The sequence below is a fragment of the Pinus tabuliformis genome, chromosome 4_1 (genome assembly GCF_031772625.1).
Source record: "Pinus tabuliformis cultivar Carrire ecotype Pingquan chromosome 4_1, CPIR1, whole genome shotgun sequence".
Taxonomy (NCBI): domain Eukaryota; kingdom Viridiplantae; phylum Streptophyta; class Pinopsida; order Pinales; family Pinaceae; genus Pinus; species Pinus tabuliformis.
In genome coordinates, this window is record NC_142303.1 from 148,642,060 (window position 1) to 148,714,148 (window position 72,089).

At 38.5% G+C, this 72,089-nt stretch overlaps 1 pseudogene; it reads left to right on the top strand.

Moving 5' to 3' along the window:
• The first annotated feature begins 15,794 nt into the window (after positions 1-15,794).
• LOC149174632 (putative glutamate carboxypeptidase LAMP1 pseudogene) lies at positions 15,795-16,685 on the top strand (annotated as a pseudogene).
• The last annotated feature ends 55,404 nt before the right edge of the window (positions 16,686-72,089 follow it).

Genomic DNA, 72,089 nt, shown 5'->3' on the forward strand with positions numbered 1-72,089 from the left:
AATCATCAATTTACTAGTTGGTCACTATAGGTAGCGCCACACTACACTAGAGGCAGCACCACACTACACCGCAGGCATCACCACACTACACCGCAGGCATCACCATACTACTAGACCTCCCATTAGTTCCTCCAACAGTTGGAACTAATTTAACTGACTTTAACTCAGTAAAAATGAATTAATTTATTACAACTGAAAACAAACTCAATCAGGGCTCCTATAATGTAGGAGACACTCTACATGACTCAAGTTAGACCCTCAACTCGAATTAATTAAGCCAACTAAGACAAATTAACTTAGTTAACTAATACACGTTGTCATGAGATGTAGAATTACAACTTTATTCCTAATTTAATTCAAGGACAAAATTAAATTAGGATTTTCTTGTTGCATTTTCAACATATATACCAAGGAGGTCTTGTCATTTGATCTAGATATGTATCACTCAAGAGAAAAACATGAATTTAGATTAGTATTTTACAATAACATGTTATTCAAACATATATTAGAAGACTCTCAACATTTAAAAAAAGATTCAAAATATATTTATGAAAAATAAGTGATGCACTTGTACAATCAATATAATCATGTATTTTAATGAAACTACATGGAAAAAAATAGATTTGTTCAACTAGATTATTTGAACTATTTTCAAAAAAATAGACAAAAAAAAACTAGCCCATTTCTCATCGAATGCACCAATATTTTCTTTTGGAACTACACTTTGAAAAAACGAGTATAAAACCTTTAATCAATACTAAATGTGCTGATTTGAATACTATGGCTGGTTTTCTTATCAAACTAGCCCATTTAGGGTTGATCAACATGAGTATATAACCTTTCTAACCACACCTTAAAACAATTATAAAAACCAAAATACAAACTTTATTATCAAACTTGTGCATTTTAATGTTGGTTAAAATACAATGTCGTGTTTTGATGCCTTTATGGTTATTATATTACATATTTTGCATTATATTGAGGCGAAGATACATAGTTTTAACTATTCCAACCATTTTTTAAGCATTGAGCATTACTCTTTGTTTTTTCCAGCTTTGAAAAAAAAGAACATATTGTGTACCTACAAAATATATTTATTAAGAACTACAAACTACATTTTATGCGCTTATTAGGTGATTATTATGAATAAAGTTCACAAATTTATAATAATGTCATGCTTTTAGGTATTTGTAATATCATATTTCAATATTTGTAAACAAATGCAAGACAACAACAATATCCCCTAAATCACGATTAAGAACAAATGCAAGTGAGTGCAAAATAACATTGATAATTTGGTACACAAAATAAAAGTGAACAAGTTGAAGGTGTATAGGCTCTGAACATGCCATCACCTAATACTCTTTATTTTTTACCAAAATGTGGGATTTTACCCCCTCTCTTTTTATAGATATAAGTTTCTCACCTTTTTCTCAAACCAACATAATTGTTTTACGTTAATGAAATTAGATTTTTTATAAGTGTAAAACAAATGGATTCCAACTAGACTTTTCAAAATATGTACCAGAGAAACCTTCGTATGGTTTTCCAGCCTATCCCTTCACCTTCGCAATCCCAATTAATTACTAAATCTCAAAGATTGGAGAACTTAAACCAAGAAACATTCATCTTCCAAAAACATACATAACTTAAAAAAAAAAAATCTCAAAGGGATTGACAGAAAGGAGTGTGACTATACCATGAGAGGTGACCATCCATAGATTCTTAAATGTACCTTGATCATGCATCGAGAAGAAGACTAGTCTCAAAGGAACATCCACATATGCATTCCTTTTCTTAAACCATTAACAAAGTAGACTTAAGGAGCGTGCAAACCTTATCTCATTATCTATGGGGATTAAAATATAATTATCCATTTTATATTTAATCTATTCATCCAATTCATTACAAATTAGGAGACACCACAAATTTGTATGTTGTGAACACCTTTCTGAATTACTAGGGTGATTAACAATTCTAATGTTATGATTTAAACTAGATTATTTGAACTTCTCCTTACCCCTAATTTCAATTTTAGCACAGGGTGACAACAAAGAAAAAGCACATCACTAGCACCATCTAGGGGTTTTTCCTTGATTGGTATCATAAAATTAAATAATAATAAAATGCAATACTTCCATCACTATGCTCCTTCATAATCTCTTTACGAATTTTATTTCTTTTTCACCAACAAAAACAATTAAGAATAATCAAAACTTTGAACAACACAATGAATAGGAAGTATTCTATCATAAAAAATGAATGCATTACAAGTCAACCACATTCTCAAGTAGCTAATAAAAAGAATGACTTAACATGTTTTTTGAGGAGAGTTTTTGGCGAAAATCACATCAAAATTCTTTTTTATACGCGTTTCGAACCAGGAAGTGTGGTTCATCGTCAAGACAAGATGAAGAACCAAATCATGGCTATAAGTTAAATAGAGAGTAGATCAATCAGCGGCTAGAAAAAACAACTACTTTTGACCAAGGACATGGACTGGGCAATAGCTATAATTGAATTGACTAAGAGAAAGGGATAAGAGAAATTTGTAGGAATTTACAGGGTAAGTTCCTCAGATAGAACACCAGAGGACACTGCTCACAAACAGATCACAGATCAATACACCAGTATTCTTGATGTGGTTAAAACCCTCAAAGAGGGAAACAGTCCATGACTTAAGCCAATGCGGCCACTACAGGCAATTTATTAATAAGAAAGAAAATTTACATAAGCTTCTCTCATGAACGATCACCCTACAAATCACCCTCCATGCTCTTTAAATAGAGATCATGGACCAATCGGGTGTTAAACCATGGATCAAGTGTCAGTATAATGAGGAGAGAATGAACCATAAGATCACTTCATGTCTAGAACATATCGTGATCCTCGAATTGTAAGTTACAAATGTACATAGTAAAGAAACACACTTTACCTAACTGTACACTAGACCAAGTTATACTTAACTGTTTCCTGTGTGTCAGAATATCCTAACATCCCTCCTTAAGAACAACTTGGGATAGGATTGAAGGATGTATAAATATGACACAATAAGAGAAGGAAGTAGGCATTAGAGCCTATCACCCCTTAGTGACAACTTCCTAAACTCCAACCATAAATCGAAGTTTAGTAAACTTCACCTCTGTGAGAGCCTTTGTAAAGATGTTTGCAACTTGATCATCGGTTGAACAATATTTCACTTCAAGAACATGGTCATGAATGAGCTTTCTGATGAACTGCATGTGTAGTTCAATGTTTTTGTTGCACTGACGTTGGATTGGATATTTGCATAGTTGAATGACACTTTGATTATCACACCAAAGTGTAGTCGGATGCTGCTGCTGAAAGCCAAACTCTAACAGGATCTGATGAAGCCATGGGGCTTCCTTACTAGCTTCTACGACTCCACGATACTCTGCTTCTACTGAAGAAAGAGAAATGGCACTTTGTTTCTTGCAAACCCATGTAATAGGTCCATAACCAAGAGTGAAGACATAACCTGCAGTAGACTTCCGATCATCAGGGTCACCAACCCAATCAGAATTAATGGAACCAACCAATAGAGGAGATGCTTCTGCACTGTAATGAATCCCAAACTGAATTGTACCTCGAACATAATGAAGTATTCTTTTAGCTGCTTTCCAATGACTTTCATGTGGGTTTTACATAAACCGAGCAATAAGGCCAACATCAAAGGAAAGGTCAGGACGAGTATGGGTCAGATACAAAAGTTTTCATACAAGCTGATAGTATAAGGTAGCATCAACTTCAGGGGAAGTATAAGTGACTAAAATTTTGGCTCCAGACTGAAAGGGAGAAGGTGTTGGCTTACAGTCTTCCATGTGAAAGTGGTGTAGAAGATCACATGCATACTTGGATTAGGAAAGGGAAATGCCTTCCTTGGATTGCAAGACTTGAAGACCAAGAAAATAATGCAAGTGTCCTAAGTTTGTCATTTCAACTGATTTTTAAGGCTGGAACTCACATGGTTTATAAGGTTGGGATCACTACCAGTAAGGATAAAATCATCAACATAAAGAACAAGAATGATAAGAGACTTACCCACTTTCTTGGTGTAGACAATATTGTCAGAATGACACCTAGAAAAGCAAGTATCTAAAAGAAAGCTATCCATTTTGGCATACCAAGCCCGAGGGGCTTGCTTGAGACCATAAAGGGATTTCTTAAGCCTACATACAAGGTTGGAGTCTGGTTGTATAAAGCCAAGAGGTTGTTCCATATAGATTTCTTCATGCAAGTCCCCATGCAAAAAGGCAAATTTAACATCCATCTGATGGAATTCCTATTTGAAAGAGGTAGCAAGGGAAAGAACAAGGTGGATAGAGTTCATTTTGGCAACAGAGGAGAAGGTTTCAGTATAGTCAATGCCTTCAACTTGTGAAAAACCCTTAGCAAGCAGATGAGCTTTATGTTTATCAACTTTTCCATCTGGTCCATACTTGGTTCTGTAAACCCATTTACATCTAACAAGTTTTCGTCCCTTTGGAAGAGGAACAAGATCCCATGTATCATTTGCCAATAATGAACGATATTATTAATTTATAGCTGCATCCCAATCTGGATGGCCTTAAGCTTCTAAAAAGGTGTTAGGATCATAATTTGTTGGAGCTTGAGCCAGTAAAGAAGAGGCTTTATCAAACTGAGAACGAGTGTGATGTTGATCTGTAGGATCACCTGCAAGAGCACCTGTTGCATCCTGAGTAGCACAAACCCATTTTGGAAGCTAAGTAGCTGAAGGAGGATCCTGAGAAGGTGGGGGAGGATTTCCATCCTCGTTGTCATCATCTAAAGAAGAAATATTTTCAGAAGTAGAAGGGATAGAGAGAGGTGGCACATCCGCCGAACTAGGCTCGTAGGCCGATATATTTTCAGCAAACTTTACATTTCTTCTAATGATAACATTTTTGGACTTAAGTGGAATAAGTCTATATCCTTTGACATCTTCAAAATATCCAACAAAAATACATTTTTCACTCTTAGGTTCTAAGGCTTTATGTTTCTCATCTGGAATATGGGCCCATGCTTCACTTCCAAAAACATGAAAGTGACTGACATCTGGTTTAATTGAGCTCCATGCTTCTTTTGGAGTGATATTCTTTAAAACCTTAGTAGGAGTGTGATTTACTATGTAATTTGCATAGTTAATTGCTTCTGCCCAACAATTAAGACTAAGTCCTTTAGATGAGGCATACAATTAGCCATTTCCTTTAAGGTGCGATTCTTCCTTTCAGCTACACCATTTTGTTGTGGAGTATATGGAACAGTATGTTGCATTTGAATTCCATGCTCAGTGCAAAAGTTGATGAATTTGTTGTTAACATATTCTCCGCCATTACCAGATCTTAGCTTAAGAATTTGGTGTCTAGATTGTTTTTCAACAAAGGCCTTAAATGCCAAGAACATGTTAAATACTTTACTCTTGAGTTTTACGAAGTATACCCAAGTGCGTTTGGAGAAATCATCAATGAAAGTTAAGAAATACTTGTAGCCAGAGAATGAAACAACTGGAAGTGTACCACATAAATCACTATCCACAAGCTGTAAAGGGGCTGAGGCATGCCAAGAGGCACATTTTTCAAAACTACCCCAATGATGTTTTCCGAGTACACATCCGGAACAAACACCATCTCTACAAGATACCATAGGAAGACCTGTCACCATATTTTCTTTACATAGATTTTGAATGAAGCGATAGTTTAAGTGACCAAATCGCTGATGTCAAAGTTTGCTCACTTCATCATTATGAGAAACAAATACCGAGGGAAGAGTTGATGACCCAAAGCTGTTAAAATTATACAACCTTGTAGAATCATCAGCATTGCCAATAGCTAAAATCTGTCTAGGATCTCTTAGGTCCTTAATTACAACATCATGAGGTGAGAATTCAACGATTTTACCTTCACCTGAATGAGTTATTTGATATATAGATAGAAGGTTGCAGGATAAGGTTTGAACACATAATACATCATTAAATTGACCATTGTCTAGATGAATAGTTCCAGTCCCTACAACACTAAGAGATCTATCATCACCAACATATATATTTTTGGTGTTACAATCATTTAAAGAAGAAAACATGCCTTTGTTTTTGGCCATGTGATAAGAAGCTCCAGAATCAATGAGTCACTCATGAGAATGAGAAGAAGAAGATACATTTAGTGCATAAAAAAACCGAGATGCTTGACAACCATAGCAAAAATTGTTATTCCTGAAGATGAAGTTGAAGTTGAAGAATGCTCCAAATGGATTTTATGCTTCTTCATTACTGCTTCTAAGGCTTCCATCTTCTTAAAGCATTTGGATTCTAAGTGGTCATCTCGATTACAAAAGTTGCCATGTCTATCAGTCTTCTTCCCTTTTTTTTTAGTTGCCTTATCATTTTTTTGAATTGATTTTTCATTTTGAGACTGAAATTGCTTAAGACCCTTGTTTGGTTTAGGAACATTATTTTTAGGATACTGCTTTTGAGGATTCTTTGAATTTGGTTGTTGCTGGATGGCTAAGGATTTCTTAGAAGAGTTTCCAAGATTAAGAAGGCCAAGATGTAAGATTTTTTCTTGTTTTCTTATTAAAGAATCACAAAAGGCATCAAAAGATGGAGACTTGTAGTATTGTCCTTGAGAAATAAATGCTTCTCTAGTATAATGGAATGTGGAAACAAACATAGAGTAGGCTGGTCCCAACATAGTAAGAATGAAATAGATAAGGCTACCATATTCTTTATTAACCTTAAGACCTTCCAAGAGAAGTCTAAGGGTCTTGAACTTGGACAAAAAATCTTCAATGGAAGAAAAATTATTAGGGCCCAACGTAAGTAACTCATTTTTGAGTTGATGGGCTCTAATTTCATTTTTAATTCCAAAAAATTTAGTGAGTTGTTCCATTGCTTCATTAGGGGTATCAAGTTCTGTAATATGGAATCTAAGGTCTGGAGAAATAGACATCCCTATCAACCCACATGCTTGATCTTGCCTATTTTCCCATTTAGCTTCCTTATCTTCATCTTTAGGTTTAGTTTCTTGGCCTGAGGCTATTCTGTAAAGACCTTTACTTTTAAGTAAATCCAAAATGTAGGACCCCCATTGGAAGTAGTTGGTGTTGTCAAGAATAACTTGGCATGGACTTTCCATTTTAACAAAATCTAAAGCTGTAGATGCTGAAACTAAGTGTTCCAATGGAAATATCTCGAAAAATTGGACCAATTAAAAAAAAAGGGCTTTTGGATGAAGAAGTTATGGCTTTTTGAAGAAAAGTTGTTGAAGATGTTGACGGAATGTGTGAATGTGTGGAAGTGAATGATAATGTCATATTTAAACCCGTCCACCCCCACTTTCCAAACTTAATCTAATTAGTTCACTTTAAAAAAGATTTTATATGACCCACTTTTATATATAAGTGAAAGTCACTTTTACAATGGTACTTTATGAGCTACTCACTAAATTGTAACTTAAATAAAAGATAAAGAGACTTTAGAATTATAAGTGAGTCACTTTTTATAATGGGTGAGAACACTTTTACATAAAGTAACTTTAAAACATAAGTTACATGTGCTTTCTGAAAAAGTAACTCAACAAAAAAAAAACTTGAACCCAAGACCTCTATTCTCATAAAGTAATTTTGGACCAAGTGATCTAGTTCAAAAAGTTAGTAATTTTTGGAAAAGAGGAAGGGGTTTTTTTTTTCCTTAATGTTTTTGATTTTCCGAGATCACACTAAGGCGCGGCGGAAAAGAGCATACGCATGAGAAAAATCTTTCCTTTATGTTTCTGATTTTCTTAGATCGCACAGAGTCGCAGGGCAAAGAGAATACGCAAAAATGAAATTTATAGATTCGGTAATAAAAAAACAGAGAGCTAAATAAACCGAAATAAATAGAGAGATGAATTGTTAAAACTGCAAATAAAGACTATATACCTCCAGATCTTAAAAATGACGTAGCTAAGGCTACTGGAAACCTTTTCACATGAAACAAAAGGGGTTTCTCATTGGAACAGATGCTCCTAACACAACAAAGCAGTCCTCTCGACTCAAAAGCAGTCAGAAACAGTAGATCTAGGAAATGACAGTTGCATGCACTTGTACCAGCTTCGGATTTGGATCACTAACGGATGCGACCCTCAAATAGCTCTGATACCATGTAGGAATTTACAGGGTAAGTTCCTCAGATAGAACACTAGAGGACACCACTCACAAATAGATCACAGAGTAATACGCCAATATTCTTGACGTGGTTAAAACCCTCAAAGAGGGAAACAGTCCATGGCCTGAGCCAACACGACCACTTCAGGTAATTTATTAATAAAAGAAAGAAAATTTACTTAAGCTTCTCTCATGAACAGTCACCCTACAAATGACCCTCCATGTTCTTTAAATAGAGATCATGTACCAATCGGGTGTTAAGCCATAGATCAAGTGTCGGTCATACTGAGGAGAGAATGAACCGTTGGATCACTTCATATCTAAAACATATTGTGACCGTCAGATTAGAAGTTACAAATGTACATAGTAAAGAAACACACTTTACCTAACTCTACACTAGACCAAATTATACTTAACTATTTCCTACGTGTAAAAAAATCCTAACAGATTTAATTGTCTAATTAAATAATTAATTAGTTAGTTAGTTGTTAGAACTATTAATTTCTATAAACCTAATCACTTAATATACTTTATATTATTTAAACCTATATAAAATAAATGCTTAATAAATAGATAACTAAGTTAGTTATATAGATGACTAATAAAATCAATTTATCTATATAACTATATAAGTAACTAAAAGTGGAGAATGAAAATGAAATGAAATGAAATTATGTAGCTGTTTTTATTTTATAAGTAACTAAAAGTGGAGAATAAAAATGAAATGAAATGAAATTATGTAGCTGTTTTTATTTTATTAGAAAATTCAATTACGAGATATATATATATATATATATATATATTCTAATAATGGGACAAATGGGGATTAAAAACTAACTAATGTTTTAATAATCATTCAAACAGTAAGGGGAAAAAAATCATTCAAACAGGTTTATAATTATTTTAGTCAACTTTAGTTATAATATTATTTATTTATATAACAAGTTCAATAAAGTCAAGTAAGGGGATTAAAACTAATGTTTAATAATCAATCAAATAATTATTTTATATGTTTATAATTATTTTAGTTATGTTAGGTTATAAATATTATTTATTTAAATAACAACTCCAATAGAGCAAAATAATAATAATAATAATAATAATAATAATAATAATAATAAAATAAATTATATATACATATTTTTTTAAGAATTAAAAAAATAAAATTATATATATATATATATATATATATAAAGGGAAAACAACCACCATTAAGAGGAGGAAAAAACCAAAGAAGAAAACACAAAAACAAGAGAGAAACAAGGGGGGGAGCTAGGAGGAAAGGGCAGGGATCCAACAGCTATTGATCTTCCATATATCATCCATGTTGAGGTTACTTGGCCTCCTTTCAATTTCTATGGCCTCCCTAAACTTTCGGTGATGAAAATGCGCAATTTTGGCAACTACCCGGGCTTCCTCAATGCAAATATGGTGCTTAGTCTTCTCCTCATGTTCTGCCAGGGCTGAAGACCAGGTCCTTCCATTTTTGATGTTGACTGATTGCTCATGAATCCTCTGCTTATAGAGCCCCTAGTTTCCCCAACATAGGGGGTCCCAAATGAACATGGAATAACATAGACACCTTTCATTTCCTTGGGGTCAAAAGGGTATTTTACCGATCTAAGGGAGCTACGAATGGCGTTAAGGGGTCTAAAGGTTGAGGAAACATTATGCTTCCTAAGGATCCTAGCAATCTTGTCAGTGGTCCCTTGGATGAAAGGTAGATGAACACCTGCGATTCGATCCTTAGGGTCTTTTTTAATCTTGGGAACTCTGCTATCCTTAAGGAAAGCTTTCAAACCTTGGTGTCTACTATAACCATTCTTAATAAAAACATTAAGGAGATGGGCATTATCTTTATCAAGGTTATTTATATCAGAGATTCTCAGCACACGAGTATTTAGTGTGTTGAGAACACCCAACTTTTGAGCAGGGAAGTGATGACAGTTGGCATGAAGACACTGCTCAGTATGAGTTTTTTTTCTGGAACACTTGGTGGGAGAAAGAGCCGTCATCACTCTTTGAAATGAGGACATAAAGGAAAGGAATGAACCCATCAATTTATTGATCCATAGTAAACTTTATGGAGGAGGATTGATTGTTGAGACGCTGGAAAAATAGATCTAGCTCTTCTTGGCCATGAGACTAGAGGACACCAGTGTCGTCCAAAAATCTCTTCCAAAGCTTGGGCCGGAGATGGGCTGAGGCCAGGGCCTTGGACTCAAAGTCTTCCATAAAAATATTAGCGACAACCGGGGACATGGGCAAGCCCATGGAAACTCTGCAAGTTTTGTTATAGAATTCCCCTTCAAAACAGAAAAAAGTGGAAGTCAGACAAATCTCAACCAATTGAGTGGTATCAAGGTCAATGAGGCAGTTAATGACCTCAATAGCCTCCTTAATAGGGATGCAAGTGTAAAGGGAGACCACATCAAAACTCACAAGAATGTCCCGAGGGTCAACCTTTATGTCCTTTAACTCATTGACAAATGAAGAAGAGTCTTTAACAAATGACTCTGTAAGGCCAACCAGGGGTTTAAGCTTCGAGGCAAGGTATTTGGCTAGGAGGTAGGTTGTCAACAACATAGGAGGGCCAACCTACCTACCTATATATATATATATATATATATATATATATATATATGATGATGATGATGATGATGATGATGGTTAACGTCTGCTGAAACTGAACTTTGGTCTATCGGACCTAAAGAAACAAATTATTTAGTTTGATTTAAGATTTTGTTCCTATGCTCAAAAAGCTTGGAGAGAAGCCTCCCGAACTCACTATAATTTTGACATTGTAAAAGGCTAGGAAGGTCAGTATTGCGACAAAGATTATGACACTGAGATCTAATGTGGTTGTATGTGGGGTACTCTAAGAGGAAGTGGTTTTCATCCTCGATGTTACTATTCTCACATAGATGGCAGATCCTTTCCATCCATGGTGTTTTAAGAACTGCCCAACGACCTGTTTCACTATGGAGCTCATGAGAATTCATTCTAATCTTTGCTATATTAATTTTCTTCTTTGAGCTAGTTAAAATAGAGAGATACTTTTGAACTTCTAGGGTGGGGTTGATGACCTTCTTATAATAACTTAATTCTCTTTTAGCCGCTAAATCTTTCTCACACCACATTTTTTCTTTGAATTTAGAAGTAACAATATCTTTAATGTTATTAATTTTTTGCAATGCATCATTCTTGTTGATCTCCCAATAGTTTAACTAGGCACTCGTGTCTTTATACCACCCTCGTTTGAGCCTTAGGTGGTTTTCGCTGGAATTTAAAACTAGCTTAGGAAGTCTATGACCTCCTATGTTATTGAGTTTGTGTTTGTCCTCTATATATATATATATATGATTATTATGCTCTACTTGAATTGTTATTTAAATAAATAATATTTTATAACCTAACATAACTAAAATAATTATTTGATTGATTATTAAACATTAGTTTTAATCCCTCTTACTTGACTTTATTGGACTTGTTATATAAATAAATACTATTATAACTAAACTTGACTAAAATAATTATAAACATATCAAATAATTGTTTGAATGATTATTAAAACATTAGTTAGTTGTAATCCCATTCATCCCATTATTAGAATAATATATATATATATATATATATATATATATATTTCGTAATTGAATTTTCTAATAAAATAAAAATAGTTACATAATTTCATTTCATTTTTATTCTCCATATTTAGTTACTTATATATTATATAGATAAATTGATTTTATTAGTCATCTATATAACTAACTTAGTTATCTATTTATTAATCATTTAGTTTATATAGGTTTAAATAATATAGAGTATATTAAGTGATTAGGTTTATAGAAATTAATAGTTCTAACAACTAATTAATTAATTAATTAGACAATTAATTTCTCCTATCCCTTTCTCTTGGTCAAGTCAATTATAGTTGTTGCCCAGTCCATGTCCTTGGTCAATAGTAGTTGTTTTTCTAGCCATTGATTGATCTGCTCTCTCTATTTAACTTATAGCCATGATCTGGTTCTTCATCTTGTCTTGATGATGAACCACACTTGTTGGTTCAAAACGCGTCGACAAATGAATTTTGATGTGATTTTCGCCGAAAACTCTCCTCAAAAAACTTGAGATGGATCATAGAAGCCTAAATTCAATAATGACTTAACATTTTTAACAAATATATCCTTACACCAATTATTTGGAATCTCCTCAATGAAGACACCATTTCAAATTACTTTAAAAATTGTGATCTTATCCAACTCTTACCATACTTGCATAACATAGGGGCAATCCATAAGCAAATGATTAGTGGTTGTAAAACACTCTTTACCAAGCATTTACAAACCTAAATGGTTTGTACTTGCTTTTTGTAATACATACCAAGTGGGTATCTTTTTTCTTAAAGTCGACCACTTAAAAATGTGTTTTTTTAAGGGATTTTGAATTTACAAATGAGATTTCACCACCAAACCACATACTCCTCCCCCATAGAGCCACTTAGTGCTTGATGTCCTACCTTTGGAGTATAATATACATTGACTAGAATTTTTCCCCAGAGCAACTCATTCTTCTCATACTTAATTCTCACATGTGAAGCAAAGAAAAATATATATTTCTTGCTTAATTGATTCCCTATCAACAAGACCTGGCCTATTTGACTCTTTCCACTTCTACTTCCAAATGGTAATCAATTGTGGATCATAAATTCTTCCCTTTTATTTGTATTTATTATTGTTTTATCAATACAATCAACAATTTATTTCGTGAAGTTTTTTCGTCATTATCTAAATTTGTAGGTGTGACCAATCATTTAATATGTATGTACCTTGTCTTTGACATAGATTTAATGTTAATTCATTAAAACCATATATATATATTTTCTAAATAAATTTTAGAATTCAATATAAATGAAATATGTAAAATCTATTTTTAAAATTTAAAATTTAAAATTTGGAAAGAAAAAGGTTTATATTTATCTTAGATTTGATATTCATCATAAGTTCAATTAGAAGTATAATGTTAAAAATAGGATAAATAGAGGGAAGAAAGCTTTTTATGGGCTTGAAAGCAAGTGTAAATTAGCAATCTTTTAGTTGTGGGATAAAAGAAAACTCGTATCTGATACTATCTTCACTCTCGTTATCTTATACAAATGTGAAGTTTGGGGATACAATATCTCTAAAGAATCTTGGAGAAGGATAGAGAAGTCCAATTTTGTTTTTACTTATAATCTTAATATTAAAAGTAATACGTCCTATCCTGTCCTCCTCATAGAAGTAAAACTCTTCCTAATTTAGTGCACAACCATGATTAGGTACTTAATGTACAAGAACGAGATAAACAAGATGGATGACAATAGGCTCCCCAAAAGTGCTTCCAACTCCATTCATAACCACTAGTGTCTCAAATGAGGATGGTGTCAAGACGTCATGTCTTGGCTAAATCATTAAGGAGTACATGAAAAAGTCATCATGCAGGATATTGATAATATTAAATTTATTATTACATCTAAATTTAAAGAGAATTTGTGGTGCAATAAAGAGCTATAAAATAAAGGGAAGCTAAGATACAAGGAGGTTGTCAACCTTAATCTAGAAGATCAAAAGTATTTATTAGTTCTAACTAGCACAAAGAAGAACTATTTCTTATTGCTAAAATATGAACGAATTGCCATGAGCTACATACCTAAACTAGGTTTTGGGAAATTCCCAAAACATTGTGGGGTGCAAGAATTTCTCATCTTTGTGATACTAAGAGGCTTGAAGCTAAAAGACAATTTCACATAGAATGCCTTGTGTACACCCAAATTAAAACTCAATTTCAAAATATATGTTATTACCTCCTAAGTCATAAAAACTATAATAATTTTGGAATGCTTCTCTTATTACTTTTTGAACACAAAAGTAATATTCTAAAAGAATCTAAATAATCTCTTACCTTTTTAAGGCTCAATAAACCAATTATGATTTCAATGGACATTAATCATCCTCACCATAAAAATTATATTTAAATATTAAAATTGAAAAATACAAAGTTTATATATATACACTTACTAAATTAATATATATATTTTTATTTAAGATGTTTTTTTATTTATTTAAATTTTCAATTGAAAATGATTTATATTACAAAAATTAAATTGTCATTATGTTGATTTACCTTTGTAAACACAATACTTGATTTTATGGTCTAATTTGCCTATAACCTGACAAAGATTTATTGGAATCACAAGTTGGAGTTGTAAACTCTCCACATTCCAAATATCTCAAAAATATTTCAAAGTGTTGAATCCATAATTACAATAAAAAACTTATTTGAAACAACAAAAAATAAAATTTAACCGACAAAAATTTAGCAAATTACAACAATAAACTCTAAAATATAACATTTTAAAGTACACTCATTTATATTATATTATATATATATATATAAAATAACACCCTAAACATAATCATGTTGCAGGTAGTTTACCCTTTACAGCAAAATTTCAAATAATTGAAGTGACCATTATTCCACACATGACATGGAATTGTCGTTAACATTGAAATTAGTAACTATTTTATGTTGCCACGCCAAATTTGCTTTTGAGATTATGACACCCCACTATTAAAAAGTACCGGGCATATCATATATAACTAAACATATCATATGCTTTAGTGATTCACGGCTAATACAAAAAATGTCGGGACCAATCAGTCGAGCCTCTATTATAAATTAAATTTATTAAAAACATTTAGCAAATACTTTGATGCTCTGTGCCCGGTTTTAAATTCCACGAGGAATACTGAAACAGAAATTATATAATAAGAATAAAGAGGTTCCATCAACATTATGCTATAACCCATGTGATAAGATCATGGCTGAAGATTAAAACATAATTAACACAATCTTACTCACTTAAAAGCCTGCTCTTATCATTGATTCTGTGAGATAAAAGTCAATTTGAACTTTAAGAACAACTATTTCTTATTGCAAAACAAGATTTATATTAAGATATAAACATATACAAAAGAGAATGTAAAGGTCAAAGGGTATATACCATGCTAATTATATTCTCTTCCTCAACATTATTAAAGCATAAATAAAATGGTTAGCATAAAAAAAATACAATAAATAAAGTTGGAAAAGAATATTGATAAAAAATAAAATAAGAAATATAATGAATAAAATTTGAAAAAAATATTGATAAAAAATAAAATAAGAAATATAATGAATAAAAATCTTTGTTTAATTAGTATGTGGGGGTGAGTGCATGCAAGTCAGGTGTTTTGAGTTTAGTTTAGTTGTTTGCTTCCATTACAAACTACTATTTTTTGGTTGGTTTTACTATGGCGATGCTTCTAAATATCTTCTTTCAGTATGTCGAACAAGCTTAGTAGGACTCACAGTTGATATGGGTTTTCGCATCCTTTACAAATTTTATTTCATTTTTTGGTTGTATGGTTGGTTTCACCATGGTGATGTTTACAAATATCTTCTCTCAGTATGTCGAACAAGCTTGGAAGGACTTAATATGTCGCCTTCTCCATGTCGTAGCCATACACGTCCCCTTTAGTACATGAATAGTCAAAATATCTATCAAAACCAAGCCCACCATGAGCACCAAGGACTATCATAGATTGTTCTTGAAGATGGGATGCAACGACACCATAGCCCAACATCTGAAGGTCATCACCCAAGAACCCCATGTGGCCGACACCCCTGAAAACTTTGCCACAACAGACTATGTTCTCTCCACTTTTCAGAATTCTGGTCTGGATGCTCATTACACAGATTATGAAGTTCTGCTGACTTATCCTCTGTCAAGGTCTTTATCCCTCACATTACCGCAGGGGGAGGTCATCCAGCTAAAACTGAAGGAGCAGGAAATAGAAAGTGATCCTTCCACCAAAAACGCCAAAGTCATCCCCACCTTTCATGCTTACTCTCCATCCGCAGACATTTCTGCAGAAGTGGTGTTTGTCAACTATGGCAGAGAGGAGGACTACTCCACTCTCAGAGACATGGGATTGGATGCTAAAGGTGCCATTGTTATCGCAAAATATGGAAAAAGTTTCAGAGGAGATATCGTAGAGATTGCTGCAGGAGCTGGAGCAGTTGGAGTGATTATATATTCTGATCCTCGAGACTATGGAGGGAACAGAACACAAGGATACTATCCAGACTCTAGATGGTTACCTCCATCTGGAGTTCAACGAGGTTCTATTTATCAAGAAATTGGGGATCCTCTAACGCCCGGTTGGCCCAGTCTCCCTGATTCAGAACGCTTATCAGTAGATGATCCCAGGACTAAACTGCCTACAATTCCATCGATTCCAATATCAGCGGAGGATGCCACAACCATAATGAAGTCGCTTGATGGCCCTGTTGCTCCTGTTGATTGGCATGGTGCTCTGGACTTGCCTGCATATCGCCTTGGTCGGGGACCAAGCATTCTCAATCTTCACTACAAGGTAAGCATGCCCATCTTTATTCAATCTAACCCTGCATCCCTTCTGTATCCCCAAAATCATACATCTTAGTCTTCTACAATAAGGATTTTACCGAACTTCTTGCTTCAAACCCCCTAAAAAGACACGATGAATCCCCCCAATTTCAAGATCTTGCTTCTGTTTCAAACCTAGGGGCAGGGGACAAGCACTGCCACCCCCTGAGTTGAGCCAAGTTTCGGTGTTGCATGCGTCCCATTTTCAAAATCTCTACCACGAAGCCCTTCATTCCTTCTGTGAACTTCTTCGTTATAAATTTTACTGCAATTTCTTGGTTGTTGCTAGGGAGAATACCCCTGTAAACCTTACCTAAACCCTCGTTGCCCAATATGTTTTTGCTGTGGAACCTGTTTGTGGCAGTGTTGAGATCCTTGTAAATGAATCTATGGGGCCAGAACTCTCGCTCTCATTCTTCAATCATTTTTGTGTGCTTGCCTTTTCTGATAAACATAGTTCTAATCACCAACAAGCAGAAAACCAGAGCGATCACTGTAGCACCGATAATGAATACCTTACTCGAGCCATATGGAAATAAAGGAAAAACTTGTTAGCAAAGAAATGACAAACAAGCCAAGTGGTAGGAAGTGACAACAAACCAAATGGGTGATATGTATATTTAAGCATGTATAAGATTATACTAGCATTTAATGTCAAAAGACTAATGCTAGCATTAGTCTAGCTATGAAAAATGTGAATGAATAAATAAGCTTTTAACCTCAAAAGTGTAGTATAAACTTTGGATATCCATGTAATGTTGCCTCCATGTTGCCTCGATACACGTGAGGTTTCCAATAAGACCTCCAATTCAAAACTTTGATTAAAATTTCATGAAGCCAAATTGCCAAGGTGAAAGATTGGTTAAGTTTTAGTAAAGAGGCTAGTCAATGCAAATTAATATAATTTCAATCTGAATCGATCGCTATAGTCCCTGCATTGTCGTTGGCAGGGACTAATAATAATATTGAGTGCATTTATATGAGATGTAAAAGAATGAGATAATAGGTTGATAACATTTAAAAAAAATGTGAATAATATATTTAATTTTTAGTATAAATTTAGAGAAATTATAATTTAATTATTTCTCGAGTTGGAATGCAGGCTTCTTTGATTCATGATTTCTCTAATATATTTTCCAGAAAAATCACATATCAGTTTTAACGTCAACGTGTTTTGTATGTACTTACTATGGTTCGACATCAAGACATAGATGGATAGCTTAAACCAAAAAACTGATAAATACAGTGTTGAAATATGGCAACAAGAATATTCCAATTTAATTTGTCCTTGAATTAAAATTGTGCATTAAAATCAACTTTAGTCTTAACATCTACTTGGAAATAATTAATTAATTTATTTTAAATTAATTAGTTGGATAAATTCAAGTTAGAAGTCTTTCTGAAGTCATGCAAGAGTTATCCCTTAAATTAAGGAGATAAGATTGAGTTATATTTGAGTTGTAATTAGTTAACTCAGTTTACTGAGTTAAGTCCAGTTAAATTAGTTCCAAACTGTTTGAGGAACTAATAGTGAGTTAACAGTCAGTTGATGCATTAATGCACTCAACTAGTGCTACTCCAGTTAACTGAATATTCCCTCATAAGAAACTCATGCATGTCTATTCTGAGAAAGACCCAATTGAGATTAATGTTCAAGGACAATGTACTATCAGTTGCGTGTTTTCTCATGGAAAAACTCATGCATGCAGTCAAGGATTCATCCTTGAGGATTGCGCTTTTTGAAGGCTTGGTTTTCCACTTGGTAATGGGCTAATCATCCACAAGGAACAATGCAAGGAAATAGGAGCTTGGAGGGTAGAGAGGAAGGCTAGAGAGAAGCCAAGATTGCCTGTGAGCATTTGTGGGGATTGTAGTGAGAGCTGGATAGTTGTGAGAGCTAAGGCTTTGTATAATTCCTATGTATTTCCACCATGTATGATAATACAATAGTGTGGGGTTTTTATCTGAAGATTTCCCCAAAGTATTTTCATGTGTATTGTGCCATTGATTCTTCTTCTTCTGGTTATATTGTTCAACTCGATATTTAAGCTTCCGCAAATTGATAGTAGAAGCAGGTTATAGTATTCTGCTTTGATTTATATTGTTGAAATGTGGCAACAAGAATATTCCAATTTTCATTTGTCCTTGAATTAAAATTTGAATTTAGTCTCACTAGCTACTTGGAAAAATAATTAATTAGTTCATCTCAGATTAATTAGTTGGAGAAATTCAAGCTAGAAGTCTTTGTGAAATCATGCAACAGTTATCCCTTAAATTAAGGAGATTATCCCTTAATTAAGGAGATAAGGATGAGTTATAATTGAGTTGTAATTAGTTAGCTCAATTAACTGAGTTATGTCCAGTTAAATTAGTTCCAAATAGTTTGAGGAACTAATTGTGAGTTCAATCAGTTAATGCATGCATGCATCAAACTAGTTTACTCCAGATAACTGAATATTCTCTCATAAATAACTCATGCATGTCTATTTAGAGAAAGACCCAGTTGAGATTAAAGACAAGGACAATGTACTATCAGTTGCTAGAATTTTCCTATAAGGAAAACTCTTGCATGCAGAAGGAATTCATTCCTTGAGATTTGCGTAGTTTTACAGGGTGTATGATTAGTGTGAGTGATCAGTGTCACACATGGTAACAACTGGATCACCCAGGAAAAATTGCGCTAGGAAATAGGGGCTTGGAGGGCAGTGTGGAGGACTTAATGAGAAGTCTATTTTGCCTGTGAGCATCTGTGAGGATTGTATTGAGAGTTGGCTAGCTGTGAGAGCTAAAGCTGTGTGTAATACTAAGATATTTCCACTTGTATGATAATACAGATAGCGGGGTTTTTAGTTGAGGCTTTCCCCAGAGTATTCTTTTGTGTTTCATGTGCATTGATTCTACTTCTGGTTATATGTGTTATGCTTGATCTTGCTCAAATCTATTAATCTTCCACAAGTTTGATTGTAGAAGTAAATTAAAGTATTTTTCTTTAGCTATATTGCATTATCAGTGAGAATTTCTACATGGTATTAGAGCAAAGGTTGTCAGAGTTGTGAATAGTATACAGAGAAGAGAATTTGAAGTTTGAAGTTCAGGATTGCAGGTACAAATCGAATTCATCTCATACTTCAGGTTGGTCAATGGCGTTCTATGGCTTGAGACTCGAGTATGCCTTGGAAGGCAACTCGAATTACATAGCATGGAAAGATAGAATGGAAGCTGTATTAGAAGACAATGGTTTGAAGGATTTCATTGATCAAGAAATCCCCAAGCTAGCTACAGCTAATGCACAAGAATTGGCTGAATGGAAGAAGTGTGTGGCGAAGGCGAGACAAATTCTTCTGGAGGGAGTTCGAGACCATATTGTCTCGAGTCTCCATGGGAAGGATACTCCGTTTTCAATGTGGAAGACATTGAAGGACCTCTATCAGAACAGTAGCGACCATAGGAAACTAGCGCTCAAGGATAATTTTCGGAAAATCAAGATGGAGAAGGGCGATACTATTTCTACATATCTGAACAAGCTCACCACCTGCAGAGATGAGCTTGGTAGTGGGGTAATAACTACTGCCGATGATGATATGTTGAGCCTTGCTCTCCTCGGTCTTCCAAAGAGCTGGAATAGCTACCAGGACTCTGTAAATGGAAGAGAGAAACTGCTGGATTGGGAACGACTATAATCGAATCTCATGTAGGAGGAGATCAGGAGGAGCACTCAAGATGATTCTTCATCAAAGAATGATGATGAAGAAAATTTGGCCTTAGCGAGTAAGGCAAGGAAAGGGAAAGGGAAGGTTTCCCATTCCAAATCGAATTCTTCTCATGGAGGGAAGAAGGTTGACAAATCTAAAGTGAGATGCTTTAATTGTCATGATATGGGACATTATGCAACTAATTGCCCATCAAAGAAGTCCAAGAAGGGATCCACAAAAGGATCAGAAGGTGAGGCATTAGCCTCTCAGTTCGAAATGGACTTCACCCTCATCGCATGTATGGTTTCGTCGATGGTGGGTTGTGTTTGGTATCTTGACAATGGAGCCTCATTCCACATGACCGACGATAAAAGTTTATTCACTACCTTGGAGGAGAAAGACCTCAAAATGCACATAGAGATGGGTGATGACGGAAAGTACAGTATTTCAGGAGTAGGCATGGTTGCTTTCAGAGGGAGCATGGAGCTCCTCTCACCTTGACAAATGTGAAGTATGTGCCTGGACTAAAGAAGAACTTGGTATAGATCACAATGTTGGAGGACAAAGGCTACGATGTTATCTTCAGTAAAGGAAAGGCATTCCTAAGACACATAGCCACGGGTCAAACCAAGAGGATTGGGATTCGAGTGAAGAATCTCTATAAACTAGAGGTAGATAATTATGTTGCATTAAGTTCGAAAGCAGAATTGGTGCAAAGCCAAGACATTGGTGATTATGGCACAAGTAGTTGGGCCATTTGCATCATGGGGCCTTGAAGATAATGCAACAGATATCTACAGGACTTCCAAAAGGTAAACTTGAGCAAGTTGACACATGCAAAGGTTGTACCTTGGGAAAGTATGCTAAGTCTTCCTTTCATGATCGAGACAGTCGAGCAAAAGCGATCTTAGAGCGAGTTCATACTGATTTGTGTGGACCATTCTGGACGACATCCACAACAAAGCAAAGGTATTATGTGATTTTCATTAATGATTTTTCTCGTAAATGCTAGATTTATTTCATGCAAAAGAAGGACCAAACCTTCTCAAAGTTTTGTGAGTTCAAAGCGTTGGTTGAGAAAGAATCAGGAAGAAGATCAAGGCCTTGAGAAGCGACAATGGTGGAGAATATGTCTCTTAAGAGTTTAAGGACTTCTGTGCAGCTAAAGGAATTAAACGGGAGTTGATGACAACTCATAACCCACAGCAGAATGGGGTGGCCGAGAGGAAGAACAGAACAATTGTAGGGGTGGCACAGGCGATGTTGCATGACCAAGGCATACCACTTCATTTGTGGGTTGAGGCATGCAACACAACAATATATTTGCAGAATAGAAGCTCGCATTGCATACTTGGGATGAAAACACCAAAGGAAGCTTTCTCCAATAAGAGACCAGATGTGGGTCACTTCAGGATCTTTGGCTCATCGGTATATTTCCATGTGACAAAGGATGCACGGAAGAAGCTTGAGTCAACAGTCGAGTTGGGGATACTTGTGGGGTACAATGATACACCCCACAACTATTGGGTGTACTTACCTACCAGTCAGAGGACAGTGGTTTGCAAAGATCTCAAGTTTGATGAGCAAAAGGCCATGCGAGTTTCCCTTGAGAGGGAGCTCCAACTAGAGGCCGTGGAGGAACTTTTGGTTCCTAAGGAGAAGGAGCCTCAGACTGATGCGGAGCAGCCGCATGCAGAGGTTCCAGGAGTGGAGACATCCACTCAAGCAAAGTCTTCCAGAGATGGATGGAAGCACATAAGAGAAGCTGAAAGATTGTTGTCAGATGCGAGAGAGAATGTGGGAGAACCACATTCTCAGTGCAGACATAGGAGGTCACCTAAGAGGTACACTGGATACATGGCCCTTGTTGGGGAATGTGTTGAGACCGAGCCATATTCCTTTGAGGAAGCAGTGCAATAGCCAATTTTGGTTGGTGCTATGGTGGAGGAGTATGACTCCATAGTTCGGAACAGTTTTTGGGATGTGGTTCAAAGACCGGAGAACAAGTCAGTTGTGAGTTCCCATTGGATTTACAAGGTAAAGCAAGTTGCTGATGGTAGTGTGGAGAAACATAAGGCAAGATTTGTTGCCTGTGGTTTCTCATAGGTCTAGGGAATCGACTATGATGAGACTTTTCTCCTGTAGCAAGGTACTCATCTATCAAATCGATGTTGGAACCATCAGCACAGATGGGTTGGAAGATCCATTAGATGGATGTGAAGACCGCATTCCTCAATGGCAAGATTGAGGAAGAGGTGTACATAGAGCAACTGGAAGGTTTTGAGACATTCGATCATGAGTCACATGTGTGCCGACTCAAGAGAGCTTTGTATGGGCTGAAGCAAGCACCTCGTGCTTGGTACACTAGGATCGACAACTACTTCACCGGGTTGGGCTTCACAAAGAGTGAAGCAGATGCGAACCTGTACCACATCACGGTGAAAGGTAAGCAGTTGATCATTGTACTTTATGTTGATGATCTTATATTGACAGGTGATGATTAGTTGATCATGTCTTGCAAGGAGGACCTTGCAAGAGAATTCGAGATGAAAGACATGGGTCTCATGTATTACTTCCTTGGCATGGAAGTATCACAGAAGGATGGGGAGTTGTTTGTGTCTCAGGGTAAGTATGCCAATGAGATACTCAGGATATTCCACATGGAGAAGTGCAAGCCCATACAGACTCCTCTAACAGGTAACTGGAGGAAGGAGGATGCTACTTTAGGAGAAGTAGTAGAAGCTACTGTGTACAGGCAGCTTGTGGGTTCACTGATGTACTTAGTGAACACACAACCAGATTTATGCTATGCGGTGAACCAGCTGAATCAATCTATTGTTCAGCCTACCAAGATGTTTTGGAAGGCGCAAAGTATGTTTTGAGATACCTTAGAGTCACATCTCAGTATGGATTATGGTACAGACAGATGTGAAGCTACAGGGCTTCACTGATGCAGATTGGGCAGGGAGTCCATCAGGTCAGAAGAGCACATTAGGTGGAATTTTAAACCTTGGGTCGGTGACAGTTTCTTGGTACAGTACGAAACAGAGGTCGGTTACACTCAGCACAGCAGAGGTCGAATACATGGTTGCAAGTCAAGCAGCATGTGAGGCCATCTGGATGCGGAAAATTTTAGTTGGTTTATTTGATCAGAGGATGGATCCAACTGTGATCTATTGTGATAATCAGAGTTGTATCAAACTCTTTGAGAATCCAGTATTTCATGGCAGGTCCAAGCGCATCGAAATTCAGTATCATCATCTTAGAGACTGTGTGGCGAGGAGGATCATGTTTTTGCAGTATATTTCAACCGAGGAGCAAGATGCTGACATTTTGACTAAGGCATTGTCAAAGTGTAATTTCGAGTTCCATAGAGACAGGATCGGGGTGGAAGATAATCCTTTTCTTATTGAGAGAGAATGTTGAAATGTGGAAACAAGAATAGTCCAATTTTAATTTTTCCTTGAATCAAAATTGAGAATTAAAATTTGAATTTAGTCTCACCAACTACTTGGAAAAATAATTAATTAATTCATCTTGGATTAATTAGTTGGAGAAATTCAAGCTAGAAGTCTTTGTGAAGTAATGAAACAGTTATCCCTTAAATTAAGGATATTATCCCTTCATTAAGGAGATAAGGATGAGTTATAATTGAGTTGTAATTAGCTAGCTTAGTTAACTGAGTTATGTCCAGTTAAATTAGTTCCAAATAGTTTGAGGAACTAATTGTGAGTTCAATCAGTTAATACATGCATGCATCAAACTAGTGTACTCCAGGTAATTGAAGATTCTCTCATAAATAACTCATGCATGTCTATTCAGAGAAAGACTGAGTTGAGATTAAAGACAAGGTCAGTGTACTATCAGTTGCTAGAATTTTCCTATAAGGAAAACTCTTGCGTGCAGAAGGAATTCATTCCTTGAGATTTTCACAATTTTACAGGGTGTATGATCAATGTGAGTGATCAGTGTTACACACGGTAACAACTAGATTACCTAGGAAAAACTACGTTAGGAAATAGGAGCTTGGAGGGTAGTGTGGATGACTTAATGAGAAGTCTATTTTGCCTGTGAGCATCTATGAGGATTGTACTGAGCGCTGGCTAGCTGTGAGAGCTAAAGCTATGTAATCCTGAGATATTTCCACTTGTATGATAATACAGTTAGCGGGGTTTTTAGCTGAGGCTTTCCCCAGAGTATTCTTCTATGTTTCATGTGCATTGATTCTGCTTCTAGTTATATGTGTTCTGCTTGATCTTGCTCAAATCTATTAAGCTTCCGCAAGTTTGATTGTAGAAGTAGATTAAAGTAGTTTGCTTTAGTTATATTGCATTATCAGGTTAATCTACAGTGAGAATTTCTACATATATTGCATTTCACATATTTTCTACATGGTATTGGAGCTGTGAACAATATACTGAGAAGAGAATTCAAAGTTTGAAGTTCAGGGTTGTAGGTGCAAATCGAATTCGTATCATACTTCAAGGTTGGCCAATGGCATTCTATGGCTTGAGACTCGAGTATGTCTTGGAAGGTAGCTCGAATTACATGGCATGGAAAGATAGAATGGAGGCTGTATTAAAAGACAATGGCCTGAAGGAATTCATTGATCAAGAAATCCAAAAGCCATCTTCAACTAATGCACAAGAGTTGGCTGAGTGGAAGATGTGTGTGGCAAAGGCGAGACAGATCATCCTTGAGGGAGTTCGAGACCATAGTGTCTCGAGTCTCCATGGGAAGGATACTCCATTTTCAATGTGGAAGACATTGAAGGACCTCTACCAGAACAGTAGCAACCAGAGGAAATTGGTGCTTAAGGATAAGCTTCGAAGAATCAAGATGGAGAAGGGTGATACTATTTCCACATATCTGAACAAGCTCACCACCTGTAGAGATGAGCTTGGAAGTGTGGTAATAACTACTTCCGATGATGATATGGTGAGCCTCGCTCTCCATGGCCTTCCAAAGAGTTGGAATAGCTATGAGGACTCTGTGAATGGAAGGGATAAACTACAGGATTGGAATGACTATGGTTGGATCTTATGCGGGAGGAGATCAGGAGGAGCACACGAGATGGTTCTTCATCCAAGAATGATGATGAAGTAAATCTGGCCTTAGCAAGTAAGGCAAGGAAAGGGAATGGGAAGGCTTCCCATTTCAAATTGAATTATTCTCATGGAGGGAATAAGGGTGACATGTCTAAAGTAAGAGGTTTTAATTTTCACAATATGGGACATTATATGACTAATTGCCCATCGAAGAAGTCCAAGAAGGGATCCTTAGAAGGATCAGAAGGTGAGGCATTTGCCTCTCAGTTCGAAATGGACTTTACCCTCATCTCATGCATGGTATCATCGATGATAGGTTGTGTCTGGTATCTTAACAGTGGAGCCTCATTCCACATGATTGGTGATAAAAATTTATTCAATGCCTTGGAGGAGAAATACCTCAAGATGTGCATAGAGATGGGTGACGATGGAAGGTATAGTGTTTTAGGAGTGGGCACAATTGCTTTTCAGAGGGACCATGGAGCTCCTCTCACCTTGACAGATGTGATGTATGTTCCTGGACTGAAGAAGAACTTGGTATCGGTCACGATGTTGGAGGACAAAGGCTATGATGTTGTCTTCAGTAAAGGAAAGGCATTCCTAAGACACATAGCCATGGTTCAGACCAAGAGGATAGGGATTCAGGTGAAGAATCTCTATAAAATAGAGGTAGATGATTATGTAGCATTGAGTACGAAAGCAGAATTAGTGCAAAGCCAAGACATTGGCAAGTTGTGGCACAGGCAGTTGGGCCATTTGCATCATGGGGCTTTAAAGATAATGTACCATATATCTATAGGACTTCCCAAAGGTAAACTTTAGCAAGTTGACACATGCAAAGGTTGTACCTTGGGAAAGTACACCGTCTTCCTTTCATGATTGAGACATTCGAGCAAAGGCTATCTTAGAGTGAGTTCATACTGATTTTTGTGGACCATTCTCGACGGCATCCACAACGAAGCAAAGGTATTATGTGATTTTCATTGATGACTATTCTCTTAAATGTTGGATTTATTTCATGCAGAAGAAGGACCAAACTTTCACAAAGTTTTGTGAGTTCAAATCTTTGGTCAAGAAAGAGTAAGGGAGGAAGATGAAGGCCTTGAGAAGTGACAACATTGGAGAATATGTCTCTCGAGAGTTTAACGACTTCTGTGCAGCAGAAGGAATTAAATGAGAGTTTACGGAACCTCATAACCCACAGCAGAATGGGGTGGGCGAGAGGAAGAACATAATCATTTTAGGGGCAGCACGGGCAATGTTACATGACCAAGGCCTACCACTTCACTTGTGGGCTAAGGCATGCACACAACAGTCTATTTGTAGAATAGAAGCACGCATCGCATACTTGGGATGAAGACACCAGAGGAAGCTTTCTCCCGTAAGAGACCAGATGTGGTCACTTCAGGATCTTTGTCTCATCGATATATTTCCATGTGACAAAGGATGCACGGAAGAAGCTTGAACCGACAGCAGAGTAGGGGATATTTGTGGGGTACACTCATACACCTCACAACTATCAGGTGTACTTGCCTACCAGTTGGAGTACAGTGGTTCACAAAGATCTGAAGTTTGATGAGAAAAAGGCCATGCGAGTTTCCCTTGAGAGGGAGCTCCAACTACAGGCTATGGAGGAACTGTTGGTTCCTAAGGAGGAGGAGCCTCAGATTGATGTGGAGCAGCCACATGCATAGGTTCTAGGAGTGGAGACATCCACTCAAGTAGAGTCTTCCAGAGATGGACAGAAGCACACAAGAGAACATCAACGTGCTCCTGAATAATTTGATTAATGGAGCAACCTGTTTCTCCAATTTAAGGAGTCCGACAGGAACATGGAATTAAATAAACAAATTTCATGTTTTTAGGATCCACTAGGTCTTTGACTGATCTTAGGGAGATATGAATCGTGTTCAGGGGTCTAAAGGTGGAAGAAACATCATGCTTACTAAGAATCTGAGAAATATTGTTGGTATTCCCTTGTATAAAGGAAAGTTGAATATTGAAAACCATTTCTTTAGATTCTCTCTTAATCCTCAGACCTTTGCTCGCCTTTAGAAAATCTTTGATCCCTCGGGATCTATTATGGACATTCTTCTCAATGATATTAATAAGATGAGTTTTCTCACCCTCTAGGTGACTCTCATCAGAAACCCATAAAGCACGAGTAGCTAATGTGTTTAGAACCCCCAACTTTTGGGTTGGATAATGGTGGGAGTAAACATGAAGATATTGCTCAATGTGCATTTTCTTACGAAAAACTTTGTGAGAGAAAGAACCTTCAACTTTCTTAGAGATAAGAATGTCAAGGAAGGGTAGGCTACCGTCAATCTCAAACTCCATGGTGAATTTTATGGATCTTGATTAGTTGTTAAGGTGTTAAAGAAATAGATCTAACTTATCATGACCATGAGGCCATAAGATGAAGGTATCATCAACAAACCATTTCCAAATCTTTCACTGAAACTGAGCTAAGGCCAAAGGCTTAGATTCAAAATCTTCCATGAGCAGGTTAGCTATAACAGGAGAGAGTGGAGAACCCATGGAAAATTCACATGTTTGTTCATAGAATTCACCTTCGAAGCTGAAAAAGTAGAGATCAAGAAAACTTCAACAAGCTTGGAAATATCAGTGTCAGTGAAGTGATCAATAACCTCAACAAACTCATTGATAAGGATATTGGTGTAAAGAGAAACAACATCAAAACTCACCATAATATCATTAGGCTCAAATTTTAATATCCCTTAACTCATTAACAAAAGAAGAGGAGTCTCAAAAGAATATGTATGACTAATAGGGGCTTGAGCTTCCCAGATAATATTTAGCTAGAAGATAAGATCCCAACCTATTGTATTACCAATGGGTCTAAGAGGAGTCTCCTCCTTGTGAATCTTGGGGATCCCATACATCCATGGAGAGAGCGGGTTATTCTCAATAAGTTTATGGCTTATGGAGCTATTAGATTTTATAGCTAGGGCTACCGCTTTTGAAACTTTTTTTTAAAGGGTTATTTTTAAGCTTTCTATAGCTACCACTATTACATAAGTTTTTATTTCCTCTTTTTATTATTTATTTTCCTTTATCATTGAGCTATTTTGGATGTATTGATTTCAATAATAAAAATTATTATTATTATTATTATTATAATTATAATTATAATAATTATTAGTTTTAAATATTTTTTCTTTTCGGAGGAATCATAATGCTCTCACTAACTTTGTGAGGGTTAAGACTTCTTCTAAATCACGTGCTCTGCTACCTGAGTTAGCCTTCTACTTCGCTCCCTGCAACCTCGGCCTCCCGCTGCCGCCATGGCCCCTCCGAAGTCTGCTCCTGAAGGGGTTCCTCCTCTTAAATCACATCTTTTACTTCAGCACCCTATAGAAGAGCTTTCTTCCTCCTTCACAAGTCTCATCTCTTCACTGGGTCCTCCTCGAACTTAACCTATAGTCTCCAAATTCGTAAAAATTTTGAGATATCTTTGAAATTGTTCGACCTCCTTCCTTGCCCCATCGAGTTTCTCTCTCATTATCGGAAAGAGATTTGGTGGGTCAGTTTACTGGCCTTTGGTCCTCTCCAAAAACTATGCAAAAATGGGTTGAAAGGAACTGGTCTCACTCAACCCATGGGAAAATCTCCATACGATTTTGTGGAAGGGGAATTTCACCTTCCGTTTTGAAACCAAATATGAGAGAGATTTGACATTCAGGAATGGACCTTATTTCATGGATACAAGGGGTCTATATCTAAATAGGTGGACGTCAGACTTTGACCCTAACTTGGATGTCCCAATTGTTGTTCCAGTCTAGGTTTGTCTTCCTCACCTCCCCCTTCATTGTTGGGGAGATGAGTCAGTAAAAGAAATAGGAAATGCAGTGGGAAAATACATATACAGAAGCGAACCAAAGGAGAATATGCATGCTTGCACAATGATCTACGTTGAATTCTGCCTAGGTAAAGGACTCCCTGAAGCAGTAAATATCAAGGTGGATAGTTGGATGCGCATTCAGCAACTGGACTGCGAGAAGATCCCATTCAAATGCAAGGTATGTCACGAGTATGGTCATTTCTCTAATAGATGTCCAAAAAAAAAGAGAATCGGAAGTAGTATAAGCTCAAGAAATAAAATGGTAATCAGTAAAGAAAAAAAAGACTATGAATAAAACAACTGCCCCACCAACCCCCTCCTTGTCTGCTCCTCTCCCCCGAGTGCTCCCCTAACTCATTCATCTAAACTGTAATTTCATTCATCTAATCCCCTCCTTGAATCCAATCTAATTAGACTTCCCGACTCTTCCCCTGGCCCCCCTCTTGCTTCTCATGAAGCCCTCGTCGTTAATCCTTCTTTAACCCACCCCCCCCCTCCTCCCCTCTCGGCCCCTCCTCCCTTCCTCCTGTCCTTTATCTCTCCTCCTCCCCCACCCTCCCTCTTAGGCCCCCTCCTCTTACCTTTAATAGAATCCTTACAGAAACCAATCTAAAGAATCCCTCCTCTCTTCGGACCTCCACAAAAGACAAGGAAGAAAGACCAATAAGGAACTAAGGGATGAAGCAGTGACAAAGGAAATGGCAATGGGAACACAACAACCAATGGAATCATTCCTTGAAAAGGGCTCAGCAAACAAGGAGAAAAGTTAGCAACCTAACCGTGGGAAAGGAACCTCTACATCAATCAAAATCATGTAATGAATTTGGTCTCCTGGAATTGTAAAGGCCTAGGACACCCTATGAAATTCAGTGCATAAAAATACCTCCTAACAATGGAAAAACATGATATATTCATGATCCAAGAGACCAAAACCAATGAACAAGAAATGAGAAAAATGATTCAAAAACTAAGGAATTACTATGGTTCAGTTCTTCAGGAAATTGGGGCATCGGGAAGAATATGTACAATGTGGAGGAAGAATAAATGGGAACTACATAACCAACAAATAGATTTACATTGGATCATAACCGAATTAAGAAATAATTATTTGATATACAAATCTGCCTTTATAATGTGTATGCCCCAACTCAATACAGAGATAAAGAGTCTTGTCAGAGATTCCTCAAAGAAAATCTACTTCAGGATCAAAACCAAAGCCTTATAGTAGGAGGCGATTTAAACTTGGTTCTAAATGCTGAGGAGAAATCATGAGGTATTTTTCATGTTCATCCTTCTTGAGACTCCCTCTAAATATAATAGAATGTCACAACCTAATGGGAATTCCCTCAAATAATGGGAATTCCCTCAAATAATGGGAAATATACTTGGAACAATAAGAGGATTGGGAAAGACAATATAAAAGAGAAATTGGCTCGAATTTTAATACAAGATAGCAACATAGTAGAATTCAGCTCTATTTCTTCAAAATTTATTCCCTCAAAAGCCTTTGATCACAAACCAATGGCTATCAGTTTAGGAGCATTCAAAAACTTGGGCCCTCTCCCATTTCGATACAACCCTTTATGGAACAACAAAGAAGAAGTTAATCAAATAATAGTAGTAGCTTGGATCCAAAAGATCACAGGCTCGCCAAGCTATGTGTGGGAAACAAAATTAAAAAGTGTCAAGAATAGTCTAAAAATTTGGGCAAAAAACAATTACAAGGAGCCACATAAAAGAAAGGAAGAATTGCTGAAGAAATGGAAAAACTTCAGGAAAAGATAGAAGGCAGGGAAGACACAAAAGAGAACCAATTGAAAGAGAAATAGCTACACCGGGAAATATATAGGAACAATAGGAAAGAGGAAGAAGATTGGAGGCTCAAATCTAGAAATATTTGGGTTCAGGCTAGGGATAAAAATGTCACTGTCTTCCACAATGCCACAAAGATGAGAAGAATCACAAATTAGATTGACACAATAAAAGGTGGAGGAGACTATAAGATCAAAGGGAAAGAGGCACTAAAAAATTAAGTGTATAACCACTTCAAAAATTTATTAACAGATGAGCTAGTAAACCAAGATTACGAGCTCTTCAAAAAGCACATTCATAAGAGGATAAATGAAGAAAAAGACTTAGATCTTTTGAAATAAGTTGAAGAAAGACCCTCAACATTCAATCTCTTTCAACCTATCTCTCTATGCAATTCATCATACAAAATCATTTCCAAAATCCTTGCCAATTGCATCAAACCTCTTCTACCTAACTTAATCTCAGAAAAGAAAGGTGGTTTTGTTCCTAGCAGGTAGATCATGGACAACATCACGATTGTTCAAAAGGCATTGCACTCCATATTAGCGAGAAAATAGCAGGGCTTCATTCTAAAACTTGACATGGAAAATGCTTTCGACAGAGTCAATTTGTCCTTCTTATTAGATGTCCTAAATAAATTTGGCTTCTCCATCGAGCTCATAGAAATAATAAATGCATGTATGATCTAAAAATGAGATCTAAGACAATTAATAAGGTATTACAGACTTATGTGCATGGATGTGCCTATGTTATTTTATGCATTGGATCGATCAGATTGTGAAATACATAGACTTTGAAGCAGTAAAAGACTATAATAGATAGACACATAAAAACATAGTAGATTTAAGAAGGAGTTCACCCAATACTCCTAGGCTACATCTCCTGGTCCAACCTTCAGTGGTGGCCTCTCTATTATGTCTTCAAGTAGAGTTTTGTTTACAACAGTGAGCTCAATTTGAGACTCACACACAAACAGATTACAATAATAAGAGCTTCAATTGAATCCCTCAAGCTTCTTCTGAGTACATAGACTTCCACACAACTCTTAATATGCTCTAAACTCTGTCCCGCATTTGCTCTTCAATACTGCCTCCCTGTTTGCTTCTCTATCTATGGCTTTTAAAGCCAACTACACTGCCTATGCGTTTCATGTCCTCGGATCTTAGTCTCCCCGGCCTCTAAATGCTTAGAATCCCCCTGCTAGCATTTCTCAATCATTGTTTAACGTATGGAGGGGAGGTGGCCACCTATCCATAACGCTAGAGTGCCTGGGTCTCTAAAATTCTTAAGATAGTCGCGATCTGTTAAAACATAGGGAAATATATTTGAAATGGAGAAATCCCCAAAAAATTCATATATCAAACTTAAAATATTGTTTAATATCGTTGATAAACCCTTTCGGGCCCGCAACATCGCATCGACGCTTTTTCCTTTGGTTTTTTTGTTTGTTCGTGGAAATGCGATTTACAAAGGAAAACATAGTTTTCTGGACTTCAACATATATGCAATTTCTCCTATCAGATTATTGGGTCCGTAATATCGCTGCCCTGATGGGTATCGGCCTCGCTCCACTGCATAGTTCCGATGCGATGCGGCGATGCGATATATCACAATTGCTCATCACAATAACCCTCGGGCCATTATAAAGCGCTCCTCTGCATTCTCTGACAACGATCCACCGATTTAATATGGGTCATCGATCTGCGCTTTTGATCGACGGTCCAAATTCAGTCCACCATTCGCTCATCGCAATTTATATATATAAAGCGTAGATCCCCATTTTTTTTTTTTTTACAATGTCGGCTACTCATATATTAAAAAAACTTTCTGAAAGTAGAGCTGTTACATGATGGGGAAGAGCATGAGAGCAGAGGCACAAAATCGGGTACGCAGACCTGCATTCCTCGTAGCTTCTCTTGATTGAAAGCAGAACTGAAAATAAACGACTATACTGTCTTACATAGGATCCTCCTAACCAAATACATTTGCAATGCATAAAATCACGGAAAGTGTGGAGTGACCGAGTCTTCCTTCTGGGCGCTGGCTCTGGTCGATGCTTCTGCCTGATGACTTTCGGTGAGGGTGCGAAGATGGTCGATTACTGCCTCCATGTGGATGCAGCGGTCCTTCAGGTCTTCAATCTCCTTCTTTCTTTTTCCCAGCTTCTTTCGTTTGGATTCTCGGTCAGCATGGCAGTCCTCTGTTAACTCCTTCAGCTGTTTTTTCACACTGTTGATCATAATAGTATGTGCCATGCACATATTACAATCTTTGCTATTGAAGAGATTTCCTAGAGGGTCTTTGTTTGGGCCCTGTTTAGATGGCTGCCCTTTGTCCTCCATCGACGAGGCCTGAGGGTTGAAGACAGAGAGCGCTCTGCTGAGAAGAGAGCTTGAAACCTCTTTGGAGAGATTTGCGGAGTGCAGGGGCGTTGAATGGTGGGGAGGAGTTCTCCAGAGCTTCGGGAGGGCGCTACTAAGGGAACCAAAGACACTGTTAGTTATGAACAGGATCACCAAAGAAGGAAAGAGACTTACAGCAGAATCAAAACGGAAAAATAGAGCGTTCTGAGGAGAGGGGACTCTCGATCCGCTCCGAGGATTTGCGGGGGCTCTTGCAGTTTGATCTCTGAGTGCAGAGAGGATGGAGAACAGACCACCTTTTATAGAAGGAGGGAGGCTCGTAAACCGGGAGGAGAGGGGATGGATGGGGCCAGTCTGAGGATGGGCTCGGTCCAAATTCATGATTGCGTTGATGTCCCTGCGCGTGCCAGAGACAGAAGCTGAGCTGTTGTTACAGAGATGGCCTGTTGTGGAGGAGCTCGAGATCACGCAAGCTCTGAGGATGTTGATACTCTTTGTGGCCCGAAAACGAGGAGATCTCCCAAAGTACTCCCCGGTGTAGCTTGGGGATTTGCAAGGAGGATCGATAAGATGGCCTAAGTGCATGAGATGACTGCGCCCTTGGGGAAGGTCGAGTGGAGGCGATGGATTACGGGATATCTCTGACATAGATTTTGTCATTCTCAAAGCGTAGATCCCCATTGATAGTCTCTGCCGATTGTGATTTCCCTACCCGATTTGGACCATTGATCGGCTAGATTGGACAGCTACTATGCATCACTTATTCTGCCTGTCTTTTTATTGATTTCATGGGTTTTGGGCCTCCCGATAGTGTTTCTCCGCCCTGCTAAGGGTGTCCCTCTTTCGATGTTTTCGATCCTTTAAGGGATTTTTGGCTTTGGCATGATTTTTAATAGATTCATGAAGACTTAGAGGGCATTCTTGGATCCATTTGGATCATGCTTTCCCATTGAAAAAGGCTTTTGGACCACCAAAATTTTGTTTTCATGCATCAATCAAGTGAGGATATTGCTGCCTCACTTGTCCAATCTCTATCCATTTTGCACTGTTGGGTTTTGAACCTTTGATTCCAATCCTTAGGTACTCAACATCTCCTCTGCATGTTGTCCTCACCTTCCTGTCCAAAACTGTATCTTCCTACAACTCATTGAGGTATTCAGGCAACAGATCATCAATGGAAGGCAATTGAATTTGCTCTTCAGGATCTTCAATTAATGAAGGTTCAAACAGTCTTAAATTTTCTACATTTACTACTGAATAGATGTGCATGTATGCTGGCAGATCAAGGTGGAAAGCATTCTCACCAATTTTCTCAAGTACCTTAAAAGGCCCATACCTTATTGGCTTTAGCTTCTTTCCTTCACCTTGCATTATGTCCTTGCTGATATACAGCCATAATTGATCGCCAACTTGGAAGCTGTGCTCCACCTGGTGTTTATGATGCCTTCCCTTGTATTTGGCTTGCCTATTTTCCAGTTGTTCCTGCACTGCCTGGTGAATCTCTTGGATCTATTCAATGAATCTAGTTACTTTATCCACATCACTGTGTCCAACAACTGCTATATCTTTTTCAAAGACAAAATCCAAGGGAGACCTTGGTATAAAACCAAAACAGGTCTCAAAAGCAGATATCTGTGTAGAAGAATGTTTAGCATGGTTGTAAGCATGTTGCACATAACATAAATGTTCATCCCAAAGCTTGCCAAGATGCTTGCTGCAATAACCCCTGAGCAAATGGATCATTGTCCTGTTGACTACCTCTATTTTGCCATCTGTTTGTGGATCAAAGATTATGCTTTTCTTCAGCCTGGTGTCCATTAATTCCCACAGACTTGACCAAAACTTCCCAACAAATTGGGAGTCTCGATAAGATATTATGGAAGTGGGTAACCCAAAATGCACCCAGACATGCTGAAAGAACAATTTCGTTGTTTGTTCAGCTGTAATATGCTTATTACAAGGTATTAAAATACACATTTTGCTGAACCTGTCCACAATAACATATAAATAGTCATGACCATTTCTAGATTTTGGCAGTCCTACAACAAAGTCCATGGAAACACTTTCCCAAGGACAGGAAGGGACTGGAAGTGGAGTGTACAAGCCTAGTTTTCTATTGCTGGGCTTGCTTTTAGCACACATGGTACACCCTCTTACATATCCAGAAATGGTTTCATGCATTTTTTGCCAATAGCAGTGTCTTTGTAGTTGTGCAATTTTTTTGCTTACACCAAAATGACCTGATATCAGAGAAGTATGTGCTTCCCTAATTATATTAATTCTCTCTGTTTGTGGAATGCATAGCTTTCCCAAATGATACAAGAGTTGGTCCTTAATGTAGTAATCCACTTCTTCTACCTTTTTTCCATTACTTAAAGCTGCATATACATCTTTAAAGTCTATATCTTGAGCATATTGTTCAATGTAGCTTTCATGCATTACTAAGTTATGCTTAAGCATGGTAGATGAATTTATGATTGGTTTGGAAAACATATCTGCAACTTTATTGTGTATGCCCTTTTTGTATCTAATGACTAAATGAAACTGTTGTAGGAAACCCATCCACCTATAGTGTCTTGATTGTTGAAACTTAGTTTGTGAGTGCAAGTACTGAAGTGGTTGATGATCAATATGTATTGCTGTTGCTTTGCCCATTAAGTAATGTTTCCACTTTTTCACACTCTGGACTAATGCATACAATTCTTTATCATATGTAGGATAATTAACTACTACAAAATTAAAGGTCTCAAAATGGTAGCATATGGGTTTACCATGTTGAATCAACACTGCTCCCATGGCATAATCACTGACATCTGTTTCGATCTCAAATGGTTGTTGAAGATTTGGCAATGCTAGTATTGGTGTTGTACTATTTTTTTCTTTCAAGGTGTCAAAGGTTTTCTGCTGTTTGCCTCCCCACTGAAACACCTTGTTCAATCCTGTCAATGCATGTAAGGGAGTTTCAATTAAGGAAAAGTTAGCAATGAAATTTCTCCAATATTGTGCTGCCCCTAGGAAGCTTCTAACTTCTGTAGCAGACTTGGGCTTAGGCTAGTTTACAATGACTGCAACCTTAGAGGGATCTATCTTCAATTCACCACCCCCTACAATATGACCCAAATAATTCAAAGATTTTTTACCAAATTAACATTTTGATAATTTAACGTAGAGATTTTCTTGCTTCAAAACATCTAGAGTCTACTTTACATGTTGCAAATGTTCTTCCCATGTTTACTAAATACGAGAATGTCATCCAAATATAAAATTATAAAATCATCAATAAAAGGCATGAGTACATCATTCATTACTCTCATAAAAGTGGTAGGAGAATTAGTTAAGCCAAAAGGCATAACTAGCCATTCATACAACCCTTGCTTTGTTTTGAAGAAGTCTTCCATGCATCTTGCTCTTCTACTCTCACCTGATGGTAACCACTACGTAGGTCCAACTTGGAAAATTAAACAGCCTCTTTCAGCTGATCCAATAGATCATCTATGTGAGGAAGGGGATAACGATTCTTGATCGTTATTTTATTCAGTGCTCTGTAGTCAATGCACATCCTCCACGAACCATCCTTCTTTCTCACCAACACGATTGGAGATCTGCATGGGGATTTGCTTGGTCTTATGAACCCTTTCTCGAGCAGCTCCTATACCTTCTTCTTGATTTCTGCATTCTCTAAAGCGGATAACCTTGTATACCTATGGCTGTGATGGTTGTTTCATCACCTAAGTCTGACCCCAAATCTTTTTGAATAGCAGCAACAACTTTCTTCTTCTTGCCATCGAACATCTTAGGTTTCATCTCTAGATGCAAAGACCAACAATGTTCATCATCATGTCCATCCTTCTTGCAGTGAGTGCATGAAGGTTTGGTATTTTGTACAACATTGGCCTTCCTCTCTTTCCATTTCTGCTTCCTCTTTTCCTTGTTCTTGTTTGCAGTGGGTTTGGATGGTCCCCCAATCTCTGGGTTCTGTTAGCGTTCGAATTTGCCTCAGGCTGAGGAAGGCAAAACTCGAGGCCACATCAAACCACGCTCAGCCTCGTAGCTAGCCCTACGAGGACAGGAGAGGGCTCTCTCCGGTCAATCTCGGCAAAAGGTAATCAAAGAGGCTCGAGATGACTGAATTGATGACTAATTTTAGGCTAGGTATGAAGTACAAGGATTATGGAATTTATTTTTTGAAGTTTTGTTGAATTCAAGGGAAAGGCAATTTTGGGTGCGGGGATGAGGCACAGCTTTTGCAGAGGTCTACTTGGGGCAAGATAGGCGATTGTTTTGATGCCTTTAAAGTGAGTGAATGAATAGTCCTGACAGGTGAGGAGCTAAGGAGAGCAAGGAAGTCTCAAGGATTCTCCTTAAACTGAAGAAAACATGGAAAATTAAACAAACTTAAAGGCAGAGCATAGCAAATTTATGGATTCTACCTTAACACTTCATTTGTTTAATTGCAGAAGATTAAATAAGGAAAGTGGTACACATACACAACTTACAAGTACTGAGAGAAACACACCATCAACACATAAGGCCACATGAATCCCAAATAGTGCTGCAAAACCCTGGTCTATCCTTTGCCAAAATTGTAGATAAAATATGTACAATAGTGTATCAAGCTATTCCCAAGAGTCCAACCCTGAAAATGACTAAGAAAATACATAATATAGGTAAGCTAACACATTCCCTTGCCTCTAGGGGTTGAGCTCATCATCCTAGGAGCTGTTTCAACCAATTCTAAACAAAGCACTACAATCTAGGCAGTCAAAACAACTTGCCTCTATAAGCTAGGAAACCAATTCATTCATTAAATTTTTGCTATTTTATGAATGAATCATCTAGAATAGGTAAATAAGTGTCAAGTCAACATAAATTTCCATTAATTACATCAAGGAGGGTGAAAAATCCCATCACAAGTCAAAACTGGTCAAAATGGCTTCGTTTCCTGAGCTGAAGATGAAAATTTTGCAAAAAATCTTGATGCGTAGCGCGCTTGAGCCCTATGCGTAATGCACCTTTCCACCTGCTTTTGGGGCACTTCTCGGCATCCAAATTGAGCTCACGTTGGCTTTTTGGAAAGCCCTAGATGTCTACTTTCCAACCCAAGTGGAATTTTCCAATTTGATGTCCATTTTCCCCTCCAAAAGTGCATTCTCCCAAGGTTGCTACCTGTGTGTCCAAAAAGGGGTAGTGAGGTCATTTTTTGCATGTTTTTTGACCTTTTGGGGACCCAAACCTTGATGAAATGCCTTGGCAGTAGCTGAGTAGGTGTATTTCATCATGAAAAATCCAAAAATGCAAACCTTTCGTGATTTGGACCTCCCAATCTTAAGGGTAGCGCTCGGCGCGCTACGTGTTGAGCCAAAAACCCTGTTTTTTGCACAAAAATTTCAAAATTGACAAAATTTTCCCCAAACTTGTTGAAATTTGGGCTGGGGGTCCCCAATCAAGTACTATGCTCAATCAAAAAAGCTTTGGCCAAAATCCGAAGACGATCAAGCTCCTTTTGTCGTTTTTGCTTCTTGACCATTTTCCTCAATTTTGCCTTAAGACTCCTAATTCGCGCCTTGCAAACCAGGTTCCGGACCTTGTAATGCATAACCATGTGTTTCAATAATGCATGATCTCTATCGGCCCTTTTCAGCCGTTCCTCCAAGTAGATGTTGACCCTCTCGAGATTAGCCTCTCGATCCTCATTTACCTGTTTCTCTAGAGAGGTGAACTCAATTTGCCTATGTTGGGCAGCTTGGCGATTCTCACAGATGTTCTGTAGCTCTATGATCATGTGCTAGTCCTCAAGCTGTTTATTCCGCTACTTTAGATACCTGATATATTGGGTCTTCTCTGATTCTGAAGCTGTCTCATCATGAATAGTAACAAACCCGGATGGCTCACTTGAAGGTCCCTCCTCATGCTTGGGCTTCTTGCCCTTATCCTGTACCTGCAGTGCTGCTGTCGAAAGCGAGGCCCCTTCCACACGAGGTGGAGATAACACTCGCTGTGCCGATGAAGTCAACGAGACCCCTTCCACCCCGGGTGGAGATAGTACTCGTTGTGTAGATGCAAATAATGCCCTGTGACCTCGCTGATATGTCACATATGGAGGAGAACTTATATGCTCAGTCTCGGGAATGTCTGGCTGGTGTGAAGGTCCTCCCTCATCATGAACTATCTCAGGAGGTGGCTGTAATGGTGCAAAGTAATCACGGGAGATGAAATATTCCCAAGTAATGCTCTGCTGTGCCAACTGATGCATCACTACAATTTTGATCAATGCATAATGATAGATGCTCTTATGCTGATGTGCTGGGCTTTTCCTTTGTACTAAAGGCACCATCCTCTCTATGTTGCGACACATGAAAAATGGAATGTTCATCATACGTACCCTGGTAAAATGCATCAACAAACAGACATGGTACGCATAGAGACGTGAGAATCTGCCCTCGCAACTGAAATATCGAATGATGAGTTTCATCAATGGTGCATACTCATCCCTTAGGAATCTGAAAGGAAAAACTGCAGTCAAGTGTCTTATACACCCGGGCTTAATATATGGCTCATAGTGAAATCTGTCTAACTGCTGGCGTTTACTCCATTCCTCCCCTACATTTGGTATCCCAGTGGCCTGAGCAATAATCTCGGGTGACAAGGTGAAATTTACTCCGGAAAGGTTTACATGACCATCCTGCAAATGTAGAACAAATAAACGGACTAGTTCCCGATGATGCTGGATTTGTGAGATCCGCTCACAGTATTCAAAACATGATTGATACCGAAAACAGTCCATTGCAAGTGGACAAGCTTGCAATTGAGCCAAAGAAGTAGGCTCCTCCCTGACATGCCGACCACCTTTGCCACCTTTGTGATACCTCCTTGGCACACTTACCTCTGGTGTAGAATCACTATCATAATCCTGCTCATAAGCTGACTCGGTCTCTGACATGTTCTTTAAAAACAAGGTAGCTCGAATATATATATGCTGATATACAACTGTGTGCAAAATTGACTGTAGAATTTTTCTTTTCCTCAAAATGCTGTGACCAAGGGGACACAAATATACAAGGGAATTGTTAGGAAAGGGGAAACATTAGGGAAATGGGGACAATGGAAATAAAACAAGGAATTTAGGGAAGGGAAGGGACATGAAAATCTTTAAGTTTTAGGGTTTGGGATGAGGTAGGGTAGGAAAAATATGTTTGTAGTAGAAGGGATGGGTTAGGATTTGAGGGAGAATAATGTGGGGTTTTATGAGGAATTATTGGGGAAAATATTGGTGAATATAGGGGGTGGGAAACACAGGAAATGGGAAAACCTTGGCACCATTTATTTTTGAAAACCCTACAACAATCTTGGCATTTAAATCCTTTCAGCAAACTAATGGAGAAGGAGGGTTTTTACACTTGGTTTTTCATGGCAAATATAGCATGATTTCTTTACATAAATCTTTCAAAACCAAGAACGAGCCGTGGATAAAAGCCTACCTGTGATTTGATGCGTGAGAAGAGGTGTTTGAGTGTGTTTTAGGCAAAGTTCTGGGCATAAACTCCAATGCGCCGCGCACCTCACCCAACACGCCGCGCGCTCCTAATGCACCTCACCCATGTAAAATAACACTGAAAATTTTTGCCTGATGCGTAGCACGCCACTGGTGCGTCGCGCACCCAACCTGATGCGTAGCGCGCCCTGGAAACGACCCGATTTGCTCACAAACTCACAAAATCGCCTTAGAACAATGCTCTTTGCTCTTGGAATGTGGAATGGGTTGCAAATGAGGAGAAATATCTTCATATAGACTCCTTGTTGATTTTTGCTTAACCCAAAACCCATTTTCTTATGTTTGGTTGTTGACACTTTTTGAAAATTAATAGGCTTTGACCTTTTTGGTTTCCCCTTTAAAATTGGTTGAAATAATGATTTTCTCTGATAATTTTTTGCAGGGATAGCTCTGATATGCTGTGGCAAAGGAGACCAAGGCTACACTTGAACGATTGAAGAACTGAAAATTTTGACAATTTTTACAAAAAAGAGATGGCGACTTATCTTCAAAACAGAGTTTTGAAGAGAAGTCCTAATTCAGCTGTACAAAGATGAAAATTATTGAAGTGATGATCTATCAAAGACATCCCTCTGGCCTGCTGGTCTTCTAAGACTTTTCAAGACAAAATTGACTCAACCCTAGACCTAAGACCTCAAAATTTAAAACTTGATTGTAAATGACCTTTGAAGACTTATTTTAATAAACAGGCCTGAACCAACAGTGCCAAGCACGAGGGGAATGAGTGACACAACCCACTCCATCAGAGTTATGGCATGCCTAACGAAATGCAACTGATCAAAACTGATGGGACACCTAATCATGAAATGCAAAAGAGCTTTGATCTCTAATGGAGGGATAACTAGACCGACTCTAACTGTATCAAATTCTTGCCTCTAGCCTCTAGATGGGTAGCCTGAATAGATACTTCATCTATGCTAGTAGGGTTAAACATGAGAATGGTGTGTCTCAAATAACTATGTAGGCCACCTATATTCTTCAACAAAGTTTTAGGTGAGTCTAAATAAATTCCTAGAATCAAATCTCTTTTTCTAAACTCTTGGGTGTAACTTTGTACACTTTTCCCTTTTAATTGGCGAAGAGTTTGCCAACTCATCATAGCTTGTTGCATATAAGCCAGTGGATAGAATTGTTTTTTAATTGCAGAAACAAATTCACTCCAGACAGAAAGAATTTTACCATGCTTCTTCAAGTCAGCTTGTGTCCTGCCTTCCCACCATACCAAGGCAGTTCCTCTGAGGCATAGGCTGGCCAGCTGAATTTTACTCATGTCTGAGTCAATATTTTGCACCCTGCAATACACATCAATCTGCCTAATCCAGTTATCTAACTTCTCTGCATTTAGCTCTCCATCATATATTGGCAAATCAAATTTAACATCTAATTTAATAAAATATGTTTTCTTCTTTTTATTTTCAAGGCTATCAGGAGAGGTGGGCAGAGGAATCTCTTTTCCTTTCCCTTTGCCTTCATAATGGCCATCTATAAGAGACTCTTTTGTTCCTTTGTCTTGTTTGGAAGTGGAACACTCTTCACTTCGACCTTTATAAATTCTCTATACATTTCTTCTACCATGGCTCTCATGGTCATGAAACTATCCATGAACTGAGAGTGTGATTCCAAGGGAATTTCTTCTGTCATTTTCCTCTTAGGATAGACTCTACCAATTTCTGGGTTAGTTTCAACCAATCCTCCTTCTCCTAATTTAAGCTTTGATCTAGTTAGAATTCACAAACAGTCAGCACAAGCTTGTCTAACCTTAGCAACCTAAAACTTTGATACCACTTGATTTGAAAATGAGATCTAAGACAATTAATAAGGTATTACAGACTTATGTGCATGGATGTGCCTATGTTATTTTATGCAATGGATCGATTAGATTTTGAAATACATAGACTTTGAAGTAGTAAAAGACTATAATAGATAGACACATAAAAACACAATAGATTTAATAAGGAGTTCACCCAATACTCCTGGGCTACATCTCCTGGTCCAGCCTTCAGTGGTGACCTCTCTATTATGTCTTCAAGAAGAGTTTTGTTTACAACAGTGAGCTCAATTTGAGCTTCACAGACAAACATATTACAATAGCAAGAGCTTCACTTGAATCCCTTAAGCTTCTTCTGAGTACACAGACTACCACATAGCTCTCAGTCTGCTCTAAACTTTGTCTCACATATGCTCTTCAATACTACCTCCCTGTTTGCTTCTCTGTCTGTGGCTTTTAAAGCCATCCGCGTTGCCTGTTTGTTTCATGTCCTCGGCTCTTAGTCTCCCCAGCCTTTGAATGCTTAGAATCCCCTTGTAGAATTTCTCAATCATTGTTTAATGTATGGAGGGGAGGTGGCCACCTATCCATAATGCTAGAGTGCCCGGGTCTCTGAAATTCTTAAGACAACCACACTATGTTAAAACACAGGGAAATGTATTTGAAATGGAGAAATCCGACAAAAACTCATATATCAGACTTAAAATATTGTTTAATATCATTGATAAACCCTTTCGGGTCCGCAACATCACTTTGGCGCTTTTTCCTTTGGTTTTTTCGTTTGTTCACGGAAATGCGATTTACAAAGGAAAACATAGTTTTTCGGACTTCAACATATATGCAATTCTGCCTATCAGATTATCGGGTCCATAATATCGCTGCCCTGATGGGTATCAACCCCGCCCCACTACATAGTTCTGATGTGATGCAACAATTCGATATATCAGAATTTCTCATCGCAATAACCCTCAGGCCATTATAAAGCGCTCCTCTGCATACTCCAATAGCGATTCGCTGATTTAATATGGGTCATCGATCTACACGCCTAATCAATGGTCTAGATTCTATCTGCCATTCGCTCATCGCAATTTATATATATAAAGCTTTGATCCCCGCCGATAGTCTCCGCTGATTGTGATTTCCCGATCCAATCTAGACCGTTGATCGGCCAGATTGGACAACTACTGTGCATCACTTATTCCACCTATCTTTTTATTGATTTCACAGGTTTTGGGCCTCCCGATAGTGTTTCTTCGCCTTGCTAAGGGTGTCCCTCTTTCGATGTTTTCGATCCTTTAAGGGATTTTTGGCTTTGGCATGAATTTTAATAGATTCATGAAGACTTAGAGCGCATTCTTGAATCCATTTGGATCAATGTATTGTCAGCCCTTGGATGGCCCCTCTCATCAATGGAATGTCAATGGAATGTCATGTGATTATTTCAAAGTTCTCGAGGATTGAGAGAAGGATGCTCATTGTCTCCCTTCCTTTATATATTAATGATTGATTTGTTGAGCAAAAACCTTGAGCATCGTAGAATAAATCGTACTGTAACAAGTCTTTCAATAAGCTCTGGAACTAAAAACCACTCCCTCTTTGCAAATGACACTCTTCTAATGGGAGGAAAATCTTGTATAGTGGCACAAAGATTCAAAAAGTTGCTTGAAAAGTTTATGGAAGTATCAAGATGTTTACTCAATAATAGTAAGAGCAAAATATATGGATGGAATGCACCCTCCCATACCCTTCAAAGAATATGACAAATCCTTGAGATCCCCCTCCAAGCACACTAGAACAATTTCCTCTATTTGCGATTGTCAGTGTCAAAAGAAAACCTAAGAGTAGAACTATGGACCAACTACATAGAGAAACTGAAAAAAATACAAACTTGGGGAATGATTCTGCTTAATCTAGCAGGGAGAGTTATACTAATCAATTCAATCCTGGAAGCTCTTCCCCTCTACCAATTTTCTACAATCCTAGCTCTGGCAAGTGTGCACAAGAAAATCAAATTAATCATAAGAAGCTTCCTTTGGCAAGGAGGTAAAACAGAGACAAAAAAAAATTAGTCTCATAAAATGGGAACAAGTTACAACTCCCTATGAGAAAGGAGGACTCAATCAGACTTTCGGGATTGATGAACTTGGCCTTTGGAGAAAAAATAGTATGGAGATTCATCACAGGGGACAATTTCTGGTGGAAGCAAGTGTTGGAATCCAAATATCTAAATGATTCTCATTTCTCCCTTCTCTCAGGGAAAACACCAATTAGACCCTTCACCCAAATGTGGAAACTCATAAAAGAGGATCTACCTCTCATCAGGGATAATACATCAAGATTTCCAGGTGATGGTCGAGATATAGATATATGGAATGACAATATAATCGGAAATCCCCCATTATCCAGCCACTAAGAAGTTCAAAGGATAAGGAGGTGGATGAATTCAAAAGGGCTATGTACACTAGAGTTAATATCACAATGGGAACAAGATGACAACTCATGGAAAGATTGGAAGACACTAGATTTCCCTCAAGAACTTAAACATTAGTGGGATTCTCTAATCTCCCTCCTTAAAGGAGCAGCCCCAATCAAACAAGGAATCCAAGACTCTTTCATTTGGGACCCATCCGGAGGGGACTACTCAGTGAAATTTGGATATCTAAAACTACAAGAACAAAAGGGGCACCTTGACTGGTCTCCATGGAAATCGTTATGGAAAACAAGAAGCCTGCTAAAAATAAAAATTTGTATATGGAACTTTTAAAAGGGAAAATCCTTACATCCGACAATCTCAAGAAAAAAGGTTTCATCGGACCTTCTCAATGCCCTATGTGTCTCAATGCAGAAGAGAACATCCAACACCTCTTTCTTGAGTGCAAGTTTACAAAAGAATGTTGGAATATTCTTGTGTGCTTTTTGGACATGATTGTGAATCTATCTCGTCCCATCACTGAATTCTATGTAGCATGGAAAAACAAGTACCCTAACTCTCTTAAAAATAAGAGTACAATCAAAAGATTCTGGATAAGCTTACCCTCCTTCCTCTACTGGAAAATTTGACTAGCAAGGAACAATCAAATCTTTTAGAACTCTAATCCAGAAGTTAGCAAGGTGCTCTAAAAAACATGGGGGCTAGCAATAGAATTCCTATTCATCAAAGGAACAAGAACAATAGATTTCAATCAACTAGAATAGGAAGAAAGAGAATGGATTAGTTATGTAGACAACAGACCAAAATTTCCAAATATACCTAAAAGAAAAGAGGTCAACAAGAGCTAGAAAATTCGCTTTAAGGAGGAATAATTCATATTATGGTTGAATGAACTTAAAAAATCATGTCTTTTCTTCAACGGAGCATCAAAGTCTAAACCGAGAAAAGCAAGAGCAGGAGGCATTATTTTCAACCAAGACAGGCAAAACATTATCTCTTTTGAGTGGGGATTGGGTACGGTCTCAAACAACAAGTCAAAGGCATATGGGTTCCTTCTGGGAGCCAAAATATTAAACAAAAAATCTAATGAACCCAGTCATTTTGGGTGATTCCTCCATCCTCATCCAAGCAATGGTCAAGAAGACCAAACTGAAAAATGCAACACTAGGATAAATCATAACCAAGATCAATAAGAAATTAAAATATTTGGGACAAACCACATTCCTACATATCTTAAGGGAGAACAATAAAAAAGTAGACAATAAAGAAAATAAAGCAGTGACATGATCCCCATGAGAAGTGTGGATTGAAAATGAAACTTGTTTTCTTCCAATTCCATAATCATTGGTCCATCCTCTCAATCCAAATACATTCACCTCATAATTTGGATTGGAATACATTAAATCTTGCACCTTTCACTTCATGTCAGGTGCATAATCATTTTCAAATATTCCTCATTGCAACTCTCTTCCCAATATTGATCTATTTGAAAGATCATCCCTGTCCTTTTTCTCGTGACCAGCTCCTATCCTCCTCCTGCATGTTGTTCCCCTTCCTCTTGTGTTTCTATTTATACTCTCCTCCCCCTGCAGTTCTCTCCACTCCCTCCCCGGTCTCTATGTCCCTCCCTTCGCATTGTGTCCCTGTTGCGTGTTTGTAGAGGGCTTCCCTTATCCCTTATTCCTTTTCTTCAAGACGAGGTCAGGCAACTTCCTTCATATTGAGCCTCCATGTGCCTCGCTGCTTCATTTCCCTCCAGTATAAGTTGGGTTTCCATTGGTAAGACCAAAGACCAATATAGTCACCTCTCTCTATGTTAAGAACTTCTGTGTTGATCCTTACACTGTCATGGCCTTCAGAGGTGTGCTTCTCTCTATCCAGGTATCATTCTCATCCTAACTCCAGATAGAACTCTGCAAAGGTTTCTAATCGCAGCACAAGGAAAATGGATCCCCTCGAATGTGCATCCAAGAACGAGGCATGTGTCTATTATCGAGCTAACAAATTTATGATTGATCAACTGAGGGAAACTGTAAAAGAAATATGACGCTAGTCAAAATCAGAGAATGCTTTCTTAATGGGCCAACTTGCCAATCAGAATCCACAAATTGAAGCTTTGAATAATAAGTGTACACATTTGGAAAATTCCATAACATTCTTGAAAGGTATCCTCACCAACAAGACTGGGGAAAACACAGTTAGGAGCAATAGAAGTAGCAGGAACAAACCAAGAGAAGAGCCCATTGTAAACCAACAGTAGGATGAACTAGTGTTCAGTCTTTCATGGATCTTTTTTGTAGTTTTTTACCTTGCATCAGTTCTAGTACTTCAAGCATTGTAACTAAGTAGTTTCTTGCATTATGAAATGTAAATGTTAGGTATTTCTACAATAGTATGTTAGAATTTATAAGCAATCAGTAGTAGGGAAATTTGGAATTATGAAATCAGGATAACAGTTGATTGGTTCTTTTCATTTTATTTACCATCCTTGTTATTAGTTTTTATTATTACCTATAATTTTTTATTTTAAAGGATTTCTTTGAATTTTAAATAACTTTTACCTTGTTCTTTTTTCTCTAATTTCTATTTCTATTTTTATTTTTGTTAATTTCTAATTTTACTTCCTTTTTTATTTGTATTCTTTAATATCATTTCCTTGTTTTATGGTTTTTCCTTTATTATTTTCTTTTTTAATTCTAACTTTATTTTTTTTTAGTTTTTCTCTAATATAATAATATTTATTTTTTGTCTCATGGGGTTTTGTTGTTGCATCTCTATAGTATTTATTAGTTCTTTGGTCTAAGCTATCCATCTATGTCTTATGGTGAACCAAAGGAAGTGGTTCAAAACAAGTTGACATTAACAGTGATGTGTAATTTTTCCGGAAAATATTTTGTTTAAAAATTTAAGTTAATTATAAAATAAATAATTTTTAATTAAAATAATAATAAAATGACATATTTATATAAAATAATACCATAATAGGCTAATAATATATTTTTGATATAAATGTAGAAATATAATGATTTAATTATTTGTCAAATTAATTATTTGGGTTAATTAATAAAGAAATAATTTTTAATACACCTTTTTTTTTAATTATATATTCATATATATATATATATATATATATATATATATATATATATATATATATATAATTTGAAATTGTATTGTCTCAAAATGATTTCATACAAAAATAGATAACATTGTTTATGTTACATCTAATCCTAGTTTGCCTCAAGGGAAATCAGTATTGACAGTGGATATTAGTCTAGAATTATCAAAATGTCAACAAATATCATTGTTAAGTCCATGACAACTGAAATAAACTAAACTACTAAAATTAAAAGATAAGGGTCGAGTGGCTAAATAAAACATCAAGAATCAGATGAAGTAACCAGGGCCATATCCTAAGCATTGGTTCGTGTCGGTGCTAGAAGTTTAATACCACATTAGAGATGACCTTCTATGTGAGAAAGTCGAGCATCCAAACTAGAAAGGACGTAGCGTTGATGACAATGAACACAATGGATTTCATTTAGGAAATATGTTATATTGTTGCAATCGTCGTAGTTTTCCTTCAGGACCCTACCCAAGAGTGTCTTCATCTGCCACTAGAGGGTAGTTCAAATATTGGCTATGTCTTCACATGGTATTTCCAGAGTTAGGAACTCAATTGGATACTTTAGCTTAAACTTCAAAGTCTTATTAGGCTTGGTGCTCATTAGTGGTCAAGGATTCAAGTTGACGAATTTCCTGTTGGATTTCTGGAGGAATGGAAGAGTGAAAATGGTTGTTGCATTGTCAGCTTGATCTTGGGCTCACAATCAGCCTTGAGGGTAGCTGCCACAAACCCTTGGCAATAGCACATCCTTTGTCGAGGCATGCTGCATCGAGTTACTAGGAACTAAGATAAAAATATCACCCAAAAAACCCAGAAACTAGGGGGGATGTAAAATAGAGAACCAAGCTGATGAAGACTCAAATTTCCAAGGGAGTTTGTGTCATCTTATTGTAATATGGAGCAATTGGGGGAGGTGAATAAAGGACTTTTGGCAAGTTCCAACAACCATAAAGAGATAGGGAAACTAAAACCAATTCTCAGCCCCACTATGCTCTGAGAACTACATCCTAGCAACCACCAAACATAAGCTAGACCATTAGAAAAGTTGACAAAGAAGATTGAATTGAACATAGGATGAATTACCCAGTGTTGGTGAGCCCATCGGGCTTGGACCTACGTAATTATATGGACAAGTTGATGGTTATCACCACTCTCTCCTACTCAAGTTGTTGTCATAATTTCCACCAAAATCCCAGAGAGCTCCTTATTGTTGTCCTTGGCCTTCTCCCCTCACTATCACTTAGCATCCAATGCATGTGTTGGATATTAACATCCCGAGAGACTAAACCTCCAGGAATCACCATGCATTGTGAGAATTGGCCATGGATATATGTCATCCTCTACACTAGAGTTGGAACACACATCTTTTTGCACAACACCGAAATGTAACAACCAAGATTGAGCCCCACACAGCTTGTTTCACAAGGAAGTTGTCTCGCTCGTAGCGAGAGGATGTCACAGGAACACCAGTTAAACACAGAACTAAGGTCTCCCAACTAAGAGCACTCATACAAGAGTAGTATACCATATGATTGTGAAAGGAGATAATAGTTGTTTGCATGTGTGAATGCATGGGGTGGGTTAGCCACACCACCCCCTCTTACATATAATGGGAGGCAGTGGGATGGAAGGCTCCCCCATCCTCCATTTCCTTGAATTCCAACACCTCAAGCGAGAAACACAAAAAACAAAAAGGCAACAAAGTTAGCATTGGCTACTTAATAAAGTTATAATCCTAGTGTAAATAAAATCATGACTAACAAGAGCCAAAATGCACATCCGAAATCATGTCTAACCATAACCAAAATGAAAATTACAACGAATGAAAGGAGTGTATGAAACACATATTTGTAGAAATATTCCATCAAAACACATTCATAAAAATGATAATGGAAATAATGCTTATAATGGTCAATTTATTAGCAATCTTCTCTCTACATGCCAACCTTCTTTATTAGATATAGATGCAATCTTAGAATTGCATGTATTTGGCATTTAAATCAAGAGATTATGGAAAATCAACTACATATCTTGCATTTATTGCATAATGAACCTTGGAATATCATGAATAATCTTTTGGGTCAATTTAGATTAATTAATATAGAAAAAGTGTAAATAATAAGACACCTATAAGGAAGGTTTTCACCACAAGTTCAAGCATTGAAACCAGTAAATAGTACTAGATGTATTGAAATTTTTGAAAAGAAATTCACTTTTCACATCCATGAAGGACATGTATAACTTATTGCATATGGATATCTTTGCAAAATTTATAGCAAGTAGTGAGTGTGCAGAACAGGTAAAGTAAAATATTGCCTTGGTTAGTGTTACACCATGGAATAAGAAGTGACTCTATAGAATTAGAGGCCAATTTTTACCTTTGAAAATCTTTGAGCATGAACTACACTTACATGAAAATTCATGAAATCCACACACAATCTAGTCTAAATATATATATATTTTAAAATCCCATAGGGTCATATAGAACATGCAACATTAAGTTAGCATTGCAACCATTTCAAATTATGATATAAAAAACACCTCTTTTAGATTATAACTAGTTGTAATCATAAAGATACTTGCTTGATTGCTAATGGGAATATTCTAAATCACAATAACATTTTTTTTCTTCTTTTTCATTAGCGTATAACCAATATAAATCTATCTTAACTCTGGATCTATCAAGCACTGAGAGGAATTAAATCTCTTAAGATGCAAATCTATTTTTCAATCCAAAACTTGAGGAAATATTTGCACCTCGAGAGATTTGATCCCTCTCAATGGTGGATTCATCCGAAGTTAAGATGGATCTATGTTGATTCTTAATAATATTGTTCATATTTTTATAATTTTAATATCTCTATATATATAAATATTCTTATTTTTAATTTAATAGTCTAACTAATAGAAGTAATGGAATTTTCATTGGAATCCAACAATACAATACTAATATACCCGGATGCGGGTGTATTAATGGATCATTAATGGAGAGGTTCTCTTGTGCTGGTGTTTGGTCCTGCAGGTGGCAGGATTGCACACTCCTCTATGCTCTCTCTTGGTTAATGCAGGCTCACACAAGGCACCTGCTGACCAGTCTGCACTTCGAATTTATTGTTCACTTTGGTCGAGAAAATTATCCTGAGGTTTTATTCATGGGTTCATCGGCTCTCCCATTCATTATCTGCTCCTGGTCCTCATGCTATAGCCTGCGTCAGTGTTTGGATTGGAGTGGTTTGACTGCTACCATCAGTGTTTGGCTTGGATGGGCTTTTGCTGCAGAAGCCAAGCTTCCCCTTTCAAAGGTTCAACTCTGCTACCTGAATTTTGGGCGGTTTCCCTTCAGGCTGTCTTGTATTCCTTATTCCGTTACCTGCTCTACTTCGGTCTCCATTCGCATCCTGACCATGGTGCGCCACCACAAGCGAAGTCGCTGTGGTCGTGGGCGGTCTCAGCTTGTTCCTTTGTCTGATATCCCTGTGGCTCCTAAGTCCCCTCCTTCAGCTCGTGCAATTCCGCCTTAGCCTAGTTCTGTCTGCAAGCCTTTCCCACATAACACCTTCCAGACCACCCATTTCAAGTTTCAAAGCAGCCTCAACAAACCTATTCTCTCGGCCAGCATTACTATCATTTCACGGAGGAAGAGGCTCTGCCTAGCGTTTCAGTGCACACCTCGGCGACGCATTCTCAGGGCGGCCATGGCAGCGAGCATCATCTAGAAGACAAAGGCAATGTGATCAATCATGGTGATTTGCATGTCGAGGGAAATGTTCCAAATGACACTCAACCACTAGGTGGCAACTTCCAGGGAGTCTTGGGCTCTGTTGACCCTGCTGATAGTTCTTGTGGCAACCGTCGTTCGTTGGCACATCCAGGTGGCAGTGGTATGGATGATGAGGTAAAGGAGGGCGAATTATGGATTGGCAATGCATGCCCGATTGTGGAGGAAGGTCCGGGCCAAGACGTGGTCGTTTGATGCCTCCTGGGCCCTGCGTGCTCCCCCAGCTTTTCTTTTTGCTCCCCAGGTCACTTTGTTGTGTTTCTTTGATTTTGGTAGTGTCTTTTGCTATGGGTCTTTGGTTCAACAATTGTTTTTTGCCTCTGGGTCTCTGGTTAGTATTGACAGCTTTGCTTAAGGCTACCATCTCACCTTTCTGTGGTTTACTGATATGTTCAGTTCTCAATGTATGGTTTTTGGGCATTATGTAACTGGTTCTCCCGATCTTGGGATAGTCTTGATGAGCTGAAGGCTAGTTTCTGCTCTCCTTTGAGGTTTTGACCTCCTTGTAACTATATTTTTACTTTCTTTTAATAGATTTAGTCTTTACCGAGAAAAAAAAAATGATACAATACTAATATAACTGATTGCTCTCTTTTATTGTGCTCTCAAGGTACTGCAATATAATCTGTATGGTGTGAATAAATGAGTTGAAGTCAAATACCACACAGAATCTTTCGGTCGAAAGATAATGATGAAAACATGTCACCAAGAGTGAGGAAACTTGCCATTGATGTATACAAGTTCCAAGGTAATGAAGGAAGAGTTTCTAAGTTAACTTCCTAGATAATGAGTTGATGTCACAGGAGGCAACCCATTGTAGGAGGTCCTTGACATATCCCCCATCAATGACATGAAACGAGTATCATGATTTGAGACAGAATGATGTTGATGTGGAATTGGTTTAGGAACATAATACATGGAATGAAGGCTTAAGAGTATCGTAGCAGATATCAACTAAATGACTTCTCTAGAACATATCAGTGACATTGAATGGATTTGGAAGCATTGACACAAAATTGAAAGCAGAGGCTTTGATATGGTGTGATGAACCAATAGATAAGAAGATTACCCAACCCAATAGCCATGAATATGAAGTGGAAGTGTGTCATTTTCAATAGTCACTCGCTGCCATTAATATGTGGAGTAAATTGTTGTCCCAATTTCCCCAACCATTTTTGGTTAGTACCTCTTTATTTTTTAACAAGATTGAGGAGGATAACATATGTTTGATCTGTAAATTCATCCTTCGGATGAATCCCTTTGAGTATATTTAACGAACCCTGACAAGGCGTGGTTCGGTTCTATCATGTTTGATGAGTCCATCATTGTTTGATGTTTTTACGAGTTCACCGAAGGTCTAACTCGACTCCTTTTTCATGTTTAGAGAGTTTGAAAAAGAAGTGAAAAATAAAACTCCAAAGGTTCATTTTCATAAATAATCTCTTGAGTCTGAAAAGGCAAAAAATGATACTCAAGAGACCCTCTTAACCATGTTCGACTAAGGTATTCCTTTTCCGTAACTAGTCTATCTCAATCTGGAAAAGGGTTAAACTTGTACTCAGTAGATGTATTTTCATTTAATTTAATGAGTTTGAAAAGACAAGTGCTTAGAAACCATTTCATATTTTGGGGGTCTAAAAAGAGCTGAAAGAGGACTCTAGGGGGTTCCTTTTTCGTAAGTTTATAGGTTCTAAAAAAGTGATAAAAGTGTGCTTTTTGGTCAAAATGATTTTTTCATTATAGACATCACTAAATCCGTTAAACAATTATCAAACTATTTAGAACACCACCAAAAGATTAAAAATACCTATTTCATGATAAAATTGAATCACATTTAGGTCAAAGCATTGAAATATTAATAAAATAATGATGAAACAACCATAAAATAGGCAAAAGGTAATTCATTTTTGCCATTTCACATTTTACATCTTGGTTAGTGAGATCTGAGTATTTTTTTCCCCAATCCATTATAGTTGATTGCAACCAATGCAGTGGACCATTTCGAATATCATCACTTCCATATAGGAGTTATAACCTTCCTCTTTCTTTTCATTCTTCCATTTTGTCATTTCATGCAATTTTTTATTTTTATTTTTATTTTTTTTAATTTTTCCAGTTTTTGAGGGCACTAGGGCTCTAATTTCTCGCCCTAGGTTCAATGCACCCCAACAAGTGGAAAGGAGTGCTCAACAGGAAGAAAATACACTGAGGAGGGAACTGTAGCACTTTATCTCCACTTAGGGAGGTGTGTTGAGCACAATTCCAAAACTTGTTTTGCTTGTTTCTCTCAACATTTCTCTAGTTTCTTGCATGAGGTTTGTCTTAATGATCCTTCCTGTGATGCATCAGGTGTCTACCCGAAAAAATGGCTTTAATATGGAGCAGGGAAAATTTTAAGAACCCCCCCTAAATTTATAAATATAATAAATGGGCGAATCTCCATGGTATATAGGAAAAATGGAAGGCCATTTTATAAAATAATATAATATGTATATATAATTTTTTGGCGAATCTCTCACCAGGCATGGTGAATATTTTACTCAATTATAAAATCTTGTAAGATCTTGGTGAGTTTTTCGCTAAATAATAAAACTTTGTAAAGTCCTAGTGAATCTTAGGCATGGCGAATATTTTACTCAATTATAAAATCTTGTAAGATCTTGGTGAGTCTTTCACTAAATAATAAAACTTTGTAAAGTCCTAGTGAATCTTAGCATAGGCTACATGCTGGTTTAATTCCCCCATTTAAATAGGCGACATTCCAGGTGAATACCATGGGTCAATACCATGTGCCATTTTGGTGAATACGGTGGGTCAATACCATGTGCCATTTTTATTTTTATTAATTCTAATATTAGGGTTAATAATGGTTTTTTCATGGTATTAATAACGATCTAGTCCATGGTATTTGTCCCATAGTATTTTGGCCATAGGTTTCACCTAAATATAACCCATTTTTTGAGTGTTCGTAAATATAAGGTGACTTATGGAGTAAATATAAAAAAATGTTTTATCTGTTTACCATACCTCTCGTTTATTTATATTTTTATTAATTTACCATACCTCTTTTACAAATATGGTATTTGACCCATAGGATTCACTTAAATAAAACCTCTTTCTTGAGCCTTCATAAATAGAACAAGGGTTATGGACTAAATATAAAAAGAGGTTTTATTGATTTACGATACGTCTAGTTTATTTATATTTTTATTTATTTACCATACCTTTTGAGTAAGTATAAAAGGATGTTTTATTTATTTACCATACCTCCACTTTACTTATATTTTTATTTGTTTACACCCTTACATGTATATAAGGTGACTTATGGAGTAAATATAAAAAATGTTTTATTTATTTACCATACCTCTCATTTATTTATATTTTTATTAATTTACCATACCTCTTTTATAAATATGGTATTTGGCCCATAGGATTCACTTAAATAAAACCTATTCTTGAAAATGGGCGAATGGAAGGTTGTAAGTCCTAATTTCAAGGGCTAGATTTACCTTTTTTACCCTCTCCCTTAAAATAAGGTGGGCTATTTGAGGTGATTTGTGAAAATGTACTATGATACAAAATATTCGCCCACTAAAAATTTAAAACCCCTTAATTTCGCTAAAGGGCGAACATTCGCCCCTAAAATTATCCTTGATATAGAGAGAAAGAGAACATGAGGAACAATATTTAACTGTAGCTAATGATCGTTCCACTATCTAGGCTTTGAGAGATTGCAGGCTCTTGAAATTTTTCTGGCTTCCTCATATGAGGTAACACATAGAACTATTATGGTATCTTGTATGAGCATGGGATATTCAGGCATAGGCATTCAAACTTGGTGCACATATGCTTGAGATACAAGTGGAAAATATATACTTCTTAACTAGCCTATCATGGCGAGGTGCCCCATCTCATTATCTGTTTCGAGAAGGGGTGGAGAGATAGTCAAGGATTACATCAGTGCACATTGTAGACCGAGATCCCAACTGACCAAGGATGGGAAGATCAAGATGAAGGATGTGGTCTGTTTCCATCTAACGATGGTCCTATTTATCATTTCTATATTAGTCGGTAGTGTGACTCTACATTTGGGCAATAAGTCTCATATCCAGTATGCTCTAAAGTGTATGGAACCGATAGTATTCAGTTGGAGTGGAGGAGTACTAAAAAACATGAAGGATTAGTTTACCAAGGCAAAGGATGGACGATTGAAGAACTTTGATCTTGATTTCATTTTCCTTAGAGAAGATTCCATTACTCAGGCCACTGTAGAATTCCTGCAGGGACTCCGATAGATCTAAAATTCTAGTAAAATTAAACACAAGTAATTTGTTGATATTCAAGAGAGGAGAGAAAGAATTTGCTCCATAAAATCAATGTATTAAATTAATGAAAAATAGTAATACATGAGCAACCAAGCCTCTAATCCCAAAGGGAGGTGGTTATATAGAAATTTCTGAATCTAGGAAACTAGGAAAAGACTATTAAAAGACTAAAAAAGGTTAAGAAAAGCTAAAGGGAGGCCTAAAATAGAAACAATGACTCAAGACAACCTATGCCAACTATCAGCCACGAGGAAAGAATGAGGAGGGGTACATTTCCCAAGGAAGGCAACTTTAAAACATGCTAAAATGGTTTAGGGGACCAAATCCCTTGATTTAAGGGGGAATCTTCATGTGGGGCGCCAATCCTCAAATAACTCAAGTGGATGAGGTGTGGTTAGGTGTGAACATGAAATTAGATGTCTAAATGGTTTAGGAAAGTGTTTGTACCAATATTTACATAATATTAAGCCTTTAAATGCAAAAAACAAGGGAAAGTTGGTCCATCGAGCTAGTTTACCAAAAACCAAGTGTGAACATGATTTCTAGTGCATGTCGCTAAGTCAAGGATACTTAGGCTAAAAAGGTAAATGTAGATGTTAGGATTATATTCCAACAGCCACAACGTATTTCACTCTAGCACATAGATCCGAGAGTCTCATGGATGAGGAGGTGGGTGGATCTCATGTCTAGACATGCAGGTCCGTCAGGTCCGTCATCAATGAGTTTCACACAAATATTCTTCATATGGTTGCACATGAAACTCATTATGATAGAGGAATATCCATATGTAGGGATGGATTTCCATAGAGAATCAGAGTGTGTGCTTCCTGATGGCGAATGATGGGGCGCCATAGGTAAAACAAGAAACATTTTGATCATTTTTTGGATTTTAAGTTTTACAATTTTTTGTGATTTTTTATGTATCTGAGACTAAACTATTGATTTATTCACAAGAAAATATTGGACCCGTTTGAACTGTGGTTTCTTCTTATTTTCATCATGTAGGAGACCCACAGTAGGCACCAGCAGCTATACATGTTGCTACAATAGGGCGAGAGGTACTACATGATTTCAATGTGGCTAAGACCCTTACAGAGGTTGAGCATCGCATGGAGGGGTTGACCCATGACATAACTGGGACTAGGATCAACCAACTTCCTATGATACTGTAGCGATATAATATTGGCATGCATGGTCATATTAGTCATGTGCTGTGAAAGATGGCTTGTGCAATGGCATGCAACCATGAGCACTATGATTAGTCTACTAGGAGGCTTATATCCATATTTTTACTGCATGTATATATTTTTTATGATAGGTCATGTGGCCATATGTGTCTCAGGCACATATGGCTATCTTCAATGTTTCTTATGGTTCTATTAACTATTTCAATGTAGGTGATGTGTATTTAATTTAATTTACATGTGTTGCAAATGTCTATCTAAAACATTATTAGCCAATGCATTTGTCAATGTATTTATATTTCTAAAAATGTGTTGATATTACATGAAATCAAAGTATCTTTCCAGAAGAAGAACCCTCAAGAACATACGACACATAGTTGGACTTCTAACTTGTTTGCTTGAGGGGGCTTAACCCAGGTTCGGAGTTAATTAACCAAACAAATCCCTACACTACTGGCCCTTTTTGCATCAACTCGTGAATTGCAGACTGAAGTCTCATTCGAAGCAGTATGGGGGGATGCTAGAACAAAGTTTCGGCACCCTTAAGATGTCTGAGGTGTTGTTTTAGTCCAATTGTGCCTACCTTTGCACAGGTCACTTTGCGCACTGTCTTGACCTTCAATACCTCTGCGATTTGTTATAATCACCTTTCGCGCATCCCTAACCAAGGGCTAAGATGCTTTCATGTTGTTATAGTAGCGTCCTCCGCTATTTCCCCAAATTACACCACATATCTTACTTATCTTCTTAATGATCTTAGTTAACTTCATGTAAACATATATTCTATCTTGCATTCACTTATTCAACACATTCATACATATTCGTGCATCATATAAGGATAAAAAAGGCAATGTATATTCAATGTAATAGATGCATAATAAAGGAAATAATTACACAGAATAAATATGAAACTTCTCTTTATTAATACTTCCAACTGTTATAGACCCGACTTGCCCTACGCACTCAGCTGCAGGGGTCCGCGCACTCAGCTGCAGACTACTAGGCCTCTGTGCACTCAGCTGCAGAGCCTTCTCCTACTCTACGATCCAAGACTAGACTGTACACTTCAGATCTTCGGCTATGCTTCTATTCCGTCTTAAGATTCCATTATCTTCTAACTACATAGAGCCTCACTCTATTTATACAATCCCATGGTCCACGGGCCATGGGTAGATCTCTACAAACGACGTTACATTACAAATTGAGGGCGAACAACCCTATGACACTTTTACAAACTACGTGCTCCGCACCCACAAAATGTGGAGTCTTTACATTGGGGTTACAAATTTTGACCAAAATTTTGTCTCTAAATCCCAAAACTTCCCTTGGGGGATCTCGTGCCCAACAGGTCCCTAACACAAACATCGTGACTCGTCCTCAAGTCACTCTGTCAGTGCGTATATCTTTACACGAACACCTCCCAACTCTGCCTAGATCACTGCAAGATTAGTAGGGCACTAAGCGACTGCCTGCTGTACTTCTTAGACACGTTGTTCAGAGACCGCTGTGGCTGAACTGCTTCCCTGAAGTTGTTCCTGTGTTCCTTGCATCTGTGCGAGCTTTTCTTCAATAGAGGCAGTAATGACATACGCCTCATCGATCCATGGTTGTAAGCGCGCCTTCAAAACTATTTCCTTATGTCGAGCAGCATCCATTTGCTCCTTGAGTGCTTTCGCCTGCTGCATCTGCATGAGCCACTGTGTAAGGGAAACCGTTTGCACGGTCCCTTTTACTTCATCATATTTCTATTGTAGCTCGCCTGCATCTGTTTCTAGGCATTGTATGGTCAGTTCCTCCTGCAGAGTAGTGAGAACCTCGAATGACTCCTCGAATAGATTTGTATAGTCTTTCACTACGCTGTTGAATTCCGCTGTTGCCGCTGTAATTGTGCTAGCGCACTGTTCCTTGACCTCTGGTGGAGTTGAAGGCTGTGTCTTCAATTGTAGTTCGGCTATCTGGAGGTTCAGTTCCAGCAGAACCTTAGCCATCTCTTTCTTTTCCTCGCGCACCCTTGCTGCAAGTTTTCGGATGCGCGCCTACGCTGGTTCCTCTGCTTGGATGGCCAGCTCCAGGACCATCTGGCAGGCTTCCTCGACCACCTGCACTATCTGTCAGTTTTGTGCCACTATGTCATCGTGCTGTAGGCTCAACTATTCAATATTGATGCACTACTCACTCATGACTTGGAGTGCGTGTTAAACACACATGGGAAACAAGACAAAATATGAAAGATAAAACATGCAATACAATTTTTATTGACAAATGATTTACATTTATAGTACATTATGTGACTCTTGGGTTTCAGATCCCAAGGTCTCTTCGACTGCTTTTGTCCATTCAACTTCCACACTAACCATTTAGGATTAGGTGTCCAACATTCCCCCCCTTAATCCGAAGGGTTATGTATGAGTCCAAGAAGAGAGCTGTAATACAAAATGTGCAAAAAATGCATGGCAGCACTAGGCTGAATGTGCTCTATGAAATGTTGGTATAAAGGGCGGTGGTTTAAGGATGACCACCAACACTAGAACGCTTAGTGCAGTTCCCGGAACTCTTCCAAAACTGGCAAGAAACTGAAGTTTTCTGCTAGAGGAAGTGATCCTATTATTTTAAAGAGGGAAACCTTCAACCATAAAAGGGAGGTCTCACCCCACATAAAAAGTAAAAGTTCAACCTGAAAAGGGAAGTCTCGATGGTTTAAGGATAACCAACAACTCTGGAATGCTTAATGCAATTCCTGGAACTCTTCCAAAACTGGCAAGAAGCTGGAGTCTTCTGCTAGAGGAAGTGTTCTTAATCTGTGATGGTTTAAGGATGACCAACAACTCTGCGATTCCTGGAACTCTTCCAAAACTGGCAAGAAGCTGGAGTCTTATGCTAGAGGAAGTGTCCTAGATTGCCAACTGAAGGCATGTTCAGGGGCATCTTTGTCTCTGGCTACAACTTTGAAACTGGTGTGGCAGGTTGTGGCTCAGGCTCGCTTGATGTGACTTTGAAGCTTGTAGATGACCATCATTTCCCCCCCTGTCAGATACAAGGTGAGAAGATGGAGAAAACTCAACTGCAAGACTATTCAATACTCTGGAACAAGTTCTGATATGTGTTTGGAATATCTTCTTGGCTGTTGATGCCCATTGCCAAGAAGCGATCCATCCAAGATGAATCTTTGTTCTTGCAGGACATTTATTTCTGAAGCATCTGTGTGAAGAATGACTGGTTTTATGACAGTGCTTACATGGATGAAGATCAAAACAGTGATCTTTCAAATGGCCAACTCGGTCACAGTGTTGGCATTTCACGATCTATTGTTGTTGTTGTTGTTGTTGCTGTGGAAGAGGGGCAGAATCTGGAACAGCTGGAGGTGAACTGTCATGAGGAGCAAGTGAACTGTCATGAATGAATCCATCACTCTGAAACTGAATGGGCTTGGCATAGTCTGGAATATGAAAGGACAAGTCCTTGTCATATCCAACACCAGTTTTGTGCTTGTTGTGGACAAGCTGTTCCCAAGGTCTGATGATGGGCTTGGGAAGTGCAGACTAAGTTTCTGCATCTGCATATACAACTGCTGCTTTATTTTAATGAACTGTAACATTATTAACATGCTGCTGATGGGTGGTTGTCTCAATGTTCTGAACAAAAACAGGTTCAGAATGGTGTCTATTTTGATGTAGCTCTTCTTGCTGTAGCTGTGATTCAAGCTACAAAAAATCGATCTTTTCCTGTGCATTTTGTAGACATGTCTGAATTTCTGAGAGAGATCCTTTGCTGATTTGTAATGTGTCATCAACAGTAGATAATATCAGAGTTTTAAGGAACTGTAATACTTCACTGGTTCTGGCCATGTCCTGGCCATGTCTGATTTACACCTTAAAAAACTGATCACAACTACTACTCAATGTAGAAAAGTAATATCTACTCACAGTACACAGCAATATCCTTTATAAATGTCAGCAAATGATCAGTGTGCAATATAAAGGATTACAATCAGCTCACCAAAATCTTTATGCAGCAGTGGAATCAAGGAATCAATGTACTATAATGAGTTTTAAATACAATGCCACAATTGGGGCAGCAGCAACTGCAAACTTGTTTGGATCCTTCAAGTACTCCTTCAGAAATTATGGTTATCAAAACTTCAATAATTATAACACCATGTCATGGGCATTCTTTGAACTGTAATTTACAGCGGTCAACCTCAGCAAAGCATTAAACATATGAATGGCACCAGCAATCAAATCGGATCCAACTATAGGAACAGAAGCACAGAATCTCGGTTGCAAATGGAATTCGAACTATTCAAAGTGTATTTGAAACCAATCACCATACCATTGGATTGTATACCATTCAGGCCTCATACAGACTTATTTAAAACAACAGCTTCAATGTATTTCAGGCAGCATCATAACGTATTCAGGCAGCTTAAATCACAGTTTTCGTTGCATTCAATACATCTCCAGGTCAGCACACAAATAAATGAGCGCAAGAAAAACTGATTTCTTTCATGCATAAACAACACTCCTTTGCAAGAAAAAATGAATGTCTTCCACAATATAATGCACAATTCATGTGTTAACTTCACCATCTACGTTGGACCGCTACAAGCAGCTGACATATGGGTAAAAATGATACATGATGCTGAAATAACTGGTCTTTATGAAGGAAAATCTCTCCAAGAGGCTTTATGAAACATGTGCCAGATATTCACATTGGAAATGTAACTTTCTCCAGTTTCCAGTTCTCCAATCAGAACTCTCAGCAAAACCCATATCCATTCCTGTCACTATGCAAACTGATTTGTCTTGAGTTAATGCAAAAAGCCTTCAAGCGATATGCATGTATCTTCTACCCGAAACATTAAAAGGGTTTCTCAGAAGGGAGATTCCCGTGAAGATATGGACCGTCTGCAGTTCCCCCACGATCCCGTCATCTTCGGTTGTGATTCACTTTATGTGTAAGCTGCTCATACATCCCAATTGCCACGGCACGCTACTGATTCACCATTGCTCGATTCTTTCCCAGCTCGCCTCCTTCCTATAAAAACGAAATATTGCAACTGACAGCACTACACATGTAATACATACAGACAAGATTCAGTGAAGTTTGGCGAAAGGAATAATGGCCTCTGCAATGGTCTTGAGGCTATCAATTTCCTCCTGCTCTAAATACCGCAAAGACGTTTTGGGTTCCAATCTCAGTTCTACAACGCTCTCGCTGCTCTCATATTTTGTAAAGAAAAGGGAGTCTGGAACTATCGTTGTACAGACAGTGGGAGTAATATCGATTTATTGTGTTCTTTTCCAGCTTGCTATGGCTGGAGCCATGCCTTCTACCCTTTTCATTGCCACTTCTGTCGCTGTAGGTTTAGGCCTAATTTTGAATTTTCTCAACTATTACAATCTGCTTAATGCTAGCATATGGAGGCTTTGGGAAGATTGTATTACAATTGGTGGACTCTCTGTTCTTCCACAGGTTATGTGGTCGACTTTCGTCCCTTATCTACCTCAAAGCATTCTACCAGGGATTTTATCATTTGCATTGTCCTTAACAACTATTATTCTGGCTCGATCTGGAAATTCTTCAAGCATATCTATCGCACATTCATTCAATAGCTGTAAAGCATGCTCATCATTGGGTTTCTCAAAATTATGAACTTGTGAGAACCGAAGAAGAGAACGCACATAGAATTCAACATATTTCAACCAACATATTGAAACTTCGCAGAGATATTTCTAGGAGATGAGCTAGTGTATCGATTACAATACAAAGAGAATAGACTCGGATGCATAGAATCAGCAGAGTATATGGACAGAGAGCACCACATTCAAGTTGGATTCTCTCTAACCACTGCACGAATCAAGTAGTGTTAATGCACAGATTTCAAACAGATTAAACAGTCACGCCATACACACGTCTTCAGCGTACAGCAACTCGTTTCAAATATATAGATGATAATGCATACAATAACTGTAATTCGAACCCAATATCTAAAACCGAATACAGGCATTGAGGTGTGTCGATACTGCTGTTGAACACACGCCTGTAACGAGGAGAACAGAGGGTCCACGGGGTCTGAACTCGAGGCCCTTCCATTCCAAACGATTCATTGTTAACCCGCCAGCCAAGATTCCAAGCGGGTGTTTTTTTTTTATCAGCAGAACACACATACCTTCTTCATGATTTGAACACACGCCTGTAACAAGGAGAACACACACAAATCTTTTGGCTGTTGGAAGCGATATTAAGGCTTCTCTGTCCGCTTTATCTTCTCCCAGCTCCTCGTCTTGAGACAAATTCGCGTGCAGATGTGGTCTCTACACTGTCCACAGTTCAATGGGAATTATGGAGCCACGTCCGAGGTGTAACGGTTGGCAGATTATACCAAAGGCATTGGTTACGGTTGGTTGAGGGTTCAAAACGGATGCGCAGAGAATGTCAGACCATGTCAGAGGCAGAGCAGCGATATTCAATTACTAGCATATCCCAGGCAGAGGCAGAGCAGCGCAGGACATAGCAGCGATATTCAATTACTAGCATATCCCAGGCAGAGGCAGAGCAGCGCAGGACAGAGCAGCGCAGTGCTCAGGGCAGAGGCGTTGATGACAGAGGCGTTATAAGGCAGCGCTTGAAAAGAATATGGCAGAGGGCCAGGACTGCTCACAACAGAGGAATGGCAGCGCTGAAATAGGTGGCTCACAGAAACAGGTGGCTCACAATGGAGCAGGGCAGGAGATCGCCCGCTCTGATACCATGTTAAACACACATGGGCAGCAAGACAAAATATGAAAGATAAAACATGCAATACAATTTTTATTGACAAATGATTTACATTTATAGTACATTATGTGACTCTTGGGTTTCAGATCCCAAGGTCTCTTGGACTGCTTTTGTCCATTCAACTTCCACACTAACCATTTAGGATTAGGTGTACAACAGTGCGCGACCCTCCCTAGCTCGCAGTTCTGTAGTAACTCCGTCCTACAAAACATAGAGCATCTCCTAAGGGAGTGCAACCATATTTATCTCAATCCCCTTCAGCCCACTAACCAAAGGCCTATCGGCCTGATTGTCTGTAATGAGTTATCCCTTTGGCAGCACTATAGTGTTGGTCATTCTGGCACACAGCATTTCCTCAGTTGTGGATGTGCCTACTGCGAGGCTGGTTGATAAAGTACCAACCTATGGAGTGCGCACCTACAACTTTTGTATCTGCACTCGGAGAGCCCCCAACACCATCTGGTTCTCCTTCGTGAACTATTGGAAGGTCTCTGTGGTGACGTCCCTCACCGTCTCCCCAATGTCATGCAGATCCCCACAATGAGGGTGATCGCGTCGAAAGAAGTCTTCGAAGCCTTTGACTTCTTCCACGACCCTACCTGCTCTCTTGGGCACTATCATTTCAATTGTGTGGACGTTGTCTATGGGTCTGTGCCACCTTGCTCTATATTTGTTTCCTGCTCGGGCGAAGACGACTTCTTGCCTCCACACTCCTCCTTTGCTGCCTTCTGTTGTTCTGTCGTTGCCTTTGCAGCGTCGTGCACCTCCTGCACCTTAGCTGCTGCTGCTTCATTCCTACACTTTTCTGCCAACTGCACCATCTGCAGTTTCACCTCATCCTTTTTCTTCTGTGCGGCAGACCTCTCTACTTCCACCACCAAGCTGGCTGGAGCTTGCCACTTCGGCGACCATGACTCAAGGACGATGAATATGATATCGTCTGTCATCAGATAAGGGAGCTCATGCCCAGTCTTCATGGGTTCCTTTCTTGCCCTAATGTACACGTGGTGGAAATTTTCCTTGAACTCCACAAAGCTCTGCAGATTGTTATAGACCGTGGGCGATAATCACGGCTTGCGATTAATCTCCATTCTAAATTTCATCTCCATGAACACCCAGAATATCTTACTGTCCCTAATCCTTTGCGCATCAGTTGCCCACAACGAAGAATACTTCGCTGCCTCCGGAAGGTCCTATGAGATTGCAGGGAACTAGTTGTATTCATGAAATTCCCATGCCACCATCACAATGGACAACAATAACTATGCATAAAGAAAATCCTTCCCCTGCTCCTGTGCCTTGTGGTAGTTTTCAAGGAACTCTCTGCACAAGTAGTCTGCCCAGTTAAACTGGACTCCTTCTGTGCATTACGCGGCAAGTGCAACCACCGGTGCAGGCACCTCATCCGCGTGGTACTTCTGCATAACCTTCTCAGCCAGTATCTGCATCAAAACTTTGACCGTAGAGTTGTTAATGCTAGAAATCACGTATCCTCTCTTCTTCTTCTCCAGCTTGAACTTCTTCTTCATGGCCTCTGCGATGGCCAAATCATCATTTTTATCCTCCAAGATGTTCGCTAGGTCCTCCCCTTTGCAAGGGAGATAGGTAATTTTGTGAATTAAGTGGTCCGTGATGGGGATGGGCTCCTCCAACCACATGCATCCATAATGCACTAGGCAGAGCAGCTACCTAATGACGAAAATAGTCACTGGGGCGCGATGGTAATGAGACACCCAGAGCAGGTTTAACAGTCCTACCTTTTCTACACCTCTCAACCACTTACGTAGCTCCAACTCTATAACTCCTATCGATGCATCTTTCTTCTAGAACATGAGTTGCACGGTTTCCAAATGTGGGAAATTCTCGTGGTCCGCGAGATCCAAATCTTCAAATTTTAGCGCAGGCACTTGCACCAATTGTGCTCCTTCAAAAATAATGGCGTTAAGGAGCAGCGAAGTTTGTAGAGAGATTTTTCTCTCATCTATGTCTTTGGGCACCTTTGCTTTTCCCTTCCGCAGAGGAACATATGAAAATAGCTTGGTTAGAGGGTCCACACCTTGGGTTTCCACCTCCATATCTACGTCCTCCTCCTCCTCTACCAAGATTTCTTCAAAGTCTTTCTCCTCCTCACCAACTTCCAAGTTGATAGCCTTCCCCTTTTCTTCCATAGTAATCCTAGTTCTCAACGGGTTTCTAGGGGACATGCGCACTGGTACCATAGGCTGCTGGTCTTTCTTAGGTCTCGGCATGCGCAATGATTTTGGGATTTATGCAACTATCTCGACACTTTCTAGGGATTCTCCTACCGTCATGGGCCTGCGTGGCCTCCTCAGCGGTAATTGCTCTGGTATCCATGGCTTCCTCAGGTGTGGCCATAGTGCTATTCCACAATTCTCTTAATGGTTCGTGTAAGTTCTTAAATAGCGAATTTGCCTTCAACAGATCGAACAAGTCTGGGTTCATGAATGTCTAGGTGCACAACATCTCAGTTCTCAAATTGCCAAGTGTTGTTTGCTGGACAACCCTTTGCAATTTATAGCTCTTTTTGAATTTTAATTCGACCATTCCCCCCACATTCGGTCCATTAATGCTCACTTGGCAGCATATTTTCAAGAATCTAGCCCATAAAGTTTGCCTTAAATGCCTATTGCTCGCTTCATTTGGTCTCAAATCAAGCATCACATTGTGAATAGTGACTGTAACGGTCACTTTCCAACTGATCTGAGCGGCAACGAAATTACCTTCGTGCTGTCGCAAACCCTGCGACACTTCACTACTGCACGTAGACCTGACATCGCGCAGCTCCTAAGCATAGTAGTTTATAGTCCCACACCTCCTTTCAACTGCCTAGAGCACTAAGACTATGCTTCTGTCGGCTAGTCAGATGGCCGAGGTCCCTGTGTACACCTTCAAACAACTAGCATTAACTTTTCCTAGTAAGAGTTCTCCATTTAACTTTACCAACTGCACCGCACCACCATCTGTGATCTCCTTAATAACATATACCAACCAATGCATTCTGAGCTTCCCTGGGAATTTATCGAACTTACTATCATACAACAACACCAAATCATTTGCCTTAAAGCTGTGCAACTTAATATGTCAATCGTGCCAAGCCTTTTCACGCTGCTTTTGGACCTGCTAGTGAAATCCGACCAAAAATCGTTCTTCTTCAAGTTCCTCCAACTGCGCGAGCCTCTCCTCCTCGGCTCCGCAATCTGTCATACCTGTGAGCATTGCTATGCATAGACTAGGCACTATGTATTCCATAGGCATTATAACTTCCACTCCATAGACTAGCCTAAAAGGAGTCTATCCCGTTAGTTTCTTGCATGTCGTCGTATAAGCCCATAATACTGTGGGTATGCGCAGGTCCCAATCACTTCGCTGCACGTTGCATACTTTGCTCAACATAGTCTCCAGTACTTCATTGAATGCTTCTACTATCCCGTTAGCCTGCGGGTGATACGGTGTGCTTTTCAAGAAATGTGTACCGCGATCGCTCATCAAAATCTTCGGACATCCGAATCGCATCAATACGTGTTCAAATAGAAACTTTGTGGCCGTCGCAACCATGCAATCCTTTACCGTCTGAACTTCTGCCCAACAAGTCAGGTACTCTGTCATAGTGATAATGTATCTCGCACCTGTCTTTCCTTGAGGTTTGATAGGTCCTATAAAGTCGATCGCCCGCTTCTCAAAGGGCAGCAACATCATTTGCAGATTCAAAGGAATCTCGTCCCTCCACAATGGTTTACCTATTCTTTGACATACATCACATGCCTTGTAATGTGCTTTTGAATCTTGATGAAGGGCCGGGGACCACAACCCTATGTGAAGAATCTTCTGCGCAGTTTCTCTCCCTGCATAATGTCCTCCCACAGTGCCCCCATGAGCATCCACAAGGATATTTCTTCGTTCAAACTCAAGTACATACCTTCGCAGTATCTCATCATTCCCCATCTTATATAGGTGCCCCGCAATGATAGAGAAATATACCGCACGCAAAACTAGTTCCTTCTTCTGCTGGTGTTAATATTAGGTATGTTCTATGCTAGAGCAATTTATTTAAATTTTCACTGTTAGCAATCGCATCAGCATTAAGATAAACTGCAAATAGAAAATAAATATAAATTGTAGAAGACAAGCCAAGACAAGAGGAGACAAGATGTGGTGCTAGCTAGGGACAAACCCCACAATGTGTGGGGAAACCCTTGATCAATTCTTCTTTTATGTTCTTCAAAGTTCAGTAGAGAAAGAGAGAGAGTACATTTACAATAGAAGTCAATACTTTGACTTATGATATCTACAGAGATCAGTTGAAGACATATTGCTTCAACTAATTCTCTAAGGTGACTTCTTAACCTGTCATAGTGCTGCCTTTCATCCATTTGTTGTACCATACACGTTGTGCCTCTTCAAGACCAAGATATCAATCCTCCTTTCTGTTGCTATTGAGGTACTATGGTAACATTCCTTCTTTTGCTGGGATTGTCTCTAGGATCATGATACCCATCAAGTTACAGTTCACACTGAGGTTTCATATTACTATACTTCTACTTAACCACAAGTGCTGAGCCATTGTACTTATCATCGAGACTCCTATAATGATACCATCTATGACTGGTATGCCGAGACTGTAGTATGCTGGGAGAGAATGTTGAGACAGAGATAGTGACATGTCCAAACTATAACCATTCTTTGTTTCAATTCTTTATGCAAGAATGTTAAGACTCCAACTCACTGTGGTGACACCATCCACTGCTCCATGAGCTTGTGACTGCACCTTAAACCCAAACAGTGCATTCAAACCCTATTGCGGCTCCTTTCTTTGTGACTGTGACTCCTGCAGCTTTCCTCTTTATGACAATGGCTCAGTGTGGTGCGTATATAGTCATGATAGCATATAGACTGTGAATATCTTCAATTTTGTGCGTATGACAGCGTATATAATGTGGCTCCTGCGGCTTTCCTCTTTATAACAGTGGCTCAGCGCGGTGCGTATATATAGTCATGATGGTGTATAAACTGTGAATATCTTCAATGTTGTGGATATGACAACGTATATATTGTGTATATCTTCATTGCTATGCGTATATATATTCTCCATTGCTATGCGTATACTGTGTATATCTTCATTGCTGTGCGTATATATATTCTCCATTGAACAACGTATCAGGATATCACATGAATAGAACTATGTTTCTATGCCTACGGTTCTTTCTTGACTCACTATGTTAACACTGAGGTTATCATGTATGCCTGCGGCTCTATCTCATACTTTCTCTCTCTACAGTAGCTACCCTTTATGAATGTGGCTTGCGTAGATAGGCCCTGCATATACAAGCTTATTTAGTCAACATATAAGGCTCCAAGGACAACAATATTAGGGCATCCCTTGACTGTGACTTGATTCTATCTGAAGTGCAACTGCTGCATCATACACTTAGCCCAGCGTATTCTAAAGTGTCTCTCCTTCTCCAAAATCCCAAGACGAGGAGAGGAGATCACATGAGGAGTGTGTTCCAAATGACATCAAATCCTCATCTATTTATACCAAAAATGTATAGGTTGAATAGACACGATGTTTAGGCTTCTAGAGCCTACATAAGAGCTGTTCAGCTTGATAATAATTACGTAATCAAAGTAAATTCATATCTCCATAAATACTTATCGGAATCGGATGATGTTTAGATCAATCCTACACCTCTCAACTAGAGGGATCAAATAAAAATATCAATTGCCATAAATAAGCTGACCCACATGGAGTTTGGCCCTAGTTGCCAATTTAACACAACCTCTCAACTAGGGAGAACTCCATCTGGTGATCCATAAGTCCGACTGTACTATCTTTGCCATTAGTGCCCTGCACTGCTCTGCCCAACTCTGCTCGGCTTTTCTTAGCTCTACTGGCTCTGCTAGCTCTACTGGATTTACTCAGCTCCGCTTAGCTCTGCTTGCTCTACTAGCTTTTCTCTGCTCTACTCAGCTCTGCTTAGCTATGCTGGCTCTGCTAGCTCTGCTCAGCTCTGCTTAACTTTGCTGGCTCTGCTAGCTCTGCTCAACTTAGCTCTGTTGAACTATGAAGAAGAAGAATTGATCAAGAATGTCTCATACCATTCTCCACTGACCCAAAGTCAGTCTCAGAGTGCATACCACTTGTCCCAGACCAGTCTCAACTAACCCGAAGTCAGCTTCATAGTAAGTACCACTCCTACCACTGGTCCCAGACCAGTATCGCAGTCTGAGAGTGTACCATTGGTCCCAGACCAGTCTCAACCGACCTGAAGTCAACGTCATAGTATGTACTACTCTCACTGGTCTAAGACCAGTACTACACTAACACAAAGTCAGTCTCAGAGTATGTACCACTGGTCCCAGACCAGTCTCAGCCAACCTGAAGTTAGTGTCATAGTATGGTACAACTCCTACCACTAGTCCTAGACCAGTATTATAGGCTCAGAGAGTGTACCACTGGTCCCAGACCAGTCTCAATTGAACTGAAGTCAGCGTCATAGTATGTACAACTCTCACTAGTCCAAAACCAGTCCTGCACTGACACGAAGTTAGTCTCGGAGTATGTACCATTGGTCCTAGACCAGTCTCAGCTGACTCGAAGTCAGCGTCATAGTATGGTACAACTCCTACCACTGGTGCTAGACTAGTAACATTGATCCCAGATCAATGGAGGTCATCCTATCGTAGGGAGTACAATAGATACAACGATGCGTCCATTGGTACTACTATGGTCCCTAACTTCATTTCCCTGCTCATTGATCAGATGAGAGGTACTTCACATGAGTCCCAGACTGCATGGGTAGGATGCCTTAACAGGAGAACTAATCATTCCTATCCTCACAGGAGAACACATCAATCCTGCTACAATCGCGATGGAGAACACATCAATCCTGCTACAATCGCCATGGAGAACACATCAATCCAGACCTCACAGGAGAACACATCAATCTTACTACAATCACCATGGCAAACACATCAATCCAGGCCTCACAGGAGAACACATGAATCCTGCTACAATCGCCATGGAGAACACATCAATCCAGGCCTCACAGGAGAACACATCAATCCTGCTACAATCGCCATGGAGAACACATCAATCCAGGCCTCATAGGAGAACTAATCATCCTGCTACACAAGAGAGTGAATCATCCTGTTCCACAAGAGAGCGAATCATCTTGTCCCACAAGAGAGCGAATCATCTTGTTTCATTGTGCACCACCAAGGGAGGGTGAGTCACCCTGTGGTCGTATGTTGTTCCAGTAAGAACCACAAGCCCCCCAGAATTCCAAGAGCTCAATGTATGCAACATGCAAGACCCTTTTACAAAGGTCTCTCGACGACTCCAAGTCATTTGGGAAAACCATAAATTTGATCTTTCCCCGGGGTTCTGACCTGTACATCATCTCAGTGCGATGGAGCCTCTTTGCTCATCGACTTACCATATCCCAAATAAGGCGGTATCTAATGTCTATCTACTGGAGCAATCATTAAATACGAGATTCCTCAATAATCGAATCCCACCTCTGGTTGTCAAAGAGAATCACAGTGGTATTCATCATGTGTACTCACTGAAGAGTTTCCATAGCCAGGTAGCTTCATACGAGGTCATACTCGTAGTTATTTATTCGGTCTCGACGGTACTTATAACAACCGATTTTTGCTTCCTGCTCATCCATGATATCGAAGAAAAATCCAAAGAGA